The sequence below is a fragment of the Babylonia areolata genome, chromosome 26 (genome assembly GCF_041734735.1).
Source record: "Babylonia areolata isolate BAREFJ2019XMU chromosome 26, ASM4173473v1, whole genome shotgun sequence".
Classification (NCBI taxonomy): Eukaryota; Metazoa; Mollusca; class Gastropoda; order Neogastropoda; family Buccinidae; genus Babylonia; species Babylonia areolata.
Window position 1 is genome coordinate 29,266,995 of NC_134901.1, and position 70,362 is coordinate 29,337,356.

Genomic DNA, 70,362 nt, shown 5'->3' on the forward strand with positions numbered 1-70,362 from the left:
CACTGTGACTGTATGAACAGTGAATGCTCTGACTGTGATTGTATGAACACTGTGACTGTATAAATGGTGAATGCTCTGACTGTGATTGTATGAACACTGTGATTGTATGAACAGTGAATGCTCTGACTGTGATTGCATGAACACTGTGATTGTATGAACGGTGAATACTCTGTTATTGTATGAACAGTGAATGCTCTGACTGTGATAGTGTGAACAGTGATTGTTCTGACTGTGACAGTGTGAAATGACACTTCACATCACTGACACTTGCACCTACATACTTCACATCACTTACACCTACATACTAAGGACAGTCTGTTTTATGAATGTTAATCGACATTTCAAATGGAACACCATTTTTTAGCACAGCAAGAGATCTAAAACAGCAACCAACAATGGGAAAGTTAAATCTGAAAGTTGTTCACACAATACAGCTGCAGTCACACACACATGCATGCACACATACGCATGTGCACGCGCACGCACACACACACACACACTCACAAACATTTTACTTTATATATATGAATAACAACATGAAGTACACTTTCCCAAATGGAGCAAAAAAGGCATTCTTCTCATGCAGGATCTTTGGCAGCATGGAAATGTAATGACATACGAAGAAGTAGAACACAAACTGGGCACTGACCCGGGCCTTCTTTTCCAATACAATGCCATCATAAACGCAATACCACAACAATGGAAACAGCATCTATCCAACGATGCCCACAAAGAGGATACCCCCAAAGACATTGCAACAACAGAGGGATACCTCACTACGTTATCTAACAAACAAATCCGAAAACACTTTGCCCCCAAACAAAACCATGAAATATGTGCAACACAATTTTGGAAGCGCAAACTAGACATCAATATCAAAGACTATTTCAACCTAACTTATGAATGCACAATTGAATCCCATCTGAGAATACTCCATTTTTCAAATTTATCCATAACATTTACCCAACGAATATTCTGCTTGCAAAAATGGGGGTGTCAAACACAAACACGTGCAACTGGTGTTAAGAAACTGATTACACTGAACACGCCTTTTATTCTTGCCCCAAACTATCCGACTTTTGGAAACATGTGAAACAGTTCATTCTCTCCCGTTACAATACACTGATCCCTATGAATGAAAAAGTAGCGTTGTTTGTTACAACAAAAATGGATATCCCAGATCATGAAAAGAGAAAAAAAATCAATATGATTCTATTGATAGCAAAACTGTCCATTTCAAAATTCAAATATGGTAAGTGTAAGAATCTGTATCTTATCTTTGAAACCGAGCTCAAATTACGTAAGATGTGATCTGTGTCTACCAAGATACCCGAGCACTTATACGGATCCACAAAAAACTCAAGTAGTCAATTTAAATGTGTACATTTAAAGAACTTCCATAAAACTAATGCCTCCAGAGAGAGAGAGAGAGAGAGAAAGAGAGAGAGAGAGAATGAGATCGTGTCTACCTCGCCTCTTTCAGACATTGTGCATGAAACTACCATGTATGTGATTTTATATGTTGCATGGCCTTGAAAATGTTTGAGCATGACAATGGTAAGAAATCAGATTATAGGGGGAAAAAAGAGAAAAAACAAACAAAAAAACCATGAAGTAGTACAGTTATTCACAGTTATTCACCTTCTTTTTTTCTTTTTTCTTGTTCACTGATACTTACACATACAACTTACCTCTTCTGTTTGTTTGCCTTTCTTGCCTTTCTTTTTCTTGGTTTTCTTTTCTTTGATTTTCACAACATCTGAAGGAGAACAAAGTACAAGTAGGAAAGAAATGCACAGTAGTAAAAATATTTTACACAAACAAAGCACTTGCGCAAATAGTTAAATGGACACAATCACAAACACACCTGCATAAATGTGTATCTAAACACACACAAACATACACATGGGCATAAAGTGTGTACAAGTGCACAATCACAAAACAATGTAAAAAAAAAAAAAAAAAATCATCATATGGAGTGTTACTTACAGCATTAAATGTAAAGAATGGTATGACAACACAAAAACAGGATCTAAAAAGGTAAGAATCAGGACTTTGGAGTCATCAGATACACAGGGGGGAGGGGGGGGGGTGCAGATCATAATGAACATGAAGAAGAACAGTTTCCATGGAATGGTGGGAACAACGTGCAGACTTAAAAATGGGAAGGAGGCTGTGTTTCATCACACTATCTGTCAAAGTACCAGCTGTTGTTATCGTGATCTTCCTGGACAGAAGGTTTTCTTTTTCAAGAAGAGGTTTCACTATGGCTTTTCTGATGATTAATGGATGAGTGAAAACTATTTATTCTAACACACACACACACACTAAGGTTGGCAACTCATCAGTGTGTTCCACGGTGTACACTAACCTGCTGCCATTGTGTCTTCTTCAGAACTGCCACTGTCTTCTATGTCTTTCTCTATCCCAACGTCCACATTCTGAAAAACAAATTAAAGGAAATCAATAAAAATCATTAATAATTTAACACAGATCAAAAAGAAAAGAAAGAGGGAAAACAAACCCAGTGGCAAATAGAAACAGAGAGACAGACAGAGACACGGACTGACAGAAAGAGAGCAACAGAGAGAGAGAACCTGAGAGCATTAACAAGAATCATACAGTGGCAATTAAAAAGGGAAAGTCAGCAGCATACAGGGATCCATCTATGTTAGGTGACCATCAGGCCACCCACCAAAAGAGACTCTGCACTGCTAAAGAGTTACTTTGATTATGTTCAGTGGACCCAGTTCTAGTTCAAAATACGACTTATTGTTTTTGGTGCATTGTTTTGTAAAGCGAAATGTGAAAGAACAGCCTCTTTATTTTGATGTATTACCACTTTATGTTTTGTAATATATGTGTAATTTAATGTATAATGCCCTTTTTGTATTCATGTATTCTGTTGATTACAGTGAAAATTGCAACAACAACAAAGACTTATTAAGCCCCCTGCTGATGCTCACTTCATTGTGGAGCTTCACTCTGAGAGACAGACAGACAGGTACAGACAGACACAGACAGAGAGACAGACACAGAGAGACAGACACAGAGACAGACACAGACAGAATGCCTCCCCTTGAGTGGAGACCACTACCACATTACTCCAATGACAGTTCCCACTAATCTGCCAACACCAAAGACTCTGGCACAAACTTGTGACAGATGAGGACATTCAGAGAAAACAAAAACAGACCACCATCACCGTGATAGCTGACACGCAGACATGGCAGAGAAAACCAAAACAGACCACCATCAGTGTGATATCCTGACATGGCACAGAAAACTAAAACAGAAAACCATCACCATGATACCCAGACATGACAGAGAAAACCAAAACAGACCACCATCACAGTGATACCCAGACATGGCAGAGAAAACCAAAACAGACCACCATCACAGTGATACCCAGACATGGCAGAGAAAACCAAAACAGACCACCATCACAGTGATACCCAGACATGGCAGAGAAAACCAAAACAGACCACCATCAGTGTGATACCCAGACATGAAAGGAAAACCAAAACAGACCACCATCACAGTGATACCCAGACATGACAGGAAAACCAAAACAGACCACCATCAGTGTGATACCCAGACATGACAGGAAAACCAAAACAGACCACCATCAGTGTGATACCCAGACATGGCAGAGAAAACCAAAACAGACCACCATCACTATGATAGCTGACATCCAGACATGACAGAGGAAAACCAAAACAGACCACCATCAGTGTGATACCCAGACATGACAGAGGAAAACCAAAACAGACCACCATCACTATGATAGCTGACACCTAGACATGGCAGAGAAAACCAAAACAGACCACCATCACTATGATACCCAGACATAACAGAGAAAACCAAAACAGACCACCATCACTATGATACCCAGACATGGCAGAGAAAACGAAAACAGACCACCATCACAGTGATACCCAGACATGGCAGAGAAAACCAAAACAGACCACCATCACTATGATACCCAGACATGGCAGAGAAAACCAAAACAGACCACCATCACTATGATACCCAGACATGGCAGAGAAAACTAAAACAGACCACCATCACAGTGATACCCAGACATGGCAGAGAAAACCAAAACAGACCACCATCACTATGATACCCAGACATGGCAGAGAAAACCAAAACAGACCACCATCACTATGATACCCAGACATGGCAGAGAAAACCAAAACAGACCACCATCACAGTGATACCCAGACATGGCAGAGAAAACCAAAACAGACCACCATCACAGTGATACCCAGACATGGCAGAGAAAACCAAAACAGACCACCATCACAGTGATACCCAGACATGGCAGAGAAAACCAAAACAGACCACCATCACAGTGATACCCAGACATGGCAGAGAAAACCAAAACAGACCACCATCACTGTGATACCCAGACATGGCAGAGAAAACCAAAACAGACCACCATCACAGTGATACCCAGACATGGCAGAGAAAACCAAAACAGACCACCATCACAGTGATACCCAGACATGGCAGGCCACAGAATGTCTGTTGTTTTGTGGTGTTGAGGATGAGGATTCTGCTGCTGCAGTCAACAGCTACTCAGGTACCAGATGCTGCAGAACTGAATCCTACTAGTAGTACTACACTTCCTTTCATTTGAGAAGGAATGTAGCAGAATGGTTGAAATGCTCAGCTGCTAATACAGAGAGTCCATGAGGGTGTGGGTTCGAATCCCGCTCTCGCCCTTTCTCCTACGTTTGACTGCAAAATCAAACTGAGTGTCTTGTTTTTTGGATGAGATGATAAACCGAGGTCATGTGTTCAGCGTGCACTTGGCGCACTGAAAAAGAACCCATGGCAACGAGAGTTTTGTCCTCTGGCAAAATTATGTAAAAAAAAGAAGAAAAAAAAAGAAGTCCACTCTGATAGGTACACAAATATACGAGCATGCCTTCAAGTCCTGACAAACATGTTGAATTATGCTGCTGTCAGGCATCTGCCCAACAGATGTGGTGTAGTGTATATGGATTTGTCCGAAAGCAGTGACTGAAATTGAGAAACTGAAATTGAAATTCCTTTCACAACGTGTTCATGTAAAATATCAGGCCTGAGAAACACTCATACAGACCCCTGTTGAATGGGTCAGGAACTTTTAGCCACTAATCCCATCAATACATCTGTAGGCGATAACAACATCCACGTCTGTGGTTCCAGTCATCCCATTCAAGCCTTGGCACATTCAAAAACGAGTACGAGCCAGTCATAACTGACTTTTTAAAAAATTCACAAGATCACATCACTGTCCCATAATATACCCTAACATACCCCTCGTTTTTTCTGCCTCCTCATCTGTTGTATTTTTTCATCCAAAGTGCTGGGGGCTTTTTTGATGAGAAACGGGACAGACATTGGTGTGTCGTCTTCATACTGGAACAAAACATGTGTTATCAATTAATACAATCACATTCTAAAAGTTAACAAACAAAGAAATCTAACATTACTAACACAAACGCTATAGAATTCACATAGTTTTTCAACTTTTCTTCTCTTTCACTGTCAGAAAATTCAAATTTGTTATAGACTGTCATTGTGCATTACCATCATCATTGGGGAATAAAAAGTACTTTTCTTGAATTCAGAATCTGAAAAAAACTGATGCCACACACAGTAACTACTTTGAATTCATTTTCTTCATAGTGAAACTGTCCACAGCAACAACAGGGGAAATAACATTTTTCACAATACATCTGTCCCAAGTCTGTGAGACAGAAAACTAAAAATGCATACCATTAAATGGCATTATACTTATTACAAATAGCGCTTTGATTTGTCTCTGCGCAAGATTCAGCGCTATATAAATACTATTATTATTATTAATATTATTATTATTATTACATCATATTCAAAATACTTCAATTGTTGGTTTTGGTACTTTAAAAACAATATTACTGCTGTATAATATATATACAGAAAAGTAAAAAATTCACACCATTATACTTATTATGAATACTATACATTATTTTTCACATGTACTTACTTGCTGGTTTTGGTACTTCAAAAACAATATTACTACTGTACAGAAATTTTCAACTTATACACAACTCATTTACACCATAGTATTATTATTAGTATCAAACCAGTGAGGTTTATCAAGCTTTGCTCAAACTAAGTAAGCTAGCTGCTAGTCTTGACTGACCACAATAGTCTGCATTTTAATTGATAAATATAAACAATACTGAGACGAGAGAAAATAAAATCAGAAAAAGAAGAAAAGAGAAAAAGAAGTAAATCCCACCTGCTCTGAGAAAGTAAAGGAGCTGTTAAACAGAGATGTTGATTTCTGTTTCTTTTTCTTCTGTTGTTTTTCACCTTCGCCCTGAGGAGAAAAAAAAAACCCCATTTCACAAGAATGACTGGAGCATTTTGTTACTTACTACACAGATATAATGCAGAAAACAATTCAAAGAAAAAGGTACTATTTTTCATCACACGATAAATATAACACACACACAAAAGTGTGTGTGTGTGTGTGTGTGTGTGTGTGTGTCTGTCTGTCTGTCACTGTGTGTATGATTGCATAACTAGTTTAGTAATTAGTGTCTACATGTACTTGTAAGTATGTGGCATGTACACATGTGACTGTTCTGTTGACCTAACACACTGTGTGAAACCTAACACACTGTGTGAAACTGAAACAAGCAAAACCAAAGCAGTAAAAGTGAAGGAAGTTAAAAATGACATGCTAGAACAGCCAGATGAACAGACTTTTTTTCTTTTTTTTTAAATTTATGCACCATCAACATGTTTTCATGCAGACTGTTACAATTCACATGCTCAAATCCTGGCAACTCGTACTGGTGAAACTAAAAATTGAAGATTTAAAAATATATTTTTGCTCAACTAAGCACTATGTGCCAGTACTCTTCATGAACATCCTTGATTAGAATCTAGATCATGTGTATTATGATTATACTGGTGGCATTATCAGTGATCAATGGGTTAAGGAAAAAATGTGAAAATTATAGCCAGCATGCAAAAGCCATAACCCATTGACCAGTGACTGAGTAAGCTGATGACGGTGATATTGGTTGTGTAAAAGTACTAAAACAAATTGAAAGAAAGTTAAAAGGAAGAGCTCAATTGATTCTAAAGGACAACACTCTTACTCTCTGTGTGTGTATGCGTGTGTGTGTGTGTATGTGTGTGTGTGTGTGTGTGCGTGTGTAAAAATGATGTGTGAAGAGCCCTGCAGCTACATTTTGATATGATATATGATATGATATCGCTGCAGACCTATATTTAGGCTTCTCAGCCTTTAGTCTGGTCTTAGTACTCAAAGTCTTTTTATCATAAACGTCCAGTACACTTTTTCTTGTTTCTTTTTCCTTTTACCGCAATTTGTATATGCGGTCTGCCCAGTGATTGTCCAGCCTAGCTTTGAAAGCGTTGAGAGAATTGACCACAGAATATGGTAGGGCGTTCCGCGGGTTCACCACCCGGAAGGAGAAGTAATGCTGGCGCATTTGTCCATTGCATGGCCTCTTCTTGAGCCTCAGGTTATGCCCACGGGTCTGTCTGTCACTGTTTTCTAGGACCAGGGGGCTTTCCACTTGATACAGTCCATGGGTAAACTTGTAGGCCTCAATCATGTCTCCTCTGTCCCTACGGTACTGCATGCTGGGTATTTTCATTCTGGCTAGGCGCTCCTCATATGTACTATTTGCCAGCCCTGGGACCATTTTTGTTGCTCTCCTGAGAACACCCTCGATGAGGTCTTTGTCTTTCTGGTAACGGGGTGACCACGCAACACTGGCAAATTCCAGGTGAGGACGTATCAGTGCAACGAAGAGCTGTCTCATTGTGTCCATGTCTTGGTACTGGTATGACCTTCTGATCAGCCCTAAGATCCTGTTGGCCTTGTTGACTTGTGTCTCAATGTGCTGTCTGAACTTGAGTTCCTGGTCCATCAGTACTCCCAGATCCTTCTCGCCTTTTGATGATTCCAACACCACTCTCTCATCGCTGTTGCGTAGTCTCATGTTGTACTCAGCTTTGGGGTTATTGTGCCCTAGATGTAGGACCTTGCACTTTGATGCGTTGAAGCGCAGTTGCCAGAGATCGGCCCAGCTGACAAGGTTGTCAAGGTCCTGTTGGATCCTATCTCTCTTACTTTTCATTTCCACCGAGTCATACACTTTCGTGTTGTCTGCGTACATTTCACAGAAGCAGCTGACCATTTCCGGCATGTCATTTATGAAGAGGACGAACAGCACTGGGCCCAGAACACTACCTTGAGGGACTCCGCTCATTACAGGTTCCCAGCTTGAGACACTGCCATTGACACATACTCTTTGTCTCCTGCCCACCAAGAAGTCTGTGATCCACACCACAACCTGAGAGATGACTCCAAATGATTTGAGCTTGATGATGAGATGTTAGTGGGGTACAGAATCAAATGGCTTGGCAAGGTCTAGATAGATTGTGTCTATTGATTTCCCTTCATCTAGTGACTCGGTCCATGCATCTAGCACCCTCAGGAGGTTTGTGACACAAGATCTTTCGCTGATGAACCCGTGTTGGCAAGGTACCAGAAAGTTGTTGTCTTCCATGTGAGCTATCACTTTGTCCCTGATGATGGATTCCATGATTTTGCAGACTGTGCATGTTAGGCTCACTGGTCTGTAGTTACTGGGTTGGTTCCTGTCTCCTTTTTTGAACAGAGGGGTGACATTAGCTTCTTTCCACTCTCTTGGCAGTTTCCCTTCTTCTGATTTCATGAAAATCATTGATAGAGGCTCTGCCAGCTCCTCTGCAAGTTCCTTCAGTACACGTGTGTGAATGCCGTCCAGGCCAGGGGATTTTCCAGTATCCAACTGTTTGAGTTTCTTCAGCACCTCTTCTTTGGTAAAATAAATCTTGTCTAACTTTTTTTGGCACTCTCTATCCTCACAAGTAGGCATCTCTTCCAGTCTCTCCTTCGTGAAAACACTACAGAACAATCTGTTCAGGGTTTCTGATTTATCCTCATTACTGGTAACTGTCCTTCCACTCTCATCAACGAGATCTGAGACTCCTTGCTTTGTCTTCAATTTACTGTTGGCATAAGCGTAGAATGCTTTTGGATTTTTCTTCACGTCCCTGGCAAAAGATTTTTCAAAGTTTCTGACAGCACTTCGGCATGCTCCTTTGGCCTGATTTCTTGCCTTCACATAGGCTAGGTAATCTTTACCTTCCTTAGTTTCCATATATCTCCTGAAGCATTCCCTCTTTTTCTGGAGTTTTCCAAGTGCCTTCTCGTCCCACCACAGAGGCTTTCTCTTTTTCATGTTTTCACAGTTCCTTCCCCTAGTACTGATTTTGGGGATGCATTTGTCCATGGTCTCCATTAGTGTCATTTTGAAGCAGTCCCATGCCTTTTGAACATCAAGATCCTTCACCTTTTCAGACAAGTTCTCATCACTCATGAGTTCCCTAAGCTTTTTGTAGTCTCCCTTAGAGTAGTTGTACCTTGTCTGTTGTGCCTTTGAGCCTTCTTTTGTGTAAGCCTGAAATTCAAAGTGCAGGGTATGATGATGGCTTTTTCCAAGCGGAGGGCTATGTACAATGTTTCTGACCATACCTTCCTCATTGCTAAAAATCAGATCAATCAGGGAAGGGGCATGGTTAGGATGAGTGTGCGTAGGAAGCCTTACATGTTGTGTCAGAAAGGTCTCTCTTACAAATGTCTCAAGAAACACAGTAGCTTTATGGTTTGGACTAGATGGGGAAGTTTCATTGTTCCAGTCAATCTCTTTGAGATTCACCTGTTAAGAGTACATGCGACCTGTCACAGATCATATCTTTCACAAGACTATACAACGCCGTATTTTCTTCCGGTGTATTGCTGTCGGATCTGTACACACAACCTACTAGCAGTCTGTCTCCTCTGTCCAGCTTGATCTCTGCCCACACTGTGTCTTTCGATCCTGGTTTATCAGAGACTTTCACTTCTTGAGCTGAAAGGTGTTTCTTTACATAGATCAAAACTCCCCCCCCCCCCCCCCCCCCCCCATTTTTTAAAAAAATAAATGAAATAGAAATGTTTGAAAAGTCAGAATAAAACTTGACATTCTTCAATTCCGTTAGCTTCTTCTTCTACAGAAGGGTAACATCTCCACAGTGCACAATATCACTGTGTTGTAGTTTCACACCATATATATTAGTCTTACTTGACACTGATCCCCCACCCCCATCCCCGCCCCAACCCCTCCTCCCCCCACCCCATTTCATTTGATTTTAATAACTAGTTGCACCCAAGTCGTCTCGAGTCATTTCAGTGGGCACAACGTTTAGCAATGAAAAGCGGAAAACACACTATCACACACACACACACACACGCACGCACACACACACACGCGCGCACGCACACACACACACACACACACACACACACACACACACACACACACACACACAATTACACCAGCTGGACACTTTTCTCAAAAATTCTTATCTGTAAATCCGGCTGTCAGTGACATCCAGTGATCCACGTGTTCGGTGTTGACGAACAGCCATCGCTTCTCAACAAGATTTCTCGGCATACGGATCATAAACAGGTATCTAATCAACGAGAAATAGATCCATGCATTAAGAATATATAAACAGACCTCTGAATCGGACTCTACATCCAAAATTGGGACGTCTTCATCCTCTTCAATAGTACCGATCAAACCTAAGTCACTGTGGGCAGCCATTTTCAACGGAGTTCAAAGTTAACTTCCGGAGGCATGTGGTATCCAACTTTCCGGTGTTGCCGAGTAAAAAACTTTTTACTTCCGTCTCTTGTTTAAGTGTCTTTGGGAGATAAATTGTTTTCAGCTTTACCTGTATTTTCGTTCATCAAATTAAGCTTACGCCAAGTGAAGGTCTGGGGAGCGAAAAATAAGTGTGATCCACAGACTATTTATGTTTTTGCGCTGCTCAAGAGGCGCCGACGCTGGACAGAAAAAGCAGACGACAGAAAAATAGGATATTATATATACCCAAATATACAAATATTTATCAAAACGTACCGAAAATCCTGAAAACCCGCCGACTGGCATTTCTTCTTCCAGTTTTCATTTTGAGAATCAGCATGCCGCCTAAAGGAATAGATACAAATGCTTTTTTTACATCCTGCCCGAGGGGCAAAATTTAAAACGATAGGGAAAATTTCAAACACAAAAAGCAAATTATTCACGATTGCAAAAAACAACAAATTAATGCAAGCATGTACATCACTTAATTGTATACAATGACAGGTTATATACGCACAGTAGAAGACACGTATAAATGAATCAGAGATAGGGGAGAGACAGCAAGAATAAAGAAAGGGGAGGGGGCAACAAGAAGAGAAGAAAGACTGGGTGGATAAACATTGATAGAGACTGACATACACAGAGGGACACATAAAGATCAAGCTTCTGAACGTGAATTCAGAACGTGATTAAAGATTATTTTGCATGTCCGATGACCACTGTGTGTACAATAACCATTGACAGAGAGAGAGATTCGGAACATGAATTCAGCATGCAATTTACGTTTTTGTGTGTGCTGTTACCATTAAGGGAGGGGGAGGGGTGGTCTGAGCATGAATTCAGCACATGATTTATGTTAATATTGTGTGTGCAATAACCACTGAGAGAAAGAGAGAGGTTCCAAACATGAATTCAGCACCTAATTTGGTGTGCAGTGTGCAATGCCTATTGGAAGGGGGGGTGGGGAAGAAAGAGGGGGTGCTTCTGGGTTGTTCAACGCTTGAGGCAGTCAAGGCACTTCCATGGTCCAGTTTACTGGCGTCACCCTATTATAGTCCAACACATTTGAGGTCTCCACTGCTACCAGTTCATCTTGGGTCATCCCCCTTTTCTCTGACATGCAGGTGTCCAGTTCACGGTTCTTGGCATGGAATTCTTGTTGCAGGGAGCCTCAGTACATTTCCCAGCCAGTGGAGATGTCATTTGCAGATGATCGTTGACACATGAGGCTGACTGACTCACTCTTTGACCTCATCATTAGAAATAAATAAAATCATACCATTTGATGACTAGGATCTTAGGTCAGTGTTTGGTGTCAAATCCAATTTTTTTCCCATGTATAGTCTTAAACTGCAAAGATTTGCTGTGTAGAGGAGCGAGTATAGAACATTTGAATCACAGAATCTGAGTTTCAGAGAAATTTTATTGCTACTCAGTATTTTGTTCACAAACGAGAAATTGTCAGTGTTTTGTGTGGTTCTCTTAGAGGGAGGCCTGCCAAGGCCTGATGTGGTCCACCGAATCAGCTGTTACAACCATACAGAAGTAATGCATTCCATTCCAATACTGTACTCAGAAATGGTCATCTTCCTGTAATGTATTCTGCTGGGTGGAATTTCATAATAGTGGGTGTTCAATCAGTTCAAAACATTGATTTGTCTTTTCAGGGAAGTTTTGCTGATAGGAAACACAAAGGAGCATTGGTTTAAAGTTGTGCGTGTCAAGCTGCCAGAGTACAGTTAATCATGTGCTCTTGGCCTTAGACACGTCCATCTAGGAAGCAAGAGAATCTGAGCGCGCTGGCTCAGCCGCCGATATTTTCTCCCCTTCCACTAGACCTTGAGTGGTGGTCTGGATGCTAGTCATTTGGATGAGACAAAAAACTGAGGTCCCGTGTGCAGCATGTGCTTAGCGCACGTAAAAGAACCACGGCAACAAAAGGGTTGTTCCTGGCAAAATTCTGTAGACAAATCCACTGCAATAGGAAAAACAAACTGCACGCAGGAAAAAATACAAAAGAATGTGTGACGCTGTAGTGTAGCGACGCGCTCTCCCTGGGGAGAGCAGCCCAAATTTCACACTGAGAAATCTGTTGTGATAAAAAGAAATACAAATACAAACAGATCAGTTCATATCAAACTCACTCAGACTATGGTGTGGAGTCTGGGTGTGTTACTGTTTATGATTTGATAAGTTGAAGACCAAAGACATCATTCAGTCTTTAACAAGCCTAAGTTGTCTCGCACATTTCCTCTGGTGATATTGCTGTATGTGCATGTCAAATGAAGCCAGAAAGGTACATGTCATGAAGCTTAACAATCTGTAAACATGCTCTGTTTAGGAAGATTCTGGGTCTGCACTTTCTCTTTATCTTTGTCAGTGCATGCAGTCTGATGGGAACATCCATGAAGCACTGACATGTTGTGTCCCTTTGCATATCAAAGTCAAGCATCATACCCACACCACTCATCCCCTATACACAGCCGCAGCTGTGTCCATTTTCTCAATCCCCTGAGCTGGTAATCCCCAGGGAGCTGTACATGTTGCCATACACCAGAGCAAACATTATTGCACTATTACAGCATTTGTTTGGTATAAAAAAAAGTACTTCTTGCCTTAATTTAATCACACTTCAAGTCAAACCATGGCAACATTATGTATTTGTTTTATAAGTGCCATATCTTTGGCTGAATGGCTTCATCCAGTCCTGAATAAATGTCAACCTGTTGCTTTTTATTTTATTTTATAGTGTTTGCTTTACTTGTTCCTGGTGTGCATGTCAAACAAAGTTTACTGTTGACTAAACAAAGGGACAAAAAAAGGTGTTTTGAAATTCTTAAACTTTTCGTTCACAGAAAATTTGGGGGCGTTGGCATTTAAGCAATGACCTTTTTGTTTGTGTTCATAGCCTAAAAGTAAAACAGTATTTACCAAGAGATTGTACCCATTTTTAATCAGAGAAAGAAAATAACCACAAACTTTGTACCATAAATGAAAAGAAAAATAAAAGACTGACCTCAGAGAAAGCTTAAAAATGCACCTCACTCGTACACACACGTGTTTGTGACCTTTGTGCTTGACATGCCAGCCCCTATTTCAATGGCTGTATTGGTATTTTCTTCTTTTCATTACTAAAAAAACAAAACAAAAAAACAAACAAAAAACAAAACAAAACATGGGTCATGGTCCAGCTTCCAGCTTGGGAGAATTATACAACCTCTATCCTTTGTAGCAATGGCTATCTGCATTCCTCTTTGGGTATACATGTACATGTTCATGTACATGCGTGTGTATGTGCATATGAACTGTCATCCTCAATAGCATGGTGATACTGAACAAAGAATAAATTTGAATGTTGTGATGTTTATGGCTGAGCAAAGAACAAACAGGAAGCGAAGCATGACCATCCATCACTATCCTTTTCCTTTTTTTGCCCACTGTCATTTTGAGTAAAATTCCAGCATTTCCTATTAACATACTAAAAGTTCAGTCCATTTTCATTAAGTACTGTGAATTCCAATACTTCAATACATTCTGGTTAAATCTTAACAACAAACACATGTCCACTTCCAATAATAGAAATAGTTTTCAAGTTTTCATTTAGTCCCAATTTTTAACTGTTTCAGGTATTTCATGTTCAATGAACCAAAACAACAAAAAACCAACCAACAAACAAAAAAACAAACATACATACACACACAACGTGGATCTCTGCAAGTTATGAAAGATGTTGCACCATCTGATGTTGAATCCTATATACACAAAAACTAATGTTTAATTACACATACTTAACCGTGACCCAACTAGTGCAGACTCCGGCAGGGGTCTGACATTTCTGCCTGTGCAAACTGCTATCCGCCTATGCGGAGAAAATGAAACTACGGCTGATAACCTCCCGGAAGTAGGTAACCTCCCCTTTGTCCCGCTGGCTAGCGCCCTCTTTTTCCGGCAGCCATTATGACTCCTGTCCTGTGCTCTCCATACGGCTAAGTTTTTTTTCATATTTTCTGTCTGTCTGTCGATTCTCTGGCTTTCTGGTTTTTTGTCAAATTTTGTCTCGAACCAGGTCACATAATTATATGGTTCGATTGGGATATCGGGCTAAAATTAAGGTGCAATTGATATCGATTCGCGGACACTCTGGGCCCACTATTTCTGGCCCTCTCAAAAACGCCAACCCGACGCCTCCCCCACTTCCTTCGCTTCCTCCGGTCGACTCCAGACCTCCACCACCTCCTGCACCCTCTCCGGCGACTTCTAGGGGTACGTTACCCCATACTCAGGTCAGTGGTGCCATTGATGCTTTCCTTTTCAATACGCGAACGAAGTCGACGCGATCCGCGTTTCTCGGCCCTGCCAGTCGGTAGGACACCCGAGTCGATCTCCTCTATCACTTTTCCCATGTCAACAATGGAATGTGCCATAACCCCTTTAATTACACATACTGGGAATGTGCCATAACCCCTTCGGAAAACAACACCATACACTGGCTTTGGATCCGCACGCTAGACTGGGCCCTATGTGTGATGCGTCCGTGGCGGCGGCCATGACATTGGCTCACGCGACCCCGCGCAGCATGCCTCTTCCGTCTCGGATCCTATGGCGACCGAGGCGCTTAGGGATGCCCTCCCCAGGGGTAGGGAGGAAGGTGGACCACTAGGGGACACGTTTGCCCATGCGTGTGCACCCTCCCCTTGTCCGATTTTCCGATCAAAGGGAGACAACTCCTGCTTCGGCACCCTTGCCGGTGACCGCCGCAGTTACTTCCCTTTACCGGCACGGCTCCTCGCCAACAGTGCAGGTGTGTGCTCGGTCCCTTCAAGCTTTGCGGTGATGACCCCATATGCCACACCGCCGGTTGCTGCTGTTTCCCATCCACTAATGGCGTCTCAGCAAGCTGAACAACCAGCAACCCATTGGGAACTTGCTGCGGCAATTATGCACTGGTGCCACACCTAGCGCCTGCTCCACCCCTTGCGCACAGAGCAGATGCGTGCACAGCCCATTGAACTTCGGCAGTGACAGTTTTTTCTGCCCCACTGCATATCTCCACTGTTACCCAGACTAATATCGGCAATTCCACGTCAGAGTGCCTCTTGATAACTCGATTCTGCCACTCGGCAGTGCTCGGGCCGATCTTGTCTGGTTACGGCGCCATCATGCCACATGTCCCCACCGTCTCGCGTCCGATGGCGACCGATTCGGGTCGGGATGCCCACGGCACTAAGGGACATTATTATTATCGGTTAAGGTGGCATTGAACCACGGACTCTCGCATGCAGCATGACGCTCCTCCCTCTACAGCGAGGAAATGTCACACCGGGGGATATGTGCTCTAAAGACACCATCCTTTTCGCCGAATATCGGCGCCAAGGGAGACAACTCCGCATTTGTAACCGACACAGCACGTCACTCCTGCCCCCCATGCTGTCCAACTACGATGTTTCTTCGAATTCTCATTGGGTCCTCATGCCCATTCACGGTCTTTACACATCTTTGCACAGCAACTACACCTTTCTTGCTGTTTCTCAGGCTATTGGCGACTGAACTTTGGGGTTCTTCGTCCCCCACACACGCACACAGCCCTCTGCAGGCAACCAGTCCTATAACCATTCTCTTCTTGTGATACACAATAACAGGAAATAAATCACAATATTTCCCCTTCTGTCCTTTTGATTTTTATCACAATCAACAATCACGAAATATATATATATATGGCTATATATGTGTATATATATATATGTATATATATACATACAAAAAAACCCCAAAAAAACCAACAACAACAACACACACACACACACAAAACCAACATGCCCATATATATGTATATATATATATATATATATATATATATATATATATGTATGTATATATGTGTGTGTATGTGTGTGTGTGTGTGTATGTATATATGTATATATATATATATATATATACACACACACACACATATACACATATATATCTATGAGATATCTTGCTACATTTATTCACTTATAGATGTATACTTATCCCTCAGAATACACATGCGTGTGCGCTTATGGGATAGGTTCAGACAACTTTCTTATTCACATGTACAATTATATTTCTATCTCTATTCATTGACATCTATTCATTGAGATTCCCTACATAGCAATATAGGCACACTTGCATTTGCGGCCTTCTGTCCACAATGCCCTGAACTCTGCGCCTACGTACTTGCATTTTATTCATATGTGTATGTACATCTCATATTTAGGTGCATACACAGATTCCTTTCCATTACTGATTATGCACACTTACCCATTTACTTGGCTATATCTGTGCACGCTACACGTATGCTTATACAGCCGCTTATTTCTTGTGTTTTGATCCCTTGTCATTGGCATATTTCTGACATCAATACTTGAGTTGATGGAAGTTTATATTCCCTTTGCACATGTATGTATTCATTTTCATAAATTCATCCCTACCTCGCTTTCGGAGGACGACTGCACTCACAGACAAAACATTCACACCTGAATGTATGCTCCTTCACATTTTAGTAGTGGCTGGTCCTTAGGGACCCACACAACCCCTTCCCACCCACAGGGCTAAGAATGCCCTCGCTTGGCGCAAGGAGGGACAAGGCAACCCAACTCATTTGCCTACAACAATCAACCATAAGGCTGGAGATGCCCTAACTTGGCACAAGGAGGGATGAGGCAGTCCAACTTAGAAGTGCCACTCCGGACACACATGCCCTTCATTCCTCCCCAGTTTGTAAGGCATCCCTTCTTCCCCCCCTTGCCAACAACAACCTTTGGTTTGCACCACTGTGGCTGTGACAACAGCTCCACACGGGCCCTACATCCTAGCCAGCCTTCCCATGAAGGGGTGTCAATCTTTGATTCACAAAATTTTTGCGGACCCAAAAACTGCCCACTGGGCAGAAGACAATCACCCTAAGCCCATCTCTTCCACTCCTCTCTAGTAGCAGAAGGCCTGGGTCATAATTGTTTTCCTCTACATTTGGGAGAAAGGCTTACTGATGAGGACGGATGCGTCTCACAGAGCACTACGAACCGTCCATTAGCCACAGGGGTGTACCTTACTGCCCACTCATACCAGCACGGCAGATGCCGCATTCAAGCACATCAGTTCACCCCATCACCTTGCTTGAACAGAGATCCAGCATCAACGTCTCAAACAGTTGGTGTTTGAAAGCACTTTGTGCACTTGGTCTTCCCTGCCCGATCCTTTTAGCCTCAACACACAACCACTGCTGTGGTTACAGATGGCCACTCCTTCTCAACTGTCTTTCCAATGAGACACTTCCAGGGGTTTCTAGCCTAGGCAGGCTATCCCATCATGGAGCCCCAGCCTTCAGTCAAGGGCCTGTCAGAGGATGACTTTGTTGTCACTTCGGAAGCAAGCACCATGCCTTTCAGACACATGGTTGCACCACAAGACCCCGTCAACTCTTTCCGGCTCCCTTACATTGCAATATAACCTGCATGGTGGACACCATCCCTCAAGCACACAGCAACTGTTTCCTGATTTACCAATGCTGATTGGTGTCCTCCTAGGAACAATATATGATAATCAGTCGTGTACGACAGTCACCATCGGAACAGCAGAGGAGGCAACTGCTGTCCCAACTATTCAGGCTGGAATTCGATTATACAATTTCCAGTAGAGAGTGTTTTGCCTAAGTTGCATCCCCGGTCCCTCGATCAAGAGGGCCTTAGGACGGATCCCAATGGCTAGTTAGGCCCAAGGCTACACAGTCATTCATGAAAGGCTAAGCTGCAAATGATTTCCCATTGCAATTCAGAAACCACTGATAATACAGCTCTCACTTTGCAGTTGGCCATATTGGAAGCGTATGTCAGATCAGTGCTTTGATGTAAATAGCCAGTACAACACATCTTGAGCCACTTACCTCCCTGCCCCCGCCCAGCTCCATCCCAGACTCAGTGCGCACCATACACAGCCAGAGGCCTGTCATGGGTCTGGTCCCCTTTCTCACTACAGAACCTTCAGCAAAAAATTTTCCCCATGGAAACCCTCTTCCATTTGGTATTCCACCACAGAATGAGACTGAGTGACATGTGGGCGCATGAAACGCACTTCCACAGCCTGATCCAACCCAGCCATTGACCACCGACAACTATCTGCAGGTGGCTCCAACATGCCACACTCAGGTAGAGAAGCCACCAAGCCTTCCGTAAGCCCCTTCGTGATGATACCTACCTGGGCAATTACACAACCCTGTCCCAGAGGCACCAGGGACATCGTCTTTTGTTGCCAAATGTCTGCCATTCTGTGCATCGGCAACATACCAGTGTTGTCATTTTTTGGCAATGACAAAAAAAGTGGTGGGGGGAGCGACCATTGCCTGTCAGCTCGCATGGAGGAGCTCTACAGATCTGGCTGTCATGCCTAAGGCAAGCCCAACATGGCAACCTACCTCTGTCTCGTGCCACAGTTTCCCTCAAAACCAAAAATCACTTCCACTATTGGCCCACATCCGATGTGGAATCATCAGATCAAACCACATGTGCACCTCCTTGCATTGACGCTCAACCGCGCTCAAATGAGACAACCCTATAAGGGTACATGTTTCCTTCCCTTCCTTTGATTCGAAGGGCTCTCAGTAAAGTGTGGATTCAACCCACCGACCCGATTTTCTTTGCCCTACGTTTATCAGCACAGCTGTGGTCCACAGACCTCCCCCACAATACGACTGCGGACTTCGGTCTTCTTTGCTCGCACCAGTATCCTTAGGTGGCACAGTACACTCTACTTCGTCGAATTCTACTTGAGGGACATCTGTCGCTTTAGGGATGATGGCTCATCGACTTCTACCAGAGAGACGTCGCACGCCTACGGGATGATGGCTTAAGAGGCATCGCTTCTGTGGTAGTTGCACAACAGGCCATCACAGCAAACAGACGGTAGAACAGGCGAGCCCTCCACCTTGTCATGCTATTCTGCACTAGTTGGGTCTCGGTTAAGTATGTGTAATTAAAAGGAAATTTTCTATCTAAAATTACGTTTAAATAACATACTTACCGTGACCCAAATTTAAGACCCTCCCGTCCTCCCCGCTTCCTGTTCTCCCTGCTCGCGGCGCTGGTGATGGCATATTGCCGTCAAAAGAGGGCGCTAGCCAGCGGGACAAAGGGGAGGTTATCTACTTCCGGGAGGTTATTGGCCGTAGTTTCATTTTCTCCGCATAGGCGGATAGTAGTTTGCACAGGCAGGAATGTCAGACCCCTGCCGGAGTCTGCACTAGTTGGGTCATGGTAAGTATGTTATTTAAACGTAATTTTAGATAGAAAATTTCCTTTTTCAGTGCTCTTAAAACTACACAACTCTAATCATTACATTAGTTAGTAATGTTTAGTCACAGTACCTTTACATAAATAGAAATTCCTTTGAGTCAGATGAAGCGGAATTATTGTTTGGCACCTCTGCATCCACAGATATACAACTGAGATTAAGACCACCCAACCAACCATGACAATACAACTGATAATAATCAACAAACCACAGCAGTGAAGCATGCAGCAAGATTCAAAGCACCACAAAGAATCACACACAAAACGAACAACACATCAATCACTTTAATTTGTTCCAAGTCAGTGTTCCTGTAGTAAAAACAACAAGAGAAGCAAAGGAGAGGTATTGCAGAAACATTTCTGCCAGCAGCAGAAAATGTTGCATTTTATAAATGGACCACAACCACTCCACATTCCTTGTACAGTCAAACACAACTCCACATGAACTGGGCAATTCAGTGAAAAATGTTCAAGGATCCAAAGCATGGATCACTGTAAGCAAAACATGCACTATCTACCAAACACAGCTAGGATGCTATTGATAATGAAGGAAGCTCTGGGTGGGAACAAGAAAAAAAATAAAAAAAATTACTACCCCCCATCTCTCCCTAAAAAGTAGCTGCAGAGAGTACATGATCATTATTTATGGGTACCCCAAAAAGTTATTTTGAGCCAATACAATTTTATATCCCTCTGTATGTGCAGAACTGATAATTCTTCACAACAGATCCAAATGAAATGTAATGAAAAATGATTGCAGTTACCGAACTGTCATTCTGAAGCCACTTATGAAAAATAAAAGAAAAAACAATCAACAAAAAATCACTGAGGTCCAGATTTTGTCTTGGTCAGGGTCACCAGAGAAAAAAGACAATAACAGTTTGGAGGAGGGAGGAAAGGGGGGAATAGAAGGGAAGGAGGGAGTACGTTAACATGGTTGAAAGCATGAAACGCGCTCAAAAAACATTCAATGTAGAAAAAAAAAACATTTCTAAGCATGTGTAATACATCATCAATGCCACACAGTTTTTACAAGTGATGAGTTGGCACCTTCTTCTCAAATGCTTTTCTTTGTTTTCATGTAGGAACCTGGTAATACTTCTGACATCCTGATGTGGATCCATTCAGAACCAGCAAAGCAATCCCACTGAAACTGGGCTGGCGGGTAACAACGGACTTCAGTCACACTTTTGACAGTGCACCCACCAAAACAACATAACAGGAGAGTTCAAACAAACCACATAGCGTTGACGAGTATTATGGGCAACGCAAACTTGATTCACTATTTGTAATATGTTCTGTGCTAAACTTTCTCCTCATAAGGCTGTAAACAGTGATACAGTACACAGATCTCCAGGATTCAGATGTAAAAAAACCAATGTCTTCAAGAGGGAGGTGTAGATCCAAAGACAAGAGTACAGAAAATAGTGAAAATGTCACACAGCAAAATAGATTCATGACCTTTATATAACCGACCCATGTATAAGTAAGTGCTGTGGAGTGTGGATTCACACTGTGTTGTCTGACACCCAGACAATGTGTTGTTTGTTGAGGATGTGGACTGTGCATTAACACAGTTGCCCCAGACCAGAACAACCAGTTCCTCACCCCTCATCGCCAAACCTCACACAGGATAGTGCCATCAAACACAAGCTACATGCACACATTTGTCAGATCATTGTTTATTTGGTCACTGGCTATGGAAATGGGAACTAAAGTTGTTCATCTAAGCACACTTGGTTTCAGGCAAGACTTCAATCATGACATAACTGGCTTCCATTCACCTGCCAGGCAATGAGACAAACATGACATCACTGGCTTCCATTCAACTTCCAGGCAATGAGACACACATGACATTACTGGCTTCCATCCTATTGCCAGCCAATGAGACAAATATGATGTCACTGGCTTTCATCAAACTGCCAGGCAATCAGACAAACATGACATCACTGGCTTTCATCCTATGGTCAGGCAATGAGACAAAGAACATGATGTCACCTACTAATGGGTTTGAGTAAAGCCAGCTGGTCAAATTACTGCAATCAGGATCTCTCATAACCAGACATGATAATCATGACAAATCTTGGACATGAGAGGAAAAGACACATACTTTTGTCAAACACTGCAATTACAAAACTGGTCTAGTTACATAAGCTAAGTATCAGCTACAGTGGACTAGACAAATTGATATTCCTTTAATTTCAGCTCAGCTTGTCTACTTGGCTGACTCGATCATCGAATGTCGGACTTCATGCAGTCTCCATGTACCAGCTTTTCCTTGGCATAGTATACTGCTGTTTACAAAAATGCTGAAAGTGCAAAGAGCCATAAAGCACCAAATGATGAAACTACTGATGCTGAACATGCTGGACAACATACATGAGACAACAGTAAGTTTAAAAAAAACAAAAACACTTTTGACCTGGAAAGAAAAACTGAAAAAAGAGCATGTGAACATATGATTGATGAATCATTAACCCAGCACATATTGAAGTGGATGGTATTCCTCCTCCTTCAACAAAGATCACAACGATGAATGGCATGTCCAAGAAGTGAGACATGGTCGCTGACTGCTTACTCCCCACACCATACAGGGTGGTGACAAACTAATACTCTGATTTTCCTGTGTATACCACAGACACACGTTCACATGGCTGGATGAATCCACCAGCCAGGTGAACATTAATCCAAGATCAACCCACCATCACTCATCCAGCTACAGACTATCAGTATCACAAGTTTTATGACATTCACAAAACCATGATTGCAGGATTTGTCGGGCTTCAACTATTTCCTCTTCGAAACTTAAATTACAAATTGCAGGAGGATGGATGTGACAAACGGATATACTGTATCTCATGTGCGTACTTGCTCCAGACAGCACAACATGGGTCAGAAGTGACACACATGGACTCCCTCCAACACGAGGACACAGCACAGTGGGGAGGGAGGCAAGGGCCCATTCCTGTAGCTGCAAGTTGTGAGTGATCCCCAGAGTGGCCAAGGCTTGACAACAGCACTGCCCACCACTGGCACCTCCCCCTGTCAGTCACTGGACACACTTCTGTAGCACATCATCTCTCACTTCCTCACCTGTACACTCACTTTTTTTTTTAAATACTTTTTTTTTCATATCTTACTTGCTTACATACATATTAAATCAATACTCTGCATAATGAATAAAGTTTTCACCAACTGCCCGTGAAGCCAACAGGAAATACATTACTGGATAATTGAACACGCCACATTCACCCAACATTACACAGACAACACACACTCAGAAATCACAAAATACAGTTTCAAATCCTTCACTCACCTAATGATGACAAATCACACTACCAAACAATCTCATTGTTGTCACATACATTCACCACATACTATTCTATGTTGTAATATCAAACCAAAATACTGCCTCAGATTAAGATATCAAATTATTTTTTAAAAACAGACAAAAAATGCCCTGTTGAACAAAACATAATCAAATAAAAAAATAATGAAAAAAAACCCACACACACACACAAGAAAACAATAGAAACACATATTGCCAAATGTCTCTCTCGCAAACAGCAGAAACTCTCTCTCTCACACACACTAGACATCATCAACTGTGGAAGTCTCAGAGTCTGCAGATCTGTGAGTTACCCACAGGTACCTGTCTCCTTTTTTTCACTTTGCTCCCAATGCACAAGGTGGCAGTCCTGACAGATCCAGTGTCAGTGCAATTCCAAGGTCACTTTAAAGCCACGACCACCACCAGCACAGGAGCTGTGTCTGTGTCCTCTCCCAGCACTGGTCAGTCTTTCTGTACGCCAGTATTCAGTCTTTCTATACACCAGCATTCAGTCTTTCTGTACGCCAGTATTCAGTCTTTCTATACACCAGTATTCAGTCTTTCTATATGCCAGTATTCAGTCTTTCTATATGCCAGTATTCAGTCTTTCTATACGCCAGCATTCAGTCTACACGCCAGTATTCAGTCTTTCTATACACCAGTATTCAGTTTTAGTATTCAGTCTTTCTATACAGCAGTATTCAGTCTTTCTACACATCAGAAGGACATGCTTCTTCCACTCAGCTCTCCTGGTTCCACTAGCACTGTGCTACCCACTGCACCACCACACACATGACGACAACTTTTGCCCCGCTGGATCCCACAGACTGCTGTCACCTGGTCCATCTCTGACACAGAAACATGCAGTACCCAGTCGCCTGACTTTTTCTTCAGGGCCGGAAAGGTGTGTAAGTGAAGGTGAGGGGGTGGTCAGTGTTTAGGTCTGCGCTGTGGCAGCATTGTTAGGCAACGGTGACATGCTGGAGGCCATCACAGGCGACCCCGACACGCCGACTGTGTTGCTCACCACAGCACCTGCAAACAGTCAGTCGCAGCTGTCAATGGCCTCAAGTCCCACACAATGCACCAAGCACAAAATATACTCACAGTGTAGCCCAACAATACAGTTATGTGACAATTCTCTTGAAACATATCCAGTATGTCGGCATTTATGCTCACATGCACACATTCATAGAAATAAATTAGTCTAAATCAACCCTTAAATGAAACTTCTGCAGAAAAATCATCCATGATCAAACAGTAACGTCACAGTAAAAAATATACAGAATAAATATTGGAGATTACATGACTTTACAGTCAGTAAGCTGTTGTCACAATTAAGTCTGAGAAGCACTGCCCAAGTGCTGCTTGCGCAACAAACAAAACGCCAACTCAGAGCAGTAACAGCTGACAGCTTATTATCATCCATCACAAACTGATACAATTACATCTCAAAACAGTTCATTAAACAAATCAGAACTTGCAAAAATGAACCAGCTTGTTCACTCACTCCAAATTCTCCACTCAACAGAACAAATATTGTGGCAAAGCCACTTCATATCTGTCTACACTTATCTTTGAAAAAAAATACATCAGTCAACATTTTAATTTCATAAGCAGCAGCAAAACTGAGTAAAAACAACACCAGATGAATGCATGATTTAGTGATGATGACTAAAGCTATTCAGAAACAGTTTTTATATTAGAAATAGTATTTCTTAGTTTTGTCTTAAAAATACATTTTATTTCATTTACTGTGTGACACGTACACTGTAATGTTTCATTACTTTCATTATTCAATTCAGCTTCATGTTTCACTTTTCTACTTTTCAGTTCAACCCTTGTCATGTATCTATATGTACATCAGACTCGACTGCATGCTGTGAAACTGTGTGGTGTGAGCAACAAGCCTTTAAATGGAAAGATAATTTTCAATTGAATTTATAAAGATTATTCCAAAAACAACTTGTGCTCTCTATGACTGACCTGCAGTGGTGGCAGAGGGAGTTGGGGAGGTGTGACCCGACAGGTTGGTCATGCGTCCCTGCTCCTGAACTATAGGGTCTGAAACACACGCACACATACTGACATTGTTAAAACAGCACCAGTCAGGCCTTGAATGCATGCTTATATGTTTGTGCATCTATGTCATAATGAGAGTGGATTTCTTCTACAGAATTTTGCCAGATAGGGCAAGAGTGGGATTCAAACCCACTCTCACGTACTCTCAATATTGGCAGCTGAGTGTCTTAACCATTCTGTCACCTTCCTCCCTAAATGTTTCTGCCAGTACTGAGTATTTCATTAGTTTCTCATTGTAAACATGTGATCCCTGATTTTGTTTAAAAAGAAGTTGAGGGCCAAAAATAAAATAACAGGGGAAAAAAAACCCAAAAAAACCCACACACATACCCACAGAAATTCAAACCATAATCTGTTATCTGTAAAGAAAATTAATAAAAGACAATTTATTTCCTTCAAAGAAGAAAACAGACACAGCTAGAGTTGACAGTTCGAAATAAAATGCTTAGTTATAACCTTGCTGAACAAAAACAATCCTAACTGATTTACAGTATCATCTACCAAGATCAACATGTCATCAATGATCTTCCAAAGTGTCAGCGTTGACAATCATGATTTCTGAAGGATGAAGTTAACGGAATGTTCACTCACAAAAGTAGGGGTGCTCCATTGCTTCACGTGCTGTCAGTCGTTCATTGTGGTCGTATCGCAGGAGTTTGTCCAGGAAATCCAGGGCTTCTGGACTGACCAAGTGCTGGTTTTCACTGTGCACAAAACGCTCCCATCGTTTCCTGGAGTGCCTGCAATCAAATGATCCAGATGTAACTCCCACTTTCCTGACTGAAAGCCCGAGTATTCCACATTCAGTTCAAACACAATGACAAACATGTTTTAAATGGTTTTTAAAGTTCCTCACAGAAATAGCCACCCACCCCTGCCACACACACTTTTGTCCAAACATGTTTTCAATATGTGAACTAATATTTCCACAAGGTGCTATTTGAGAACAGACAAGGAATAAAAAAAAAAGAAAACAAATTCTTTGAAGAATGTTTAAGTAAAAACCCTGCTTACCTGCCAAGAATATCGTTGAACCTTGGGTCAAGGTCAATCTGGTACTTTTCAATGTACCCGTACAAGTCGTCTGTCCCTAAGACTTTGGCGATCCTTACAAGCTAAAATAAAAGCATTTCTTTTGATCAGTCCTTCAGAAAACATATGAAAATACATACCAAAAGAACAGAAAAGGATATGCAAATAAACAACAACAAAATCGTGTATGTACAAGCATAAATAACCTAAATTCAATCTTAGAGTAGTGGTCAGCAGTGATACTAATTTGGCAAAGACGGCCTAATATACTAATTCTATTTCTAACATCATTTTCATGCACAAAGTAAAACCACAGCATATTCTGAAGGTGACACAACTGATGTTTTAATCTTTTATACCAGAACGCTCCTTGAAGAATGACAAATAAAACAAACTAAAATATCATATGCCATAATCATACTTAATTCATAGTGATTATAGAAACCTGCATATTGTGAAAACATGTTCATACAAACAGCACAATTTGATCAATTTCATCACAACTTAGTGATCACATATAAAAAAGATGAATCATTTATTATTCTGTACCTGAGATCATCACAATAAAGTATATGTAACAAGGCTAGAAAACAGAGACACAGAAAGAGACCAACAAAACCAAAACAAAAAAACTGAGTAGGAGCATGAATACACATTCTAAAATCTTGACAGTTTTAGACAAGACTTGTGTGCAAAAACTAAATAGCATTTTTATAACTGAAAATGTTACCAAGTGGACTATGACCAACTAAACCAACCCAAGACTAGAAGCTCCAAAACATCACAGAGAAAGGGTGTTGTATAAATGTACATTATTATAAATGTACATAACATGGCACAGCCTCAATGAACCAGATAAAGTGATCAGATACCTGATCGTAGTTGTCATGCCCGTGGAAGAAGGGTTCTTTTCTGAAGATCATGCTGGCAAACATGCATCCTAGACTCCACATGTCTAGGGAGTAGTCATACATCTGCAAAACACATATAATTCACAACTGTATTGAATTGTATTGTATTCTACTATATTGTATTCTCTTACTCTTTTTGTCACAACAGATTTCTCTGTGTGAAATTCAGACTGCTCTCCCAAGGAGAAGTGTGTGTGTTCTTGAAACACCATGGAAAATAGAATTCAGTTATATGCAAAATCCTTTGGCAGGCTGAGGGTTAAATTAAATGTGAGGCCCTATGTTCCTCGATGAGCTCAAGGATTAAAAATCAAAGTAAAAGAAACCTGAATGAAACCAAGTTACCTGATAGTCCAGAAGCAGCTCTGGCCCCTTGAAGTAGCGTGAGGCCACTCTCACATTGTACTCCATGCCTGGGTGATAGAACTCTGCCAGACCCCAGTCAATCAGACGCAACTGAAAGCAGGCACTGGACTTCTGTTTCAATCAATCTCACACTTTCATGCTTCAAATACACAAATCTCTTTGAACTAAAAAATCTGATGGCTTAACATGAAAAACATCATCAAAAGTGCCCACTACATGCCTCCATAGTCGTTTTGTTGACAGCTAAGTGGAGTGCTTGATTTTTACCAGCATATCCTTTGATTGAATCTCCAAATGCTTTATGGGTTAACACTGGAAATTCTTCTGATCTCCAAATACATTATTTCGCGGATTTGCAAGAGCTTTCCCCTACATATGTAGGTAATCTAATATCCTGATTAAAAATCCCAAACTTCATGTTGGCATTTGGTAGTTGATGGAAACACACACATACCTGTGTGCCTAACCCCAAAATCCAGGTGTGGCTGCAGAACAGCAGGGTAAATATAATTTGTATTTTATTTGTATTTCTCTTATTTTGTCACAACAGATTTCTCTGTGTGAAATTCGGGCTGCTCTCCCCAGTGAAAGCGAGTTGCTACATTGAGAGCACCACCCATTTTTTTGTATTTTTTTCCTGCGTGCAGTTTAATTTCTTTTTCCTATTGAAGTGGATTTGTCTACAGAATTTTGCCAGGAACAACCCTTTTGTTGCCGTGGGTTCTTTTATGTGTGCTAAGTGCATGCTGCATACGGGACCTTGGTTTATTGTCTCATCCAAATGACAAGTGTCCAGACCACCACTCAAGGTCTAGTGGAGGGGAGAAAATATCGGCGGCTGAACCATGATTTGAACCAGCACACTCAGGTTCTCTCGCTTCCTAGGCGGGTGCGTTACCTCTAGGCCATCACTCCATCACTGTCACAAACATGAAAAGTCCACTCTCAGAAATAAGAGATTTGCATACCACAAAGAACTTTTCTCAAGTGCTAAGGAACTGACCAAAAAACAACAACAAACAAATAAAAAACCAAAAACAATGCACTAATAAAAAAAACAAAAAAGTCTCATCCTGGTTTGCACATTAACCATCTGTCCAATGACAGCAGCAATTCTAATTTCTAATTATAAGGTAAGTTAATCATGGAATTCTGTACACTGACCAAGCAAAACATTAGCAGTAAAGCACGTAATAGAGTAATTTATCTTTTTAAGATGATCCCTGCAACACAAAGAGTTTCGCTCTATCACTTGTTAAACATCTGAATGTACGATACTCTAAAAGCAACTTTTCTACACTCTCACCTTTTTGTTTTCATGGTCTATCATGACATTGTGAGGTTTGACGTCTCGATGCATGATCCCCATGCTGTGGCAGAAGTCCAGAGCCTGGTAAAGCAAGGAATGTACACAGTGCAGGATTAATATGTGGTAAAACAAGTAATGTACACAGTGCAGGATTAATATGTGGTAAAACAAGTAATGTACACAGTGCAGGATTAATATGTGGTAAAACAAGTAATGTACACAGTGCAGGATTAATGTGTGGTAAAACAAGTAATGTACACAGTGCAGGATTAATATGTGGTAAAACAAGTAATGTACACAGTGCAGGATTAATGTGAGGTAAAATAAGTAATGTACACAGTGCAGGATTAATGTGAGGTAAAACAAGGAATGTACACAGTGCAGGATTAATGTGTGGTAAAACAAGGAATGTACACAGTGCAGGATTAATGTGAGGTAAAACAAGGATGTACACAGTGCAGGATGAATGTGAGGTAAACAAGGAATGTACACAGTGCAGGATTAATGTGTGGTAAAACAAGGAATGTACACAGTGCAGGATTAATGTGTGGTAAATCAAGGAATGTACACAGTGCAGGATTAATGTGAGGTAAAACAAGGATGTACACAGTGCAGGATTAATGTGAGGTAAAACAAGGAATGTACACAGTGCAGGATTAAAGTGTGGTAAAACAAGGAATGTACACAGTGCAGGATTAATGTGAGGTAAAACAAGCAATGTATACAGTGCAGGATTAATGTGTGGTAAAATAAGGAATGAACACAGTGCAGGATTAATATGTGGTAAAGCAAGGAATGTACACAGTGCAGGATTAATATGTGGTAAAGCAAGGAATGTACACAGTGCATGATTAATATGTGGTAAAGGAAGGAATGAACACAGTGCAGGATTAATATGTGGTAAAACAAGGAATGTACACAGTGCAGGATTAATGTGTGGTAAAACAATGTACAGTGCAGGATTAATATGTGGTAAAGCAAGGAATGTACACAGCGCATGATTAATATGTGGTAAAGGAAGGAATGAACACAGTGCAGGATTAATATGTGGTAAAACAAGGAACGTAAACAGTGCAGGATTAATATGTGTTAAAACAAGGAATGTACACAGTGCAGGATTAATTCATGGTAAAACAAGGAATGTTCACAGTGCAGGATCAATTCATGGTGAAACTAGGAACGTATACAGTGCTGGATTAATTCATGGTAAAACGAGGAATGTATACAGTACAGGATCAATTCATGGTGAAACTAGGAACGTATACAGTGCAGGATTAATTCATGGTAAAACGAGGAATGTATACAGTACAGGATTAATTCATGGTGAAACTAGGAACGTATACAGTACAGGATTAATCTGTGGTAAAACAAGGTATGTTTACAGTGTAGGATCAATTCATGGTGAAACGAGAAATGTACACAAAATTAGATTAATTATGCATTCAGTCAGTCATCAGTGTGTACACACAAAGGAAAAATAAAAACTGTTCCTAAATTTCACTCACTCTAAATAAACTGTTATCATCTCAGTAAGAAATTAAATGTGGTGAAGTCTTTGATACATAAAGACTAAAAACAACAAAAGATGGCATACTATATATGTAATAAAAGCATACGACAGAATCATGGCAAATGAAACCAAATAATCACTCCACAATGTATGCACTTAATGACTTATAGTTTTATTTATATCTGACAGGCTATTTTGTACACTTTGACAGATTGTAACCACTGCATTGAAATGACAAGGAGATTATTTCTTTGTTGGGTGTTATCATTTGACACGAGATATTCATCTTGGTATAAATTTCTATTTACTTCATAAAATTATACAGTGAGAGAAACATCAAAATGATACCATAATACAAAAACAAATTGAAACAGTTGGCATCTCTGTATACAGTGAAAATATTTATAAAATAAATAATAGAATAGAACAGAACATGTCTTTATTTCCAAGTGTACCAGGGTCACAAGGAACATTGGGGAGGATAGTACATAACAAAGTACAAACATAAATCGAAAATCATACACAAACGCAGATACAGTAGAAATTAGAATACACACAAGTGCACATCATTATCAATATAAAAACGTGCGCATACACACACATGCACACACTGCACACACACACACACTCTCTCTCTCTCTCTCTCTCACACACACACAGAAGCTGCATATTACATGTGGATGGGGCTAATCATAATGACTAGATCTTCAGGTAGATGGTTGTTGATTGCACAATTCTGTTTATCATACTGGATTTGTTCGAGAGACAGGCCACTGACTGCTTTGGGGAAAACACTATCAGCAAAGCAATTAGTTTTCGTCCTTATACTTCTGTACCGTCGACCAGAGGGGAGCATCTCGAAAATCCCAAAAGCTGGATGTGATTCGTCCTGACTGATTGATTTTGCTTTTTTGAGTAGCCGCTTATAATATATGTCTTCTAGAGAAGGTAGATTAGCCATGGTAATCTTGGTGGCAGCTTTTACGATTCTGTTAAGGGCTGCAACTTCTGCCTTGGAAATGTTTCCGTACAAAACAGTAATAGCGAAGGTTAGCACACTTTCAATGACTGCTCAGTAGAAATTGAAGAAAATGTTTTCCCTAAAATTACGTTTATCTAACCTACTTACCGTGACCCACTGGTGCAGACTCGGGCAGGGAGTCTGATTCCTGTCCTGTGCAAACTACTATCCGCCTATGCGCAGAAAACGAAAGCAGCTACAGCCGATAACCTCCTGGAAGTAGGTTACCTCCCCTCTGTATCCCTGTCTAGCTTCCTCAGTAGAAATCAACCATGATTTCTTTTTTAATTCCGAACTTTTTGAGGCGCCGAAGAAAGTACAGTGTGATGTTGTGCTTTCTTAACAATTTTTTCTGTATTTTCTCCCATTTCAAATCACTGGAAATGATCAGTCCAAGAAATTTAAATTCAGTGATGATCTCTACTTGCTTGTCTTTAAAATGACAAGTGGTGAGGGGTCAGATCTGGTCTTCCTGAAATATAAAATTAATTCTTTTGTTTTTGATACGCTGAGTTCTAAGTTGTTTTGATCACACCAGCTGACAAGTTCATGTACTTCTTCCCTATATTTTGACTCATCACTGTTCGTAATCAGCCCTTCTAGAGTAGTATCGTCAGCAAATTTGACCATGGTGTTACATTCATTTTGAGTTGCACATTCATGTGCGAATAGTGAGGACAACAGTGGGGATAGAACACATACCTGTGGGGTGCCTATGTTGAGAATGCATGTGGAGAAAGTGAGGTCACCAACTTTAACAACTTGCAGTCTGCATCTTAGAAAATTTAGGATCCATGCACAAATTGATTCAGGCAGCGAGAGGTCTTTCTGTTTAAAATATAGTTTTGATGGTACTACTGTGTTGAACACAGAGCTGTAGTCAATGAAAAGGATCCTGGCATAACTGTTAGGATTTTCGAGATGTCTGAGGACGTGGTAGAGTCCTATGCTAATGGAATCTTCAACTGATCTGTTGGCTCTATAGGCGAACTGAAAGGGTTCAAAAGATGGAGGAATGCAGGTTTTTAGTAACTGTAGAATCAAGCATTCATATGTTTTCATTACGACTGATGTTAAGGCTACAAGACAACAATCATTAAGAGAACTAGGCTGTGCTTCTTTTAAGAACAGGAATGATTGTTGGTTTCTTAAAGCAGTGTGGCACCACACAAGCTTGAAGAGACATGTTAAATATGTCAGTGAAGACACTAGATAGTTGGACAGCACACTTCCTCAAAAGGCCTGGTGAGATGTTGTCAGGGAACTAAAGAAACAAATAAACTACCATTAAACAGAGGGCAGACACCAAAGCTGGCACAGACAGGAACACTCACAGAATCTAATACATACACTGATAGTGTTTACGTACTAGTAAAACAGGAAATGTCATTTTTCTTCTTTTGCTTACAATTACAAAGAGGATGGACGCAATTCTAAATACTTTCTTGAGATACCAACCTTCATAAGCTCGTAGAGGTAGAATCGTATATCGTAGTCCGTGAAGGTCTGATACAGTTGCTGTATGAACAAATCATACTATAAATTAAATGGTGAACATAATGCAACGAATAAAATCAAATCACCAGTTTGCAAGGAACAGCAATTCATCATCAGTATCACTAATATAGATACTTCACTATCGAGCAGAAGAGCAAGTAGCCAGTGGAGCTAAACATCTAAAGCCAGGAATGCAAGAAACTATAAATACACAGTTTTCGGAAACTGGTACAACATCCACATATCTGGAAACCTTCAAAAGGGAAGAGATCTAGAAGCTAAGCGCTTATGTTTCAAAGTCAAAACCTGCAACTACGATCAACATTGTTGATTCTGCAGGTACACTGTTTTCCTCATTTTGAATGGTAGAATCAGGAAACACATGGGTTTGATTCCCAGCAGACGTGGGCTTCTTCTGCCCGTGGCCAGCTCCTACCCAGGGTTGAGTGTGCAATGGGGCTTAACTGGGAAGGCTGGAATCACTCAGTTGAGCATAATCTATTTCACAGATCTGTCTTTGGGCGTTTCCTGACCAACACTGTCCAACAATTTACAGTATGTCTATTCAGTTGTATGACCATTGTCAGTGTTACTGCCAGAGAATACCCTATGACTTTGATGCTGAAACTAGTAGCCAATAGATAGAAGAAAAAAAAATCTGCATCACTACTTCAATATCATGTGGTTCATTCTCACTTCCAGTCTGAACAGATTTATCAGCTTATGTAGAGGAGATGACGTGCTAATAACTTTTCTTTTTTTTTTTTTTTTTGCATTTTCATCTTTCAATACCAGCTCAGAACAGCTGATTTTTTTTTTTTTTTTAATCATTATTTGAGTTTAATTAAAATTCAACAACCATAAAACAACATTCAGACTCAGCATTGTGTTAACATTTCAGTATATAAAACCAAACATTTACACAGATGATCAATGTTTTGAAACTGCTACATCAGACAAATGTATGACTGTCAGTTGCACTTGTCCAGACAGATGCTAAAACTGATTCGGCCATAGATAATGCACCCTCGATTCTCAGGTAAGCCAATCAGTAATGGAGAAGAGGTATTTCCTTATAGCCCGAAAATTACAGTACTTCAACACATTAGGATATGAGAACTTACCTTGAAATCTGTGTTATTCACATGTTCAAATATAAGAGCTGGGGTCCGAGACTGAAAAGCAAAAATGTATATTCATATCATCATCATTAAAAACAAAACTTGTAAAGCAGCTGCTCTGTTATAGAACTAATCAATGGTTATAATTGTGAAGATTAGTCATCCATCTACATTTCCAGGTGTTTTTGCTTGCCAATTGACAAATTACTCCATTAACAATTTTCATCTGAACTTGGTACAACAACAAATCATGCTTTAGCATAACCTGTGCTTTTAATAAAAATTTATAAAAAAATAAAAAAATTAAAATTAAAAAAAACATCTTAGAACTCTATGAAACATGCCAAGCTATGTCAGAAAAGTATCTCAAACATCAAAGATTACCATGTAACCAAGTCACTCAGATCAAAGATCAAAGTCACACCAAAATTATAACATTCACACCTTCAAAGTCTAAGAGCAACCTTTCAAAGTAATCTGCATCAGTACAGGACAAGTTATTTTCACTTTTTCTGTTTCAGATCCACCTGACTGATGACCAGAAACAATATAATTATAAGCAATTAAACCATTGTGTTCTGATTTCTTTTTATGTATAAATATCCACACCTTAAAACTCACTGACTTTCAGAACAATACAATGTTCTTTGAACACACTTACCACTGGATCTTTGACAATGGCCATCAGTGTGATCACATTTGTACCACCACGCAAATTTTCCAAAATCTTTATTTCTCTCTTGATCTTCTTCTTTTTCACAGGCTGGAAAAAATGAAAAAAAAACCCCAAAAATGAGAGTTCCAGACAATTTTGACACAGCTTATATATATATTTACAAAATGCTTTGCCTTATTTCATGGAAAATGATACTAAAACTGTTGTACTAGCTCATGTTTTTTTCAAAATGTTATTCTCTTCCAAAAAAATAACAAAATTACTGCACCATTATACACAAAGAATGCAGCATTCAGTCAGAACTTTGTCTCTCACTATCATTTTTCAAAAAGTTTTTTTTTAAAGTTTACAAGCCAATGATTTACAAATACACCTTTTTTATGGTAAAGACTAATTCCAGCTGATAATGTGATCTGTATTAAAAGTTATACAATTATTCAATTCATAATATCAATTATTTAATATTAGTATTCTTCACATACAAATGCCAACATGAACATCTGATGAACATAATCATGATAAAATCAGCTATCAATATAATATCATTTATGACAGATAACAAAATGTTAACTAATACATGAATCAAGAAGTATTAGTTTGCTACAAACTAAAATGAAAAATTCAGATAAGTAACAAATATTCCCACAAATTTACACACATCATTTTATTAACGAAAGGAAAACTGCTGATAAAAAATAAATAAAAAAAATTAGAGAATTACCACCACTTACAAAAAGTATTCATCTGAAGTTAAAGATGAAATCAACAATCATAAATAAATAAATACATAAACTAATTCACAATATAAATTATTATCTGATATTTACTCCCACAAGTTAAGCATATCATTTTCTTTTTATCTACTAGTACTACAGATCTTTGTCAGTTTGTGTACTAAATCACAATTATTTAGCATTAAAAACACAAATTACAAAAACTATTGTACTCACTTTCAAAATTTTGATGACGCATTTTTCATTGTTTGTGACATTTATTGCTTCAAAAACCTCACTGTATTTTCCTCGACCAAGTTTCCGAACAATCTGATAGTCATCTTGATTTCTGCAACATAAATTTTGAGTAAAGAAAAATTAATACTTCTTAAATTAAAAATGATACAATTATTTCATAAATTTAAGCAAAATCAACTATTCTCCACCAGTACCGAACAGGAATTTTTTGGGAAAAAAGTTTTAATATCAGATCTGAGTACAGGGTCACAAGGATACACTGGTAACACACATATTACTGCATGGCTAAATGACAGAACACACAACCAATACAAATGTCTGTGTAACTATGCCAGGATCATTTTTTTTTTTTTTAAGTAAAAAAGTGCATATTCACACCCTCACAAAGTGCACTCACTGTAAAACATACACCACGGTTTAGGTCTTGTGTCCGTTATCACAATCACGGATGCATGCATACAATTTTAAAATGTCCTATCAATGTAGCAGCCAATCATTCGATTCCTTATTTTTTTCATAAAAATTGGTCAAGCTTATATATACAAGGGCTTTTGTAAGTTTCTCTTATCATGTAAAACAATGGCAGAAGGAGTTTCAAACTCAGAAAAAATACAGATAAATTGTCACTGTTGTTGCTCTGCAGTTTGACAATTAGCGGACAAACATTATGTAAAAAAAAAAAAAAAATAAATTTTTAAATAAAAATCAAAACCTGTTTTGAGCTGGGAAACAAAAGGAGGTATTTTTACACAAAGGCATCACCATTTGTGTATTGTGAACTGCAGCAGAATACATGAACATTTCACCGTAAAATATCATCCACATCGTGAAGCAAGCTGCTGAAAAGAGCTAGCTATTGTCTGAGAAAGATCGAATGAGCATTCAGAGCAATTGCAATCTCTTCCATTCTGTGAGTTTCTGGAGAGTCGGAAACTGAGAGATTTCTTCGGCGTTCAAGGGAAACTTACACATAACTTCGTTGATCTTATGCAAGAGTAAAACCTTTTATGTGTTTTTGCACAGCTCTATACTTCATTTCTTGGGCATACCCCTGTTTCCATAACCCAACTTTCACATACTAACATAGATAAGTGCTTTTAATCTTCTTCTAATGTGCATTTGATATTCTTCCAGTGAAAACATAAGAACAGATTTAAATTAGTTCATACATTATACTAGCATTCTACTTTTAAGAAATTTCAGAGAAATCTTGCAACTGTGACAAGTTGGTTTTCCACAAAGCAAAGTGTATTCCTTTGAGTTAACAATGGTCTTCGACAAACACAAGTTACATATCCAATGTAGATCTGATGTCTTTCAGCTGTACTGCTTTGTTTTTGTTTCCACTTTTTCCTTTGTATTAATTGGACTATCACGTTAACATTTACTATCCAGAGCTGTAGGAATAACCATGTGCTTCAGCACTGTATATATTATATATATATATATAAAGTTTAGTGATGTCTGTTGCTTTTTCCATGTTGATGTTCATTACAACACAGCAAACATTAAGCATATAGTTTCTACAAACATTATCTACTGTATTATAGATTGATTTAATAGAATAGAATAGAATAGAATATGTCTTTATTACCAAGTGTTCCGGGGTCACAAGGAATATTGGGAGGGATAGTACATAACAAGATACGAAAATAAATCGAAAATCATACACAAACACAGATACAGTAGAAATAAAATACATACAACTACAAGTGCATATCAATATAAAAACTTGTGCATACCCACACATGCACGCACTGCACACACACACGTTTGAACAGAAGCTGCATATTACATGTGAATGGGTCTGATGACTAGATATTCAGGTAGATGGTTGTTGGTTACACAATTCTATTTATCACACTGGATTTGTTCGAGAGACAGGCCATTGACTGCTTTGGGGAAAAAGCCATTGGCAAAGCAATTGGTTTTCGTCCTTATACTTCTGTGCAGTCGACCAGAGGGGAGCATCTCGAAAATCCCAAAAGCTGGATGTGATTCGTCCTGGCTGATTGATTTTGCCTTTTTGAGTAGCCGCTTATAATATATGTCTTCTAGAAAAGGAAGATCAGCCCCAGTAATCTTGGTGGCAGTTTTTACGATTCTGTTAAGGGCTGCAACTTCTGCCTTCGAAATGTTTCCGTACCAAACAGTATTAGCAAAGGTCAGCACACTTTCAATGACTGCTTGGTAGAAATCAACCATGATTTCTTTTTCAATTCCAAACGTCTTGAGGCGCCGAAGGAAGTACAGGCGCTGTTGTGCTTTCTTAACTATTTTTTCTGTATTTTTCTCCCATTTCAAATCGTTGGAAATGATCAGTCCGAGAACTTAAAGTTGCTGATGAGCTCTACTTGCTTGTCTTCAATGACAAGTGGTAAGGGGTCAGATCTGGTCTTCCTGAAATCTAGAATTAATTCTTTGGTTTTTGATACATTGAGTTCTAAGTTGTTTTGATCACACCAGCTGACAAGTTCATGTACTTCTTCCCTATATTTTGACTCATCACTGTTCATAATCAGCCCTTCTAGAGTAGCATCGTTGGCAAACTTGACCATGGTGTTACATTCATTTTGAGTTGCACATTCATGTGCGAATAGTGAGTACAACAGTGGGGATAGAACACACCCCTGTGGGGTGCCTATGTTGAGAATGCATGTGGAGGAAGTGAGGTCACCAACTTTAACAACTTGTGGTCTGCATCTTAGAAAATTTAGGATCCCTGCACCAACTGATTCAGGCAGCGAGAGGTCTTTCACTAGTTTCAGTCTAAAATATAGTTTTGATGGTACTATAGTGTTGAACGCAGAGTTGTTGTCAATGAAAAGAATCCTGGCATAGCTGTAGACCATTTCACATACCAATGAGTGTGACGGATAACGTACAAATTCAATAACAAATTTCTGGGCTACTGGGTGGCCCAGTGGTGATGACGGGGGCGGGAATAAAGGGTTGATCTTCCTAACGCGTTTAACTTTAAGTTAAACTTTAAGTCTGAAAATGACCCACTGGTTCTATGATCAACTGGTCAAATGACCTATGAACCAGACCCAAGCCCTAATAAGGTGTCAGTCACTTCACATTTGTGTCACATCTCCCAAGTCAGTAAAGTCTACTATTATTTTAAACAATATGATGATGATCTCAGTCACAGGCTTCGGTTTGTGTCAACACAATGTAATGATATGATGATCTCAGTCACAGACTTCGGTTCATGTCAACACAAATGGCCTTGTTCACTTCAAATGTGGTCAAGGGCGCAAAGGTTAGTCAGTATCCCATTCGCTGGAAACTGGCTGCAGCTGTCAAGTTTTGTTCCATGTGTAAAATGGTCTTTCTAATGTGGCCCCAGATGTCAACTGAAGTTGTCTATGACGATGCACTGTCTAGTCAACTAAAATTATCTTTTTTTTCCAACAACAGTAATTTTTCCAGAGCTGATCTTGGTGTGATCTGGATCTAAATACATGCATAATTGTGTGAAGTCATTTGCCTGTTGCATGGGTGATGGAGTGCTTGCAGGTGTGTGTGTGCATGCACAAGTGTGTGTTGCAGGAATGTTTTCTTGAGGGCATCTTGGGTGGGTGGGTAGTTTCTAATGTTCACTTGCATAAGTGTATTCTGGCACATGTTTCTCTGTGTGTGTGAGTGGGTGTGTGTTGAGGGTGTGGTTATGGAGGGGAGAGGAGGGAGGAGGGGAGGAACAAAATGTAAAGTGCTTTAAGTTTAAGCAGTATTTCTAAAAAACCGCGCTATATAAATGTCCAATATTATTATTTCATAGTTATTACTTTGTGACAAGAATGGAGACACTGATACCACAGACCTGTATAAAGTGGTAAAGCATTGTTAAGCAATCATTAACCACCAGCTCTTTTTTATTTGGGTTACTTAGTTTGATAGAACATCTATATTGTATCATGATACATGAAATTATTAAAACATCATGTCAGAAGCAATGATCATCTAACAAAGCTGAGAAACAGTGAGATTAATTTTGTCAAGTTTAAGCCATCGCGTATCACTACCACACACCACTGATATATATATTCATTCACAAGTGCCAAAACTGATGGCCACATAATGACCTACACAAAGATTTCTCTCTTGGATATCAACAGAACTTAGAAGACCACCCCCCCCCCCCCCAAAAAAAAAAAAAATGCAATAGCAATAACTGAAAAATATCAAATATGGCAATGAAAATTTTAGGTTAAGAATGTAAAGAAGAGTCCCTTAGATTTTATTTGTCCATTTTTGAACTGTTCTACCATGCTGTATTCATTATCTATAATTATAAATACCAAAGTCAACTCTCTCCTCTGTCTTTCCTTCATGAAAAAAATCTTTGGTAACTGGTCTGCAACTCGTGCAACTTGTGAAAATTATGCTCCTGGCCACGCCCTATAGTTGTGTTTTTGTTCTCAATGAATTCAGTCACGTCAATGCCAGGCCTCTGTAGTGTATTATTAGTTTAAGGCTAGAACATCCAGTTTGAAGTCCATGCATTAGAAGTAAATTTATCTGAAAAAAATGTAGCATAACAGGGAACAGTTCTTCACAACTTGTTTTGAAGACTTACCCCCATTCCACCACATGGGATTCATAATCCCAATACTCTCTGGCTTTATGTGTGTTGACATCAGCATACACACGTGCACGGCTTGGAAGTGGCATAGTGATGCCTGGCCCTGGGTTGCAGAATCTTGTCGGCCCTTTCTTCCGGCAAGAATGTTAGGAACAGCAGAATCTGAAGATGTTTCACTCTTGATTTCGACAATGTCAAACTCAAAGCGGATTTGTTAGTGCAGAAATGCTTAGACGTTTCCTCCTGCAATAAAAAATAAAACCAACACCTATAAATGTCTCTGTTCCTTTCTCGAGTAAAAAATATATGTGAATCTTTCACCAGACAGAGAATTTAAAAATAGAATGTTGGAACAAGGCATGTGATAAAACGAACAGCGTGTTCTGCTCTTGTCTCACCGCATACGCACCTGCGGCTACAGCCACACTTCCTGTAGGACGGCACGTCCCTCAAACTCTAACACTTAATTTCATGTTTCACTTAGGTCTTGTATATCCGCGTTCTCGACCTAAAATCTACATTTATAACAAAAAGTTTCCAAAGTCACTTCATTTCTTGGTGAAAAAAAACAAGAACTAGCACAAGATGGCGACCGTCGTTCACCCGCGCCGCAACGAGGCCACTCCACAGACAAGTTTTTTCTTTTTTTAGTGTGTGTTTGTGTTACCTCCCTTCTTTCCCATCAAGCGCACATGCACAGGATTAGCTTTCGTGGCAACGCCTATGTTTGATACCTGCATTTTTAATGGCGTGTTGCAAGGAAGCAGGGGAAACGACATGACGTGGCTGTTTGAAACAACAGACTGGCATGTTTTCTTATCGATCTTTTTAACTACGGAGACACTTTCTCGTCGACCAGGGGCAGCAATATATATATATATATATATATATATATATATATGTGTGTGTGTGTGTGTGTGTGTGTGTGAACATAAAGGAAGACGATAACAAAAAATTCATGCCATATTTATTTTACCAGTTCATATATACCTATGAATATCTTCTGCTGGTTCAAGTTGAGAGAAATTTGTAAAAATAATTATCTACGATCAAAAACATTTCGAGTGCCTCACTTCTTATCAGACAGCCATTGTGCATCTTCATTATGAATATTTTTCCTGTGAAATTCAATATAGTAAATCAGTCTGTGGCACTGACGCAGTTTCCTGTCACATAAGCCTTTTCTTTCCCACCTATGCAACTCCACACCTTTATATGTTGTTACTGGGGTTTTTTATATTCAAACCTTGTGATTGTTAACAACTAAATGCCATATTCAAAACACTCATGAATTTCCCGATTGTTCATTTTCTTTCCCACCTATGCAACTTCACACTTTTATGGGTTTTTTTGTTGTTGTTGTTGTTGTATTCAAACCTTGTGATTTTTTTAACGACTAAATGCCATTTTCAAAACATGAATTTCCTGATTGTTCACTGACATACAAAATACAAGGAAAGATAGAGAGAGAGATTGAGAGTATGGTTTAATATGCTTTGGCCATAGGCACATATACATATCATACATATCTCTTGCTCTCATCATCCTACCCTGTTCTGACAAAGAATTATGATTTTTTTTTTAATCCAGTAAATACTTGTAATACTGTGATATTCCAACCAATGAATAGTTTCCTTCATACAGATTTGCTCCTCTGTGGATTGTGCTGGCATTCTCTGCTATAGTATCCATCAGTATGATATGATCCTTTTAACCTGTTCCCTGCCCATATGATGGGTTAATCCATCATTGGCTTTCACAAATTATTTTTCTTCAGCCAGAAAGAGAAATAGGGTCAAAACTTTTGTCCAGCCCAGAAGTGGACTGTATTTCAGTCATGAATAAACATGAACACATTCCTAATATGGTACATGGCATGATCTTTTGCTCAAAGTGTTGACCAACTGCCACCATAAAAATGCAGCAATCGAATTGATGTAGCATACACACATCAGAGGACAACTAGCAACCTGGGTCCACTTCAAGCGAGTTAAGATGGATATGATGACCCAGATTACACTGAATACTCTTCAGTGTTCTGAGATGTACACATATCATGGAAAATCATGAGTCACACGAGCCTTAATATGATGAACAAGTTTGTGAAGGGCATGGTCAAGGGAGTGGGTGTGGGAAATGGAAAATGCGATTCCATGAGGACATCACAGACATACCAAAGAAAGAGGAGGAAGGAGGAGGTTGAGGGGCTATTACATACTTTGATGATAGTACACCTGTCTGAAGTCTGATAGTTTTGATAATTATTTTAGTTCAGTTACAACGCCTTGGATACTAGGGCTTCATTTCATGGGTTTTCTTTGTTTGCATGCTTGTTTCTGTTGTTGTTTATTAATCTTTGTTGAAGCATTCACAATGATACAGGTATGTTTTATGTATCAAGCTATGTAAAATTACATAGCTTAGATGTACTTAATTGTTCAACCAATTCAAAATCATAATCTATACATTCCATGATTTCAGAAGTGCTTTCATTAGAAAGCTCAGTAAAACCATATGGTTTGCATACTATTAAAAAAAAAGAAAGAAAGAAAAAAAAAGTAGCAGCTGTAGATTTTGTGTTGTTTTACCCTCAATTTCACAAAAACATGGACATGAAACAGCCATGTTTTCTCTGTGTGTGTGTGTGTGTGTGTGTGGCAGCTGTAGATTTTGTTGTTGTTGTTTTTTTGTTTTATCCCCAATTTCACAAGAACATGGACATGAAACAGTCATGTTTTCTCTCTCTCTCTCTCACTCTCACTCTGTGTGTGTGTGTGTGTGTGTGTGTGTGTGTGTGTGTGTGTGTCAGTTTTGTTCTTCAGCATTAAGTCAATTCAACAGTTCTTTAAAACAGAGATTGACAGCTCAGGTGATTATATCCTGTGCATTCAGTGTCAGTGTCATGCAGGAATATCACAGATAAAGCTATGTTAAATGTATAATTCATAAGAAGTTATGTGCATTCAGCTCCTTTTTTTCTGCGTATTTTGGCTTCTTTTTTTTCTTTTTTACATTAAAAATTTTCTTTGAATTGCCTTTTACTTGTGTGTTTACCTATGATCATTTGATAAATATCAATAATTTTTATATTGTACATAATTTTGTGCAATGCAGCTCAATACATTGTCTGCTCTCCACTCATACAATTCATGCAGCTCACATTAACACCACACACTTTCTTAAACAGCCATCCATATGCACACAGCCTATGGAATAGCTAAAGAAGGCTCAGCAAAATAAGTCTTGAAGTTGATTTTAGATTCACTCAGAGTTGAGGTGTTATGCACATGGATGGTGATAAGTTCATAATTTGGGGGTCAGTGATGCTAAAAAGATTTTCCCTGGGGGTAGTGATGCTAAAAAGACTTTCCCTGGGGGTAGTGATGCTAAAAAGACTTTCCCTTGGGATAGTGATGCTAAAAACACTTTCCCTTGGGGTAGTGATAACTTTCCCTGGGGGTAGTGATGCTAAAAACGCTTTCCCTGGGGGTAGTGATGTTAAAAACACTTTCCCCTGGGGACAGTGATGCTAAGAAGAATTTCCCTGGGGGCAATGATGCTAGAAACACTTTCCCTGGGGACAGTGATGCTAAAAACACTTTCCCTGGGGACAGTGATGCTAAAAACACTTTCCCTGAGGGTAGTGATGCTAAACTTTTCCCTGGGGACAGTGATGCTAAAACACTTTCCCTTGGGGTAGTGATGCTAAAAACACTTTCCCTGAGGGTAGTGATGCTAAACTTTTCCCTGGGGACAGTGATGCTAAGAAGAATTTCCCTGGGGGCAATGATGCTAAAAACAATTTCCCTGGGGGTAGTGATGCTAAACTTTCCCCTGGGGACAGTGATGCTAAAAACACTTTCCCTGGGGGTAGTGATGCTAAACTTTTCCCTGGGGACAGTGATGCTAAGAAGAGTTTCCCTGCGGGCAGTGGTGCCAAAAACACTTTCCCTGGGGGCAGTGATGCTAAAAACACTTTCCCTGTCCTCATTTTAAACTTTGGAAGTTTTAAGAGCTTTTCATTTGAAAAGCAAAGAGTACTTGTAGAAAGAGTGGTATGTATAATGTGAAGCAGACAGACATTGCGGAAATGACCCATCAAAGTAGCGATTGTCAAGAACTGCAACTTTGTATTCACATTGAAATTTAACATGGATCCAGTACAGCCCTGTGGTGACACATGTTCTTTGTATTGTCAGGGTAGTGATGATACACACAAATGCATAAGGGGACAAAAAGGGTCCGATGCAATGCATCCAAGTTCAGGAAATGATGCAAGACAAACTCTGTTCTTGCTGGCACAAAGCTTGATTTCATTTCTTTCCAAGATATTTTACGGATGCCCCCCTAATTAATGTGATATCACAGCCACCAGTGTTTGTGGACTCATTAACCGGTTTAACACATGGTTGGCTGTGAACAGGCATTATTTGGGTTTTGACAGTGTTTAGCATTAGCTAGTGGCTGTTCATCCAATACAGAATATCTTTAAAAGAAGATTGAATATCTTCTGAATAGAACCAACATTTTGTCTGGTAAGACACACTGTCAGTTCAGTGTCAATAGCACATTATGGAAAGTACAACAACGATAATTGGGAGAACTGGGTAAAAATGACTGGTCCCAAGACTAACCTTTGGGGTACATCATACAGGGGGGACTTTGGGCAGATTTAATCTGATCAATGACGACAGATTGACACTGACTGCTAAGGTATGGTGTAAGCTATGCATAAAATGTATCCTGAATGCCAAAAAATACATTTAATATTTTAAGCAGGATGGAATGGTCATGCATGTTGAAAGCTGCACCTATGTCCAGCTGGGCAGTTAGGGAGACATCTGTACCTGATGTTTTGGAAGTATTCTCCATTTTTGGCTAAGAACACACACACACACACACACACACACACACACACACACACACACACACACACACAGATAATAAGTATGGTTTTACTTCTTTTTTTTAAATACTAATTTTACTAATTCTATGTTTTATGCTGTCATACTGTCCTGCATTCCTCAGTTTTACCCAGTACCTCTTCATTTGGTTTCTCCTTCACCAGTGTATCCTCAGTACTTCTCCTTCATCTGGTTTCTCCTTCACCAGTGTATCCTCAGTACTTCTCCTTCATCTGGTTTCTCCTTCACCAGTGTATCCTCAGTAGTTCTCCTTCATCTGGTTTCTCCTTCACCAGTGTATCCTCAGTACTTCTCCTTCATTTGGTTTCTCCTTCACCAGTGTATCCTCAGTAGTTCTCCTTCATGTGGTTTCTCCTTCACCAGTGTATCCTCAGTACTTCTCCTTCATCTGGTTTCTCCTTCACCAGTGTATCCTCAGTACTTCTCCTTCATTTGGTTTCTCCTTCACCAGTGTATCCTCAGTACTTCTCCTTCATTTGGTTTCTCCTTCACCAGTGTATCCTCATGACCTTATAAGCTTGACCTTTGAGAAAGATCAGTGAAGAGCATGGAAACATTCTGTTGCTGCCTGTCACCATGCCTGTAATTTGACGCCTGTGGTGTCATGTTTCCCGAGAAAATGTCAGCCGTTACTGGGCTCCAGCGAACTGTGTGGAGGAAAAGGAACATAACTACTGGTCTGGATTACACAGCCTTTGTGATTGCTTTTTTTTTTCTAGCAAAGACTGGCAGTGACAAAAAAACAACACCTAATCTATCTCATCACTGTTGGTTACAGATGACAGTGCAGTATATTCTCAGTATCTCTGTTCAAGATTGAAATATATAATACTGTTTGCTAATGTCATCAAGATCATAAATACTGTAACACATAATACTGTTTGCTAATGTCATCAAGATTGTAAATACTGTGTTTGTTAATGTCATCGTTAAAAGCAACAAAAAGAATACATAATACTGTTTGCTAATGCCACCAAGATAACATTAACTGTGTTTGTTATCATCATTAAAAGCAACAAAAAGAAATAGGGTCGTAGTATTACTCAGTTTATCTTGCTTTTTTATTTTCCTTTCCTTTTATAAAATGTAACAGCTTCAAAGTTCTGAGCAGTTGGTATTATCATACATATTATAAGTGTGTGTGTGTGTGTGTGTGCGCGTGCGTGCATGTGTACGTGTGTGTGTGTGTAGCCAACTTGCGAAACTGTTTTTATCTTTTTGTGTGCTTTGTTTTCCATAAGAACAATGTATTTGCTATGCAGGCACTGCTTATTTGTGTGTGTTAGTATGTGTGGTTGTGTGTGTGTGTGTGTGTGTGTGTGTGTGTGTGTGTGTGTGTGTGTGTGTTCAGCAAGGAGAGATGGAAAGGTAATGATATATTTTAGACTGTCCCAATCGTGTGTGTGTGTGTTTCTTTTTCTTCTTTTTTTAAAAACAATATTTAACTATACAATCTGTGTTCAGCAGAGATGGAAAGCTAATGATGATATATATCCAGACTGTTCCAATCCATTGTATCTTCCAGAGTACCTCCATTCATTGCTTCTTTGACTCTTTTTATGTCTTTCTTCATAATCAGTTTTTTTAATTCGAAGTTACATTTAAATATGCACTGACATACATTTAAATCTGTTTATGAATATGATATCCTTATTTGGTCCAAGACAAGAATCCTCATGCAATCCCCATGACATAGTTAATAAGCAAGGAGGCAGGTTTGTGAAAATGCCTGCAGTTGACCAATTAGTGAAAACAATTCACAATCAGGCAATTCATCTTAAACAAAACAACACCTTAGAAAATTCTTAGAGTTGTTTAGGTTGCTGTGTGAAGCCAGATGGAACAAGGCATAACAAGGAAGATGCCTGGAGAAGAATACTGAGAGGCAAAGACACAGAAACATCCACACTTCACAGATAACACACACATGACAATACATTATATGTAGTACGTTCTATAAAGTTCTGTTTTGAAATTTTCATTTGAAATGAACACCTACAGTATTCATTCATTAAAAACAACAACAGAATATAATCTTTCCATACAGGGCAAAGAGACTATGGCATATAATCAGAGACAACTACAGACGATGCTTTCTAACTCCGCTTAACAAAGGAGAGAGAATGAATAAAACAGAGTTGATGCACAATGTGGTCCAAACCATCTTTTCCAAGTGGTCAAAGACAAAACCCAAACTAACCAGCGCAATAGTCGAGTGGCTAGAGCATTGGTCTTTCAATCTGAGGATACCGGGTTTGAATCTCGGTGACGGCACCTGGTAGGTAATGGGTGGAGATTTTTCCAATCGTCCAGGTCAACATATGTGCAGACCTGCTAGTGCCTGAACCCCCTTCATGTGTACACACAAGCAGAAGATCAAATATGCACGTTAAAGATCCTGTAATCCATGTCAGCATTCGGTGGGTTATGGAAACAAGAACATACCTAGCATACACTTCCTCAAAAGCAGAGTATGGCTGCCTACATGGCAGGGTAAAAACGGTCATACATGTAAAAGCCCACTCGTGTACACACGAGTGAACGTCAGAGTTGCAGCCCACGAATGCAGAAGAAGAAAGAAGGAAACCAAAACTGATGAATGTGAGTAAAAGGGAGAAGGGAAGGCAGGGGTAGATGGGATGGTAGGATGGGAATAAGACAGTGCCAATACCCTCAGTCTCTCCTTATACCATAAACAATGTCATTTGAAGTGATTTTATTTAGAGTATCAGTTAACAACGTCTAGCAGTACTTGGCAGTTAGCACCACATCTGGAACACACACAAATGTCCAGGTGTAACATCTAAAATAATATCTTTGGCATCATTACTTTGAAATGTTGACATCAATACATCATCAAGGCCAAATCAACATCACAAGAATATCTACACCTCTCACGATTCATTCACTCAATGTCCAACAGTACATGTTCTTATGATAAAGAAACATAATGAATAACTAACTAAATAAAAACACACACACAAAAAAACACAAAAACAAGAAAAGAAATGTAAAATATGACAAGCTACATTTAACTTAACCACTGCTAGCTGTTGATGAAAAAGACATATTCTGTATCATACTCAAAACAGAGACTTTAATCAACTCTAAGTATGAAAACACTTTGGTTTATCTCCATTTTAGCTGAATTAATCTTCAGTTTGTCTGAACAAGATGTCCCACTGGAAGTGATATAGAAACTACATGACACAAGAACAATAACTATTACTGTAAATACCTTGTAAACACCCAACCCTTCTTTAAACAAATTTAACCCTAAAGATGGGGATGGGCATTAACTGGGTACTTTGCCCTCTGTAGGTAGAGAATCCATTAATTAGTTTCACCATCAAGTTTTGGCTCAGCATTCGCTCCATGTGTGAGAAGTCTCTGGTTAACCCCCTGTCACCCTCCCTTGTTTTTAACATAATTTTCTTCTCTGGTTCATTTTTGAATAATCTCAGTTTAAGCAGACACAGGCAAACCATTCCACTTTCATGCTTGCTGTTTTCATTTTAAATAGTCAATTAAAATCTTGGGTACTCCTGTCAACTTATCCAGACAGTTCAAGTGCCGCATACTCTTTCTGATCTTCTGACGACAGAGATGTTTCAGACAGTAGATGTGCAAACCATAAACCTTGTCTGCCAAAGACGGATCCACGTTTTGGGCCTCTGAGGTTCTAAACGTGGCAACATCAGTTTGTGAACATACATAGCCAGCATCTAAGAGAAGATGGGCTATGTGACATATCATGACTGTGTCTTCGTTGTCCTGAACGGCTTTGACCATGGCTTTCACCAGAAAACTAAAATCACTTTGATGCCTGGCCAAGGACATGGACGTAAAGCCCTCATGGCGGATAAGTTCCACTGCGTAGCTTCCCAGTCGTTTGTCATCTGGATGTCTTGTCAGCCCATGCAGACACTTCTGCAGCACAGTGAAACCGTCCTCAGAGTCCCTGATGAACAGGTTGGCCCCTTTGTCCAGGAGAAAGGACAGAATGGCGCTGCTATGAGCATATGGGAGGAAAACATCCACACACTTGTGGAGTAAGGTATCATGGGCTTTATAACTTATGGTCCCCCCTTCTTCCTCCTCCTCCGCAATTGTGTAGTCTGCTGTGGAGTTGATATCAGCTCCTGCACACACCACCAGATCACATCTATGCATTTAAGTAGTGTAAATCTTGAAACAAACACACAAACAAAAAAAAGAAGTCATGACAGAAAAAAATTATGAAAAAGGAATCGAATGAAGAAAAAAAACAGCAGAGATACAAAACAAAAAAGCAAACAAAAAGGAGAAAATAAATAACCACGGAGAATAAGAGAAGAAGAAAACAAAGGATAAGGAAGAAAGACAAAAATTCTATTCTCAACAAATGCAAATCGTATCAGCCCTCACACTGGACTTCCATCTGCTACCCTTTCACCTTGCTGTTTTACTCTCTTCTTGATATGAACTGGTTGAAAAAATACCAAGAAAGAGATTATAGGGGGTGAGAGTTAATACAACATATTTTTTTTCTTTTTTTACATGTCAGTCAGATAACATTTTCTGACATCTTCACTGATAAGCTGTGAACTTAGGGTTTTCAAATCACATAGTTCTCTCTGCTTACAAGGTTTCAGAATACTGAACATTATACATTACATTATTTCTGCTCCATCCAAAAAAAAAAAAAAAAGATTCCCTCTCTAATTCACACCCCCCCCCAATTTTGGGTTTGAACTGTACAAATATCTTTATCTGTTATTTTGATTTACAAATGATTACAGTAATGTGGAGAGAAATGAAGGAAAACATATCATGAATAAAAGTCTTCATGATGAGCAGAATTTTGAGATGCAAAGTTATGACACAATATGTCTCCCTCGACAAATTTTAATTACTACAGTCACTAACCAGTGTTCTCTGCCTTTCAAGAAGAAACGTTAATTGTTTTGATCACCAACCAGCATCAACGAGGGCGGAGGCTACAGCGGGGTCAAAGGGCAACCTTTCAGATGGGTGATGCTCTAGGGCCATCATCAGAGGGCTGACAGTGGCAACCGTCTCTAAGCCCCTCCGTGGACTCAGGGTGTGAATCCGACCCATACGATTTGGGTTAGCTCCTGAGCAAACAAGACATATCAAGGTGGAATTTAGTGCACACCAACCCACAGTCTGGCAGATGCATCTGCACACAAGCATGCACACACACACATCTACACATACACATATGTGTACACACAGTTCTAAAATTAGTGAAGAACAGTTTCTTTTCACATAATCTTTGTAATATTGACAACTGGAAACTAGTACTATTTCAATGGAAAAAATGACAACAGGATCTCAACTCTTCATTATACTGATCAATGGAAACTAGTGTTATTTTAATGGAAAAACTGTCCATACAATCTCAACACTTTATCATATAGATCACTGGAAACCAGACAGAAAAATTGTCCACAGTTCAGTTACTCATGGAGGCATCACTGCATTCGGACAAATCCATATGAGCTACACCACATCTGCTAAGCAGATGCCTGACCAGCAGCGCAATCCAACACACTGGCTTTAAGGGAAAATGAAATAAAAGGAAGTAAAATAAGATACATAAACAAATAAATGGATGTCGTTAAATAAATCAATGAGTAAATCAAAAACTTTTATTTTTTTTATTATTATACAAATAGATAAATATAAAATCACACACACACACACACACACACACACAACACACACACACAGTGTCCACAGGATCATATAGTACCATGTTGAAGAAGACAATAGAGAATGGGCAGGTTCTGGTTGCAGACAGCAACGCACATCGCTGGAACGTACAAGGTGCAGCCTTCCGTGGAAAACATCCACAATTTGTTGAGCTGGTGATTGTGATGCTTCTCTCTTTTGAGGAATGCACAGACCTTCAGTCAAACACACACACACACACATGTGCGCACACACACATACACACACAAAGTGTTTGTAAAGAAAAGTAACATGCTTCTTATCCTCACCATCCACAGTATTTCTGAATAATCTGAATTTTTCACCACCACCACCACCAACAAAACAATTACAGCTAATGAAGCCAGTCAATTCTGGAATTACTCATCTGTGCATCATTCCACCATGTATCTGTGACTGTTGGGCACAGAAAATTGTCACTCATGATTAACTGTTTGTGTTAAATATTTACATTGCTCTTTTTATATAAATTATTCTGGTTGTGTGGTGGTGTTTTTTGTTTTCTTTTTCTTCCACAATTCTGGCTAACGAAGCCAGTCAATCCTGGAATTACTCATCTGTGCATCATTCTACCATGCATCTGTGACTGTCTAGCAGGGAAAATTGTCATTCGTGATGAACTGTTTGTGTTGGACATTTACATTGCTCCTTCTGTTTGAATTATGCTAGTTACATGGTGAGTTTTTTTCCCCTTCTTTTGTGTGTGCAATAAAAACCATCTATCTGTGTGCCATGGATCTGTGGGCTCCACATCAATTTTGAGAGGTTGGGGGGTGTTCAAGACAAATCTAAGGCTGCCTTTATAAAACATGGTGTCAAAAATGAGAGAAGAAAGTCAGAAAAGGATTTGCTATTTGTAAGGTGTGTTAATTTTTTTCTAATTAAATGAAACAAAAAAAATCTGCAAAAACAATTCAGTTCCCATAAAGAATTTGAGGATTACACAAAATGTAGTGTTAATCTAAAACAAAATTGGTTTCCTTTTACTATCGTGTTAAAACAAAAGTAGGTCTAGCACTGTACCAGCCCCACAACATATGGTGAAGGTTTATGTGCTGTTTATCACTTTGAATGATTTGCAGAAAAATAAAACATAAAAATCCCATACTATCTCCCTTCATTCTTTATGAATGCTTTTTAGTTCTTGTTGTTAGGTGTTCTGATTGGTAACCTTAACAGCAGAACTGGGCAACACAGTACAGACATGTTCTCCATGCTCAAAACTAACCTCACTGTAATCATTTTCCACAACTGCTTTCTTCAGCTGGTTCTCTTTCAGCTTAGCTGTCCTGAAGCATTTTCTGAGCAGTGAGGTATACTCAAAAAATCGCCAGTTTACCCTTGGTGGTGGAGGTGCTGCAGCTGAGTCATTGGCCATTGCCTGGAAAAGCAAACACAATACATTGACATGATATATAATAATGCTGTATTAATCTGGTTCTGAAATCACATTGTATCTTTTTAAAGTAAACAGTCTGTAAAAATTGCATTCCCTCCCCCCAGCACACACACACACACATATCTCATTACCTCTTTCTGAACTGTATTTGTTTACTTCTTTGTTCACTGTCAGAAATAGATAAAAGCAATTGCAAACATGTTAAGTGTTACTGAAACTATCAGGAGTAGAATTGTTTCACTTATATATGTGTGTGTGTGTGTGTATACAATGTGTGTCAGATTCAGTTACTACAGTATTATAAAACAAGTTTCAACAGTGTCAAACATTAACTGTAATGACAAATATTAATCAAACTCAGTAATTGCTGATGTCATCATGTACTAGGGACATTTGCATGTGATGTGTTCGCTCCTTCCTCCATCTTGATTAGTCAATGTCACTTTATCATTGTTCCTTTTTCTCCCTCATCTCAATTCTGGATAAGGTTACTTACTGTGAAATCTGATTTTTGGCTTTACTGCACATGTAGTGATTCCAGTAAGAGCATGGCTATTGATTCATTACCTATTTGACACAACTTGAACAAGTTATCTCACATGGGCTCTGTGGTCTTGTCCAAATGTTTCTGCATTTATAATAATTGCTCAATACATGGTGATGTATTCCAGAAGTTAACACTCTATTTGTAACACTAATATAAGGATGGGAGTGGGGGGAGAATGTGCAAAGAAGACAGTTTAGCAAGATGTTTTATCAGCTCTATACAGTATTCTCTGGTGTTCAGTCACATCTCTTACATACAATTCCTTTCACTGGTCCCCAAACTTAGTATGTTCATGGGGGTGCAGCACTGCTGAATGCATCACCAACATTCTCCATTTCTGGTGGTTGTTAAATATGGCCTGAATTTCGGCAAAGCTCCTCTCTGTCCACTCAGAGAAGCTGACTGCCAACTTCTTTTGCTGCCTCATTTCCTTTGCTCCTGCACTGTTCCCTGAAGGATGGTCTTCGAGAGCCCATCAGATCTTGTCATGTGTCCATGACTTTTCATTTTCTTCACTGTGGTCAGGAGGTCTTCATACTGACCAATGTGTTGTCTGATGGTTTTTCTTACTTCTTCACTTGTTATGTGGTCTTTGTAACAGTGGTGTTGTTTGTTTCTGGAAGTGAGTTCCATAAAGTGGCGCCTGAGTACACCAAACTGGATTTGAACAAATCAGTTCTTGGGATTGGGATATGGACTTTTGGGGGATTCCTTGATGAATTTACAGGGAATTTGTTAATCAGTGTTAGTGGTGCATTTCCTGTCATAATCTTGTCACACGCACACACATTATGGGACTCCAGTCAATCACAGCTTCTGCATAAATCTGTACAGCCCCCAACCTTCCTGTAATATTATGATCATGCAAAGAAAGCAGCATAGGTTGTTTTATAACTTCACCATAGTTAACACTAATAACAGTGATGCACAAGATGCTTGATTATTTGATAGCAGAAGTTAGTTGTGAAACCGGAAAGCTGTAGTGCGCATGTCTACAAATGTCATTGTTATGATTATACATACAGTCACGGGCGACGAAATATCCCCCACCCCATAATTGTGTGTGTGCGTGTGTGTGTTGAGTGAATGCATACAAGTCGAAATAACTAAATAAGTGAGAAGAACAACAGACGTACACATGCATGCACACTCACTCTTCCTCCCAGACCATTGCTGAGGGAGAAATTGTTAAACTGCATTCGAGGTTAACGTCAGCAGTCATTTCAGAAGACATGGCCGACGGGGATAAGTATATTAGAAAAGTGGGGAGACAATAACTGTCAAAATGACAATATGTCATTCAAGGATGAGCACCGAGGCTGCCAATTATTAGATTGGGCAGACATACCATCATACATGTATGCTTCTCCCTCGAAACCCACGTGCGCCATCAACATAAAACCACCAGTTTCTGATTGGTCATTTGCGTCCAATCTGAAGCGAAACTTCCAAGAGAAAAATTCAACACTGGCAAAATAATTTTCTTGGAGTCACCGTTTACATTCAAAAAGATTTATGTCTCCGCATTGGCTTATTAGAGAAGCGATAGTGGCTCATTAGAAAAGTGGCGGAGAGAACCGGGATAGTGTTCTTTTTTTGCATGTTATCCAAGCATTGATCATCTTTTGAGAATAACGATAAACTGTTCTTATTCTGGAGTGCAACAAGGTACAGAAAGTAGTGAACATGGTGCTGGGGTTCCAGAGTCATATGTTGTCCGAATTAAAGTAGACCACAGCAGGTCAGACCAGATCGTCTTTCTTCTGTCTCTTTGCTCAGTTAGACGAATTGAACGTTTGAGTGTCTGTTGGTGATGGTTTTTAAACAAGTGATAACGGACATGTGCGAGATCTCAACATTAACGAGCCAGTTGAAAGCACAATCAGTCCTGGACTAAAGTTTATGCAGTGGTAAGGGCTATATATTCCACATTTCTCCCTTGTGTGACTTGCGGAGTGAACGTAACGCCTTGTTGTGAACAGTACTAATTCTATACGGTACTATAAATAAAGCCAATCAAATGATTGGTGTAATTAAGAGAGCCTTCAATTACTTAGACAAAGATATATTTCTCAGTTTATATAAAGCATTAGTTAGATTGCATGTAGAATATGGTGTGTAGAATATTGTGTGGCACAATCTGTAGCAATAGAAAGGGTCCAAAGAAGAGCAACGAAATTATTAAAAGAATGCAAGAATATCTGTTATCAACAAAGACAAATACTTAAATCTACATTCACTAAAAGGTAGAAGAGTAAGAGGAGATTTGATTGAAACTCATAAGATATTAAATTAAATAACATAAATGATGTAAATGCAAGACATATCTTTATAATGTCGGACTATGATAGTACAAGGAACTCAGTAAAGAAAATTTGTTTAGAACACTGCAACACCAAAATTAGAAAAAATTCATTGGCTAACCGAATTGCACAAACATGGAATGCACTACCAACCAAAGTTAAACTTGCACAAAATACTAACATGTTCAAAAATCTCCTTGACACCAACACCATATTAAAAGAAACATTTTTTTACTATGATGAATAAAACAAAGTTTCTTGCAGAAGTGTACTTGCATACCCCGCCCAACAACAACAAACAAAAGAAGAAGAAAAAAAGTGAAGATGAAGATTCGATGGGGACATAAAAAGGCCAAGAGGTCTAGGCAGATGACTGCCAGTCCCTATACTACTACTACTACTACTACTACTACTACGGAACATGTGCGAGATCTCAACATTAATGAGCCAGTTGAAAACACAATCAGTCCTGGACAAAAGTTTATGCAGTGATCAAAGGGCTATATATTCTACATTTCTCCCTTGTGTGATTTGCGGAGTGAACGTAATGCCTTGTTGTGAACAGTACTAATTCCGTCTTGGGGTGGGGGGATATTGCCTATCATGGAATTTTGCTCAAAAGTATCCAAAAGAGGCCATTCCTACAAACTGTTAAAAGTTTCAGTTAAAACTTAAAGATTTGCACTTTTTTTTTTTTTTTTTACTAACAGAGTAACAAATGTTTGGAACAATTTGCCACAAGATGTTGTTTCCGCAGTAACAGTGAATACTTTAAAAAATTATCTGGACAGTCACTTACAGAATTTTAAATACAAAAACTCATCTAGCTATTTTGTGATTTATGCACTGACAAGCAATACGCACCCAATGTTGGAAAATGATTATATGTGGGTATTCTGGTCTTCTTCCCCACTTCAAGTGGGCAAAAGGCCTTATCAGGCCTACACGCCCAAATATTGATATGATCAATGATGATATGAAATAATTCATCTGATATATGGTATACTGTGTTTGTGTTGCAGGCATTCTTTCTTTCAGAGGCAGAGAGAGACTAACTGATGAAGCAGATTTGGGGTTGAAACCAAGATGGAGGTACTTGATAACAGAGAACATACACAAGAAAATCGTGTTGGAGATGTTCCGGTACAACAGATCACAGATACGACTGAAGATGATAAAAAAAGGTTGGTCATTGGTGCATATGTTTGTGTGTATACATGTATAAGGATCATGGATCAAAGTAGCAGTAAATGATGTGCTGGAGCTGAGCCAGTCGGGGTTTATCCCCAGGGAGTGCTATGCGAGTCAGAGTGGTCCAGCCTAGATACAGCAAAATATAGGTCCTTTTTTTTTTTTAAGAGTTACTCAGTAGTGCCTTTTCCTGCAGATCCCCCACACAGTGGCAGAATAATCAATATGTTATTGTGGTCATTATACAGAAGGAAGGAAAGATGGGTGGTTGGTTGCTGGCATGGTTTAAGGATCAGGGGGAGCATTCATAAGATTTCTGTTACTTTATGTTACAATGTTTTTTTGTTGTTGTTTGTTTGTTTTGTTTTTCAAATGTGTCATTTTCAGTTCAATAAAGATGTACCAGATGGAATATATATAGGTAAAGATGGACTGGGGAGAGAGGGGCAGGATGGGGCTTGGGGGCAGGGACGAGAGAAAGAGAGAGAGATGTTAATCTTAATTGTTCTTTATATATATTCAACTTGACTGTTATTAGATGGATCGGTTTGTTTGTTTTTTGTCCTGTGTATTGCTCTTAGATTTGTAAGTTATATATATATATATATATATATATATATATGGTATATATATATATATATATATATATATGTGTGTGTGTGTGTGTTAATTCATGTGATGTCTTTCAATATCTAAACAAGTTGTCTTTTGTTGTTGGTGATGTTGTAAATTACTGTTTATTGTTGTTAAATACATATTATGTGAAATGTTCTTTGATGTGTCAATGGAATTTTATTCGATCTCATGATTCCTTAGACATATTTACCTGTCTCTTTGATACACTACACAATTTATGTTTGTATTATGAGTATGAGCAACATGACCACATCAGTACTGAGTACATGTTAATTTCTCTTTGGAGATGATAAAGTTGATTTGACTTAACTTCCAAGTAATGTTTTCCAGTATTTTTGGAGTACAGTTCTTTTTTCTTTTTTTTTTTTTTTCTTTTTTTTTGGGGGGGGGGTCAGTTTTTGACTTGCAAGCACTGTCTTCTGTTCATGGGATTGCTGCACATTTGGAAGAAAATGGTATAGAACACCAAGTGCACCAATATTTGTGTACATGATTGTGCACACATCCCTGTGATAATGATGTAGAAAAAAAATTTTCTTTTTCAACTTTTAATTCTGTATTTTGTCTGGGTCTGTATTAACTTATACTAAACTTTAAAACTTCATTAGAAAAAAAATCAGTCATCAAGGAACTTTTACATATTTTTCATGTGACAAAAGCTGAAAATGCATGCTAATGTACGCTTCTGTCTGTTTTTACTTTATTTTGGGGACATCAGTGAATTATTCAGACCCACAATTTGGAGCCGCACTTCGGTTTTTTGCATTGTTCATCTGAACATTGGTACCAGACAGACACGGTGTGATGCAGCATGGTTGGCAAAACTGAGTTCCTGTGCAGAGAACAGTTAAACCTGGTTAACCCTTAGCTTCTGCAACACAAAACAAAACAAAATATCAAGAAACCATATGGTATGCGGAAGTTATCACTGTGTATCAGTTTGAACATTACATGCTTTCCCCCCTCTGCCATATTGATGAAGTGTTTAGTCACCAAAAACCTGATGTAAGGAAAACAAACACTGTGTTATATCAAAAATCTTGTTCAGTTGAGGAAATCATGGGACTGACTCATTTTACTTTTGAGTAGGATTATTTTTACCCATAAAGTATAGATTTATTCATGTGTTTGTGTGTGTGTGTGAGAGAGAGAGAGAGAGAGAGAAAGACAGAGATTCATTTGCACTTTTTGCTAACTGAAGTTCAGAATGATTCTGGATCAAAAAGTAAAGAAAATCCTTGCATGTTGCAGTTCCTACAGTATGCGCAAAAGGATGCGCACTGAGCGAATAAAAAACACCCAAGAACAACTCAAGAACATGAAAGAACGGCAACGCTTGAGTGAAGCTCGGAAAGAAAGACAGCCATATGTACAAATTGTCTGCGCTGGAATTGCAGTAACAGCTGCCTGCTATCTGTTTTATCGCTTCTATCTGAGTGCTGGTTAAGGTTTGAATAATGATGTCTATTTTTCTTCACTGTTGGACATTGAGCTGCCTAGTTGTATTCATTGAAAAACTAATTTGGTGTTTTTGACTCATGTGTGTAAACAAAGTGGGTCTATGAAATAACCCTGTGTGTGTGTGTGTGTGTGTGTGTGTGTGTGTGTGTGTGTGTGTGTGTAAGTTTGATCAGAGATTGGCAAAAGCTTACAGTTGTGCCGACAGCAAATCGAGAACTGTATGATCAATGGTTTCTCCACTGCATTGGGAATTCATTTAAAACTTAGTCTCTTGTGAAGGACCATGACTCTCAGACTATGAGGCAATATATCACTGGCTCTGAGTGCTGCAGCCTTGGGGGCTAGTTGGCCTTGTGGGACCATCCCAGCACCTGCTGTCCCAAAGCCAACTTGGCCGAGAGAGTGGGGGTGTAACTTGGGCAAGACACTCTCCAGAATAATCAAATTCTAGTCCAGATAGTTGGGACAGCAGTTGCCTCCTCTGTTGTTCAGTCAGACATGACTATCATACAAGTGATACAGGAACCAAACTTTATAGGATGGTAGGTATGAATGAGGCCTTCTGAGCCATCTGCTTTATGCTGGTATAGTAGGCCGAGTGAGGCGTGAAGTGTCAAGGTCATTATTTGGTAAAAATTGAGAAAGCTCAACAGTGGCCGCACTTGCATCCAATTTTGATCAAACTTGGTATTGCTACTTGTCTTTGGTACAACATGATCTGTAAAGAAAAATCAAAATCACAGTTTAAAGGTCAAGGTCATGACATGGGATGTGATATTGATAATAAAAGTTTCTCAAAGAGAAAGAAGGTCTTGTATACAATCTTCATCAAATGTGGTACAATGGCTAGTCATCATGAGAGCAAAACCCAGGGAAATGTCAGGGTGGAAAGCTAATGTCATAACCACTAGGCTGTGGCATGTCTTTTTTCATATTTGTAGAGGTATAGTCCATTTTGTTTGCATTAAAAAAGGCCTTCATTAAAACTGCATTCCAGTCAGGTCTTTGTCCCCAGTATCCATTCTGTAAGTTGAACTGAAAAGGGGGAAGAAGGAAAGAAGGCCTTGTTGTATCTTGTCAGGAAAACAATAGGCATCACTCATAAGTGATTCTGAAATAAGAAAGTAAAAAAAAAATATATATATATGTGTTGTGTGTGTGTGTGTGTGTGTAATATATATATATATATATATATATATATATATGTGTGTGTGTGTGTGTGTGTGTGTGTGTGTTCGGAAAAACTAACAGTCATGTCATGTTCCCACAGAGTTTATTTCCCTGTCTCAAGCTTTTGCCCTTTACTTGGGCTTCAGCAAGATGAAGAGGGGAAGAGCCCCTGATAAGGCTGCCTCAACATTAAAGCTGGAAAATTTGAGGATTAATGACATTAATGATGTGTGGTATCTTCACCACAGCACTGAAAGGTAATATTAATATATCTCACATGATTTGGCTTCTCTTGCCACTTGTAGTTGCTGAGTGAAACATGGCAACTGGAAATACACATTAGAAAACTGGAACATAGCATGACTTCTGTTTTATCACATGTTGTCCATTGTCCAAGCCTTTGGTGGTTTGTTGTTAAATCTTAACAAAATTGGCTGTCATATTTTGTGTGTCATTTATAATTACAAGATTTTCTTTTTGGAATGTATTTTACACTCATGAGCAAGAGCTGAAGCGCCAGTCTCCTTGGATTTTGCACAACATCCATGTGCAAGTATTTGGCTGTTAAATTTATTGTGTGCATGTCAGTTCCAAGTCTCCCCTTGAACCGTAATTAAACAGGTGTTTTAAGTAATCACTGTCTGCTTTTCTCTCTGTGTGTGTGTGTGTGTGTGTGTGTGTGTATTTTTACTTGTATTGCTCATTTTTTATCACAACAGATTTCTGTGTGTTTGTGTGTGTGTAAGAGAATGACTTAAGACACAACTATACCTTATCAAACATTGTTTTCTAGGAAACTAAAACAAATTAGCCAAAATGTCTATCAACATATTGTAATAGTTGTCGAAAATAAAGGGGCATAAAAAGTAACTGGAATACAAATGACATTCTTTAAAGAATATACAATATTATGCTAGGAAAACCATCAGACGTTTTTTATGCACATATTTGTTAGGTTCATCAGCATCTTATGAAATATACAAAACCCTCTCTGCCTCACATATACAAGACAGTCATTTGGTAGATTATGATAGCATACTAAATTACCTTCATGCAAGGTCATTTTCATTGGTAATTGATGCTCAGTATTTTCATTTAGTCAACCAAAATCTTGGGTGCACCTGTCAGCTCATCCAGACAGATCAAGTGCAGCACACTCTTTTTGATCTTCGGACAACAAAGGTGCTTCAGACAGTAGATGTGCAAGCCATACACTTGTCTGCCAAAGATGGATCAATGTTCCTGGCTTCTTAGGTTTTAAACATGCTTGTGAACACACAGCCAGCTTCAAAGAGAAGATGAGCTATGTGACATATCATGACCATGTCTATGTTTTTTCTGAACAGCTCCCACTGTGGAGACAACGACTTGTACAAAGAAGACAGCTTTGCAAATATTTTCAGCTTAGGTTGTAAAGATGTTGCTTGTGGTTCTAAAATTCTAAAATAAGCCTTTGTAGAACTTTGGATATATATATATATATTGTATTGTATTACTCTTTTTTGTCACAACAGATTTCTCTGTGTGAAATTCGGGCTGTTCTCCCCAGGGAGAGCGTGTCACTACAGTGAGAGCACCAGCCCCTTTTTACCTGCATGCAGTTTTTATTATTTGTTTTTCCTATCGAAGTGGATTTTTCTACAGAATTTTGCCAGGGACAACCCTTTTGGTGCCGTGGGTTCTTTTATGCGTGCTAAGTGCATACTGCACACGGGACCTCAGTTTATCGTCTCATCCGAATGACTAGCGTCCAGACCACCACACAAGGTCTAGTGGAAGGGGAGAAAATACTGGTGACTGTGCCGGGATTCGAACCAGTGCGCTCAGATTCTCTTGCTGCCTAGGTGGACGCCTTACCTCTAGGCCATCACTCCATATATATATATATGAGTCACATCATCTCTTGCAAGCAACACTTGTCTTAATAAGGCCCTCATTTGATAAACTCACCCATGCAAACACTCTCACACACACACACACACACACACACACACACCATGGACAGTCCAGTCACAAAAAGCACCCACATGAATTTGCACAGTCACACACACCCAGACCCCAACCTTCTAGTAATATGATGTGGATGAATAAAAAGGAGAGTAGTTTGTTTTATAATGTTACTAAACATAACACTAGTAACAGTAAAGCACAAAATGCTTTACAGAACTTGGTTGTGAAACTGGAAAACTGTACTGCTTATGACTACATGCATCATTGCTGCCATTATACACACAGCCACTGAGCCTGATTGACTGCACTTCAGTTCCAGCCTGCACCATTGTGGTAATGTCATCTTGTAGTATCCCAAAGTCTGGGACCTGTTTAGTAACCTTTGCCATACATCGTGGATTAAAGATTACCCACACTTTAATTAAAATCTTCACAACTCAGTTTTGCAAATTCTTAACTGACATTTTATGACCATTTATGATTTTTGCATATCCACACCAAAAGTAATGTTTGTAAACAAAGCAGTAAATAAACAATGAATTTGTTGTATAAACAAAACTTTATGTGCATTTTGAAATGCAGGCATATGAGAAATGACATTCTGAGTGTAATCGGCCCTTCTTATCAAGAACTAGGTATAATATGATGTGAAATGACCGGTATCATTAACACTAACCAATACTGTAATTTCTGCCTTGGAAGCAAGAGAATCAAAATGTACAGGATCAAATCCCACACTCACCAGTACTTTCTCCCTTCCACTTGACCTTGAGTGGTGGTCTGAGATGATAAAACAAGCACATTAAAGAACCCATGACAACAAAAGGGTTGTCCCTGGCAAAATTCTGCAGAAAAATCAACTTTGATAGGAACACAAATACACTTGCAGGCAGAAAAAAAGGTGGTGCTGCACTGAAGCAATGTTTTGGTGTGTTTGTGTGTGTGTGTGTGTAATATGGGAGATTGGGAATGTTGGGGGTGGGGAAATGTGTGTGCAGGTATGTATATGTGAGTTTATGTTGGTTAATGTGTTAGTTTATGTGTTGGGACTCATGTGCTTTTATGTGTTGTGATGGGCTTGTGCACATTCCCGGGTTGTCAGTTTTGGACCTTCCATGCCTGTGAGCCTGCAAATTGTTACCAGTTTGTTGTGTCTGCTTGTGTGTCTGCTTGCTTATCAGTATGAATTTTCATGCTTTGATTGGTATGTGCAAGAGTGTGGGTTCTCGGAGCGTGGCCCATTTTCTTTCAATTTTTTTATATTTGTCTTTTCCCTCCTAGATATCTTTCCCTGCACTATATTTTAATGTCCTTAGTTTCTATTGTCATTCATTTATTAATCTTATCATTATTTCTTTGTTATTTAATAAGTATTTTTTTTACATTAAAATTTTATATATATATATATATGTATAATCCCACACTCGCCAATATTGTGTCCTTTCCACTAAACCTTATTGTTAAAAAAAATTCATTTATAATATATATATATATATGCAATGTTTTTTCCTCAAGGCCTGACTAGTATGCATGTTGGGTTGTGTTGGTGGTCAGGCATCTGCTTAACACATGTGGTGAAGTGTGTATATATTTGTCAAAACAAAGTGTCACCTTCATCTGAAACTGAGACTTGGGGAGAACATCCCAAATCAAGTTTCACACTGAGAAACCATTTGTGGAAAAGTGCCATACAATATCTGTACATTCAGACTATCATGGTTTGGTTGGTTGTTTGTTTGTTTCTTTCTTTTTATGGTTTGGGAAGGGGGCAGGGATCAAAAACATAAAGAACGGTTGTCTGGCATACAGTATATCCATTGGTGATTTTTCAGATCTGGCAAGATGTCGGCACGTTAGTTTGGCACCTGAATTGGTGTCAAAATAGAGGACAATCCTCAAAAAAGTCGAAAACCACTGAATATAGTCATGGTATTATCGTTGCATCAGTGCACAAAAATTGCGGTAAATAAAGGATTGAACGAACTCCCACTGCTAATCAGTGAAATTTAGATTTATGGTTACACCTCCTCCCTGCAGACACGAACGCACAACGGACGGAGAAATTAATAAGTTACATTCAGGCAGGTCAGATGTCTGCAGTCACTTCCGGCGACCTAGCTGACGGGGATAAGCATCTCACGAAAACAGGGTGAAAGACCTATCAAAGTGTCAGAATTATCAGCCTGTTGATTGTGGCCACTCTACGGATGATGATGATGAACTGACAACGGGACGCTAAAGTGGACGGAATGAACGAAATGAGTCGCACTTTAGCATCCTAAATTCTTGAGCTGAATTTAGGATGATAGGCGGTTTTTGTTTGCGGATGGTAATAATTAACAACAACAAAATTCTAGCACTCAAACCCCTGCATTAAAGTACAATAGTCCAGGGCAGATACAAAAATGGTCGAAATGTGTGCAACAAAACTGTTCTTTTCACGATAAAATAGAATAAATCAAACTGATCACACTGATATAAAGTTGACCGCTATAGGTCGGCGGGAATATAATTAGATTTTGGTTTTTAATAATTATTTGTCACACTTCTGGTCATGAGAGAGCCCCTTACGAAGAGTCGCAAGGCAAGTGCAAGCCAGGGTTACGCAAGCGTAGTATAAGGGGACGCCACAGGAAAGCGTTTAGCGCGGTGCAGTACTTGTGACTGACTGCTGCCGCGCTGATGCTGTCTATACCTCTGTTAGTAGGACACTGCAACAGTTGACAGATTCTGTACAGAAAATAAGAGAACTCTTTGGGGTCAAAAGGAAACAGACATTTTTAATTTCATCTACTATATACTAAATTGGTAGAAAATGCAACTTTGCTTTTATGAATGTTTTACAGTTTCTTACCAGTCATGACATTTCATAAAGAATGAAATCGGTATTATACCGACTGCAAAGGTGAATTTACGAAGGCAGCATGGGATCATTTAGTTCGTAAGAACAATTATGTTGACATTTTACGCAATGCACAACTTGGAAATACTTCATGCTCTGCTTATTAACGTGTAGTATATGAATATCTAAATACGTGTTTACTAGGTTTGTTTCAATGAACATTGTCGGAGCACTGTCCAGACAATTAATTCAGAAGGCATGGAAGGCAGATGATGGCAAAATCGACCAACATCATGTCTTGATGTAAAAAGAACGGTATGAAATATATACTTTTCATTGGAAATGAAGCTTGCAAATGTGACTCATGAACCCTGGCGCAGTAGACACGTCGGTTTAGCGTGGGAAAGAAAATGTATCTGGCTGGAGTATGAAGGTGGCAAAATGAAGTGCATCAGATAGTCATGAAGAGCAAAGACTGCCTGGAAGATGAAAATGGGTCAGTCTCCAGAACTTTGTTGGAAATGGGGGTCTCTCAGTCTGAATCAGTCTAAACATGTGTTTACAGTGATTATTCAAATGTTTCACACGTTACCAGGATTGCAGTTCATTAGAGAAATGTCTGCAACAATTTTGTGAGAGTATGGTTTGTTCTTGTGTCTTAAATGTGTTGAAAATTATTAAAAACATTCAAAATTTCGGCGCCATTTTGTGACATGCCAATGTGTCTGAACATGAAGTGGTCAGAAACAAATAGGTACAAACCTGATTAAAATCCAGTACATACAGACCTAATCTATATTCATTTGTTGTGATAATAAAACATTGATCATCAATAAAAATGGTACAATAAGTTTGAAATATTACACAAAAAACCCGCGTGACAGACGTTCCTCTTGACGTGTTTTGTGTGTGTGTGTGTGTGTGTGTGTGTGTTTTTCCATTCAAAGGCAAGCACATTCATGAATACACTACACGTTCTTTATTTGCAACAGGTGGTCAACACATCTGTCTTCTGCAGCACATACACTCATCTTCTGGGGGGAAAAAAAGTCTATTCAACTATTTAAACGCTATCAACATCGCATATTTTCAGTTCCGCTTTTCTGTGTTACTTGTGCGCATGCAAACGACGCAATGAAAATATACATGTAAGCAAAATTATAACTGTTTTCACATAAATCATGCGGATTCATCGCGGGAAAGCTTAAATCGGTTTGACAAACACCCTTCAATCGTGTGTGTTTGAACACAGATTCAGAGAATGTGTTGTTTCCGACAGCGTGTGAAGTGTACATATGTTACACAGAAATCTCCGATATGTTCACTCGCACCCCGTGGTTGCTATATTAAAAAAAAAAAAGAAGAAAAAAAGTGTATGTCAATTTCGTCGTTGTTATGGTTTGTTTGTACATTTTCCTCTCATCCGATTAAGTTTAGACACAATCACTGTTTCTGACACATGGCGAGATGCGGTAATATTTGGATACTGGCGTAAGATTTCGAACCAAGTCAACGCATGTAGTTCGGTAAGACTGCTTTCAGTTGAAGACTTGTTGCATCAAAAGTTCCAAACAACAAAGTTCAAAGTAGAAAATCTCCCCCTTTAATTACCTTGATTCTGGCTTTTGCTGTCTGGTGAAATTTTATCACGAAATGATGTAGTTTATCAGTTCCAAAGACAGACGAAGTGTGGAATGAAAAAAATTGTTGTATCCCAAACACGTCAGTCCCTACGCGCTTATTGTTTTGCAGAATTTGATTAGAACAGCCACATTTTACATCACACAAGTTCTGGAAAACCAAACAATACATTGATTGTGAATGGATTTCTTAAAATTAATTGAGTTTGAAGCCTTTCACATTTAGTAGTGCTTGAGAGGAAGTCAGGTGTCACATTCGGACAAGGAACACGTTCTTCGGTTCTGCTTTACGCAGATAATAAAATTTCTTATTTTTAGTTGTTGTTGACTCACTTGTGTAAACAAAGTGAGTCTATGTTTTAACCCGGTGTTCGGTTGTGTGTGTGTGTGTGTGTGTGTGTGTGTGTGTGTCCGTGTGTCTGTGTGTCCGTGGTAAACTTTAACATTGACATTTTCTCTGCAAATACTCAGTTGTCAGTTGACACCAAATTTGGCATAAAAATAGGAAAAATTCAGTTCTTTCCAGTCATCTTGTTTAAAACAATATTGCACCTCTGGGATGGGCACAAAAAAATAATTAAAAAAAAAGAAGCCTAATTATATGCAAACTGCATTTACTGTTACATTTATATTTTTTGTATTCTCTAAACTTGGCACTTTGACCTCTTATTTTGAGACAACAAGAGGAGTCATTATTATCATTTTTTTTTTTTCAAACAGGAACTTCTTTTGCTAAGCATGGAATTTTTATTTATTTTGCAAATGTTTTGGTGCAGATAGTAAAAAAGGGAAAATACTCTGTAATTAATGCTAGGGGACTTAATTTATCACAAGTGAGTCTTGAATGCCTTGCCTCTCTTGTTTGTTGTTGTTATTGTTGTTGTTTCGCATAGTCTTACTTTTATTACGTTTTGTTTTTCTGCAATCCTGCATAATTATTTGTTCACTGTGGGGATAACGCTAATCAATTTTCTGTTGATTGAATAGAAGGATACAAAGAATCTGGTGTTTTGATCACAGTTCTTCAGATAAAGAGGAAAACTTTTGTCAAGCGATATAAATCATACAATTCCCATTTCATAATAACGCCACACATGATTAACTTTTTCGAAAGTAGGTTATGATCTATTGTCTCAAAGGCTTTTGCAAAATCGACAAAAATGTGAAAGGCTTCAAAATCAAAAACAGACCCAGTGAATAAGTTATTATTAATGTTTAAATGCCACTCCTCCACAAGATTAGTCAGTGCAGTATAACAGGAATAATTCTTTCTAAAGCCGCTTTGACTGGGGTGAAATAAATCATATTTGTTGAAATGTGACTGAAGATTTAGTTTGATATGTTTTTCGAGAGGGTTGGATAATGTGGACAATATTGATATAGGTCTATAATTAGTAGGGTCAGATGGATCACCATATTTAAAGACAAGTAACACTTAAGCATTTTTAAAAGCCTGTTGATAGGAGCGTTTCTCGATGCAGAGGTCATAGATATACGTGATGTGTTCAGAGATGATAGGTGCTACTATCTTCAAAATTTTACTATCGATACCATCTAAACCTCGGGATCTGGACTGTTTTAATGAGCATAATTCTTTGAAAACATCATGTACACTAATGTATGCTAGCTGAAAGTTAGAATGAATTCTTTTAGTGTTACAAATAAAAACATTTGAGCAATTGCAAGTCATTGGACTCACGCTCGGTGTTATCGACCCTGACAGTTCTTTCTGCGACAGTCGTAAAGTGTATATTTAGATTTTCAGCTGACATCTCATTTCCAGAAGGAGTAAATGTAACTTTTTTCCCAGACAGTTGGTTGACAAATGGATTTTGCATCTCTTTTAGAACTTGAATTATTGAATCACTAAAATATTTCTTTTTGGCAACCCGTTTCACTGATGTTAATTTATTTCTCTGTTTCTTAAATTTCTTATCTTTTCCTTTAGTTTTTAAAAAAAAATAATAGTTCACGAGCCTTTACTTCCATATTTATATCTTCTGTCAACCACGGGGCTTTATAATCATGTCTAACGCGTTTAGTCCTTGAGGGAACATGTTTGTTAAAGGCGGAAAGAAAACACCATGTCGGAAGCGCACTGTCAGGGTCGGTACACTGGTAAACAAGAAAAATTAGCCATATATAAATCAGACAGAAACCCTTCTGTATCAAAAGTTTTGTAACTACGGAATGACATATACCTGTGAATCCATCTGGGGATTCTTATACCTTTCTTTGACCATGTTACACACATTGGAAAGTGATCACTAAGGCCAAATACAGGAACAGAGGTTTCTACAACATTACTAGGGTTAGTTTCGTAAATGTGATCGATTAGCGTTTCAGAGAGAAGTGTCTTCCTTGTTGGGGTATTTACTATCTGTGTTAGATCATACATTTCAGTGATTCCCTTCCATTTATCATATGGTTTTAAAAATTCCATGTTAAAATCACGCAGCAAAATAACTTCGGTGGAATAGTTAGTAGCATCTTCCATCATTTGCTCAAAGCGACCAAGCCACTCAACCCTTTCTTCGTGATTTCTGCATAGAAAACACACGTGGACTGGCTTGGTCCCTTTTAAGTGAATCTCTAACCAAATGCATTCTTTTTATATTTATAAAAAAAAAATTTTCCTTTTTTTTTTTGTAATTTACAGACTGATGAACATAAGCTACCAATCCAGTTTCCAGTTTAACTGTGGCATCACGCCTGATGAGGAGGTATCCTGGAACAGATATCACATTGTCTGAAACAACATCAGATAATCGTGTTTCGGAAAAGGCAAAAACATGAAAGCAATCACCAGAATTAGAAAGGATGGGGGAAATGTCTGATATCTTGTTTAACATATGACAAATATTGAGGTATCCTATTTCAAATCCAGTTTTAGTCAGCCACTTGGGGGTGTTGGAGTAGTTCTCCATAATCAATGTTGATTTAATCACAGGGCAAATGCAAGTGGTGAATGTCCTGTACAAACACAATAGCACTCATAACAATACAATTTATTCTAAATAAACGTATTTAAGAAATGCAGAATACAACGGTTAATTTTGTACACAGGCAAAAATACGTCTGAAAAAATGGAAAGGTTTAAGTATAGACACGTGACACCAATTGCTCACGCAACTTTAGTCTGTTACGTGCAGGATTATAAGCGTACCATTCCGAGTGTGAAAACTGGCCTGAGTTGGCAATGAATAAATCACAGTATATGAATAACGTGGAATACATTTTTTTAATTTTAGTTTAACATTGTTTTACCAAAATGTAATGAAACAAGACATGAATAATGTCTGTTTTATGCAGAGAATAATAGCGACCTCTCAGTCCTGTATATGCCGCATTGTCATAGGACGCATATATGGCACACAAGTATAGCCCCGCCGTACACAGAACATGTCAGTATATAATATTTATTAGCAACCCAATACTCCATGACTACCATGGTGGCGTCGGTCTCGGTCTCGGTTGACGGTCTCGATCGTACACCAGCTGTGACGCCAGGTTGACCAGCTGCTGTGCACACTGGCCAACAGGGCTGTGTGGGAGCCAGTTGTGGTAGTCGTACATGGAGCCGCCATGTGATGTAGGTGTGAAGTCCATGGCACCTGTTCCTGGGTACTGACTGTGTGTGAACCCTCCACTGTGGGTACTGAAGGGAGGGAAGGGGAATGGGTCTGGGAATCTGGGATGTGGGATATAAGGATTTATGTGACGTGGAAGAGGGTAAGGAGGAGGGGCATGTAGTGAGGATGAAAAGCCATTGGGTGGGGGGTATGGATTTATGTTTGCCCGACTTGAGGTGTTCTCCCTCCATCCCTGCGACCTGTGGTAGGACGTGAGGGGCCCACGCCTTCATGGCGTTTGTTGCTGTCTGCACGCCCAGACTGAGGGAGAACTTTCTTGAAGTTGACGGCAAGGCAGGCCGTCCCTCTTTTACTATGGTGAATGGCATCGTTGTATAATGCCTGACGTGGTGCCTCGTTCTGAGTCACAAAGGCACTGTAGTGATCAATCATGTCCACCTTCATTCTCGTGCAGGCAGAATATAAACTTCCGTTTGATGGCGCTATAGCGTT

At 39.3% G+C, this 70,362-nt stretch overlaps 3 protein-coding genes and 1 long non-coding RNA gene across 9 annotated transcripts in view; 1 reads left to right on the forward strand and 3 right to left on the reverse strand.

The window, feature by feature from the left end:
* The window catches only part of LOC143300246 (putative ATP-dependent RNA helicase DDX27), a 40,490-nt gene extending 29,742 nt beyond the window's left edge, over positions 1 to 10,748 (reverse strand). Inside the window, exons 1-5 of the mRNA XM_076613835.1 lie at positions 10,629 to 10,748; positions 6,278 to 6,358; positions 5,308 to 5,409; positions 2,372 to 2,441; positions 1,692 to 1,759 (exon numbers count right to left, since the gene is read on the reverse strand). Coding sequence (XP_076469950.1) covers positions 1,692 to 1,759; positions 2,372 to 2,441; positions 5,308 to 5,409; positions 6,278 to 6,358; positions 10,629 to 10,715 — 408 coding nt within the window. The 5' untranslated portion in view covers positions 10,716 to 10,748. The remainder of the gene's footprint in view (positions 1 to 1,691; positions 1,760 to 2,371; positions 2,442 to 5,307; positions 5,410 to 6,277; positions 6,359 to 10,628) is intronic.
* Positions 10,749 to 20,400: 9,652 nt separating this feature from the next.
* Positions 20,401 to 41,106, reverse strand: LOC143300127 (casein kinase II subunit alpha-like). Of its 2 annotated transcripts, none has more exons than XM_076613658.1 (13): positions 40,887 to 41,106; positions 40,472 to 40,720; positions 35,869 to 35,980; positions 34,904 to 35,005; positions 34,246 to 34,296; positions 33,083 to 33,142; positions 29,091 to 29,174; positions 27,764 to 27,874; positions 27,380 to 27,481; positions 26,490 to 26,590; positions 26,067 to 26,215; positions 25,380 to 25,457; positions 20,401 to 24,428 (listed from the first exon to the last, which is right to left on the reverse strand). In XM_076613658.1, the coding sequence occupies exons 2-13, from the start codon at positions 40,564 to 40,566 to the stop codon at positions 24,331 to 24,333; spliced, it is 1,143 nt and encodes a 380-aa protein (XP_076469773.1). In that variant the 5' UTR covers positions 40,567 to 40,720; positions 40,887 to 41,106; the 3' UTR covers positions 20,401 to 24,330. The 2 variants fall into 2 exon arrangements, with proteins under 2 accessions (XP_076469773.1, XP_076469774.1); XM_076613659.1 differs by having other exon boundaries at positions 40,876 to 41,106.
* A 5,914-nt stretch (positions 41,107 to 47,020) lies between these two features.
* LOC143300424 (uncharacterized) lies at positions 47,021 to 54,285 on the reverse strand. Of its 5 annotated transcripts, none has more exons than XM_076614071.1 (5): positions 54,239 to 54,285; positions 52,367 to 52,519; positions 51,161 to 51,314; positions 50,361 to 50,519; positions 47,021 to 49,544 (listed from the first exon to the last, which is right to left on the reverse strand). In XM_076614071.1, exons 1-5 carry the CDS (start codon positions 54,281 to 54,283, stop codon positions 48,913 to 48,915), a joined length of 1,143 nt encoding a protein of 380 aa, XP_076470186.1. In that variant the 5' UTR covers positions 54,284 to 54,285; the 3' UTR covers positions 47,021 to 48,912. The 5 variants fall into 5 exon arrangements, with proteins under 5 accessions (XP_076470186.1, XP_076470190.1, XP_076470187.1 ...); XM_076614075.1 differs by having other exon boundaries at positions 54,221 to 54,252; XM_076614072.1 differs by lacking the exon at positions 54,239 to 54,285 and adding an exon at positions 53,985 to 54,051.
* A 55-nt stretch (positions 54,286 to 54,340) lies between these two features.
* On the forward strand, positions 54,341 to 60,479 carry LOC143300425 (uncharacterized). Its single transcript, XR_013057642.1, has 3 exons — positions 54,341 to 54,825; positions 56,410 to 56,571; positions 58,466 to 60,479. It is a non-coding gene; the product is annotated as an uncharacterized LOC143300425 (long non-coding RNA).
* Positions 60,480 to 70,362: the final 9,883 nt, after the last annotated feature.

Bases quoted from the DNA above. Each gene is read 5' to 3' on its own strand.
- LOC143300127 (XM_076613658.1), bottom strand. From the start codon at position 40,566: ATGCCACTTCCAAGCCGTGCACGTGTGTATGCTGATGTCAACACACAT. The intron at 27,875-29,090 runs GTGAGAGTGTAG...GCCTGCTTTCAG, and splicing joins TAGACCATGAAAACAAAAAG to TTGCGTCTGATTGACTGGGG. The intron at 24,429-25,379 runs GTCAGTCATAGA...GACTGTTTGCAG, and splicing joins TCCCTCTGCCACCACTGCAG to GTGCTGTGGTGAGCAACACA.
- LOC143300424 (XM_076614071.1), bottom strand. From the start codon at position 54,283: ATGCAGTTTAACAATTTCTCCCTCAGCAATGGTCTGGGAGGAAGA. The intron at 52,520-54,238 runs GTGAGTGTGCAT...TTGCTTTTCCAG, and splicing joins GCAATGGTCTGGGAGGAAGA to GCAATGGCCAATGACTCAGC. The intron at 51,315-52,366 runs GTTAGTTTTGAG...GTTTGACTGAAG, and splicing joins TGGAAAATGATTACAGTGAG to GTCTGTGCATTCCTCAAAAG.